General features: G+C 50.6%; 1 protein-coding gene across 1 annotated transcript; it reads right to left on the reverse strand.

Annotated features, from left to right (window-relative positions):
• Positions 1-42,400: 42,400 nt before the first annotated feature.
• Positions 42,401-55,243, reverse strand: LOC147101974 (protein Aster-B-like). The gene is made up of 4 exons (XM_085965085.1): positions 54,905-55,243; positions 53,379-53,399; positions 51,082-51,166; positions 42,401-43,194 (listed from the first exon to the last, which is right to left on the reverse strand). The coding sequence occupies exons 1-4, from the start codon at positions 55,241-55,243 to the stop codon at positions 43,187-43,189; spliced, it is 453 nt and encodes a 150-aa protein (XP_085821211.1). The 3' UTR covers positions 42,401-43,186.
• Positions 55,244-61,217: the final 5,974 nt, after the last annotated feature.

Below are 61,217 nucleotides of genomic sequence, written 5' to 3' on the forward strand. Positions count from 1 at the left end.
TGAATCAAGCATGTAGATACGTCAAATTAAATCAGAGTCAGGCAGACAGGCTTATAACTGCGATGTTCACTTTATTGCGTAAAATGGCCGACTGCCCTTTTCCCGGGTAATTCCCATAATGCAATGCACATTACATTACCGTACGACAATATGGCACCATTCTCAATCTCAAGATGTCCCAGTACTTTTTGAAGTGTAGTCACTGTTGTAATGTAGGAACCACGGCAGCCAATCTGCGCACAGCAAGCTCCCACAAACAGCTAATGACCAGATCATCTTCTTTTTATTCATTCCTGGGATGTGGGCGTCGCTGGCAAGGCCGGCTTTTATTGAGAAGGTGGTGAGCCACCATTTCAGAGGGCAGTTAAGAGTCAACCACATTGCTGTAGGTCTGGAGTCACATACAGGCCAAGACCGGATAAGAGAGTTGCGAGGGGGCCTCGGTTTAAACGTCTCATCTGAAACATGGCACCTCCAACAGTGCGGCACTCCCTCAGCACTGCACTGCGAGTGTCAACCTGGATTTTTGTGCTCAAGTCTCTGGAGTGGGACTTGAACCCACAACCTGCTGGCTCAAAGGCGAGAGAGAGTGCTGCCCACTGAGAAACAACTGAGTCATCTTAGTGATTAAATATTTACTAAAGGAAAATGCAAAACGTATGAGTAAAGAGCAGGGAAATGGGACTAAGCTCTTCCATAGAGCTGGTACACATGGAGATGGCACGATGGGCCAAATGGCTTCCTTCTACGCTGTAAATTTCCATGTGTCGAGGCGCTGCACCACATTGATCTAACCCTGCTCCAATTTTGTTTTAAATTGTATTTGGACTTTTTCTTAATTCTTTCCAGGGATGTGGGCGTCGCTGGCAAGGCCAGCATTTATTGCCCATCCCTAATTGCGCTTGAGAAGGTGGTGGTGAGCCGCCTTCTTGAACCGCTGCAGTCCTGTGTGGTGAATGTGCTCCCACAGTGCTGTTAGGGAGGGAGTTCCAGGATTTTGACCCAGCGACGATGAAGGAACGGCCGATATATTTCCAAGTCAGGATGGTGTGTGACTTGGAGGGGAGCTTGGAGGTGGTGGTGTTCCCATGCGCCTGCTGCCCTTGTCCTTTTAGGTGGTAGAGGTTGCGTGTTTGGGAGATGCTGTCGAAGAAACCTTGGCGAGTTGCTGCAGTGCATCTTGTAGATGGTACACACTTATCATCCACTTTGGTAGCAGAAATATAAAAGCAAATTATTATTTAAATGGGGAGAGATTACAAAATGCTGAGGTACAGAGGGATCTGGGGGTCCTCGTACATGAATCACAAAAAGTTAGCATGCAGGTACAGCAAGTAATTAGGAAGGCAAATGGAGTGTTGGCCTTTATTGCAAAAGGAATGGAATGTAAAAGTAGGGAAGTCCTGTTACAACTGTACAGGGTATTGGTGAGACCACACCTGGAGTACTGCGTACAGTTTTGGTCTCATTATTTAAGGAGGGATATACTTGCATTGGAGGCAGTTCAGAGAAGGTTCACGAGGTTGATTCCGGAGATGAAGGGCTTGTCTTATGAGGAAAGGTTGAGCAGGTTGGGCCGATACTCATTGGAGTTTAGAAGAATGAGAGGTGATCTTATTGAAACATATAAGATTCTGAGGGGGCTCGACAGGGTAGATGCAGAGAAGATGTTTCCCCTCGTGGGGGAATCTAGAACTCTGGGCATAATTTCAGAATAAGGGAGCACCCTTTTAAATCGGAAATGAGGAGGAATTTCTTCTCAGAGGGTCGTGAATCTTTGGAATTCTCTTCCCCAGAGAGCTGTGGAGGTTGGGTCATTGAATATATTTAAGGTGGAGATAGACAGATGTTTGAACGCTAAGGGAGTCGAGCGTTATGGGGAGCGGGCAGGGAAGTGGAGTTGAGGCCAAGATCAGATCAGTTATGATCTTATTGAACAGCGGAGCAGGCTCGAGGGGCCAAATGGCCGACTCCAGCTCCTACATCTTATGTTCCTATGTTCTGATGAGCCCACCTATCCACTGTATTCTCTTGGTGCATTTCTAATAACCCTGAATCCCATTTGTTGATAAGAACCTGTCTAGTTCCTTCTTGAAACCCATTCAGGTTTCTTGTTCCATTATCCCGTGCTTTTAAAATCATCTAGCTGTTTGATTTAGGTGCCTGCGTGGCCCAGTGGTAGCACGTACTCTAAGCTGACACTTCAGTGCCATACTGAGGGAGTGCGGCACTGTCGGAGGTGCCGTCTTTCGGATGAGACGTTAAACCGAGGCTCCATCTGTCCTCTCAGGTGGACTTAAAAGATCCCATGGCCAGTATTTTGAAGAAGGGTAGGGGAGTTCCCCTGGGCCAACATTTATCCCCCAACCAACATCACTAAAAAAAACAGATTATCTGGTCATTATTTCATCGCTATTTGTGGGAGCTTGCTGTGCGCAAATTGGCTGCTGCATTTCCTGCATTGCAACAGCGATTACACTTTAAGGAAGTGCTTCATTGGTTGTAAAGTGCTTTGGGGTGTCCTGATGTTGTGAAAGGTCTATCAATGCAAGTTCTTGATGCACTACTGAGAAATTGGAGGGCGTAAATCAAAATTGCCTTGTGCTATTGTTTACCTGGTATCAACATTGGAAAGTTGGTCTTTGCTAAATTCAGCAGCAACCTTTCATGCGGTCCTTTATCCTTCAACATTGTCCTTGTAATGACCAGACCCTAAACTATTCACCCATTTTTGACGGCAGCACATGGATTGGATCTCAAGGTGCAATATCCTCACTGTTTAACAAAAAATCAATTTGTTTGTGTTTCTAGGCGACACGTGTGAGCATGTTTGTCTATCAAGCTCCAATAGCTCACGTTTGCAAATAGAAGACAATGGGGTAATAAAACCAAGTAATTTAATGTCGGGAGCCGGGTAAGAAACAAAAAGGAGAATAAATCTCAGGATTATCATCCAGGTTCATTTCTCACCTTGAAGAACGAGCTGGCTTGACATCTGTTGTGAGGGCGGATTGAAGGTTGTCGTCAGCAGCTGTCCAGTGAAGGTGCAGTGTTACTTGTGTCCATTGCTTCTTTCTTAGTATTACTAATTGGCATCTCATTCTACTCTCTAAAGTGCCTCGGGGCATTAACCATGTGAATAGTGTGTTATAAACCCAGTTTATCTGGGGAGAATCCTGGCGCTAAACCGGGGAGGCAGTTCCCAAAATACTAATTCTCAATGTCAATTGAAAATGAAAGTTCTTTTAACTTCTGGGGAGCGAAGGGTTAACACTGTGCTGATTGGTTGTGAATTCTAACACCTGTGATTGAAAGGCGATCCAGTTGTTTCTTGGCAAGCCGTGTGGTAATGAGAGTTTGGGAGTTAAGTACTTCCAAAATAAAGCCCATTATAACCCAAGTTAATTACTGTGCCATTAATGTGCAGCCATTCTGTTTGTTAAAGTGTTATTTAGACCCACTTGTGCCTCAGTAGTCAGTGATTATTCAACAGGCTTCACATTCTGCACGTGTGTGTCTTGGTGCCACCCACAATTATCAACGCCTACTATTATTTTATTTTGTCTTGGTATATAAATGGCGTGAGTCACACAACACGAGTCGCCATCTCTGATTGGACGTATTCCTGGCGCTTTCATCACGTGACCTGCTGGATCCAACCGCCTTTTTCCCCCGTCTCCAATATTTTTATAAATGAATGAAAGTGGTCAAAGAAAATGGAAATAAAAAATCATTTTCTTTAATGCCCTGGTGACTTTTATCCCAGGTTTGCTCAAAGCTGCAATTGGGAATGATAGCATAGTGGTTATGTTACCAGACTAGCAATCCAGAGACAGACTTAGATTAAACAATCTGAGAGACATGAGTTTAAATCCCACCACATGGCAGCTGGGGAATTTAAATTCAGTCACGTAAAAAAATCTGGAATAAAAAGCTACCATCAGTAATGATGACCATGAAACTATTGGATTGCACTAAAATCCCACCTTGTTCACTAATGTCCTTTAGGGAAGGAAATCTGCTGGCCTATATGTGACTCCAGACCCTGCTGGCCTATATGTGCTCCCTGTGGGAGCACCTTCACCTCACGGACTGCAGCAGTTCAAGAAGGCGGCTCACCACCACCTTCGCAAGGGCAATTAGGGATGGGAAATAAATGCTGGCCTTGCCAGCGAAGCCCACATCCCATGAACGAATTAAAAAAAATCCAGGAGATTAAATTCCTGGAGACTCCGGGACATCCTGCAGAGTTGGAAACCCAACACACGACTCTGCCTCTCAGTACATGCCAAGTGTTGTCTTGTTTCCCCCACTCAATTCTCCACCCCCAGCCCCTCCCCACTAGTATTTGTTTTTGTACCAATTCACTACTTTGTTGGTTAATTGTGTTTGGAGGAGTTCCTTGACGTGGCCTGGGACTTTGAAAGTGCCACTGGTGTTTTAGTGACTGAATAAGCCCAATCCAGGTTTTACTGACTGGGGGATTTGGCAATTTAGTTACTGGAACTTTGGGGATCACATGACAGAATTCCACCAACTTATAATTCCATCCACTGCAACTTTCAGAAGGGAATTAGGTAAATGCTTGAAAAGGAAAAAATTGCTGGGCTACGGGGAAAGAGCGGGAGAGTGGGACTAATTGGATAGTGCATTCAAAGAGCTGGCAGAGGCACGATGGGCTGAATGGCCTCCTTCTGTGCTGTATGATCTTGATCAGTCCCTGAGAGGACATTACCAGCTACAGCGAGAGTTAGTGGTTAGTTTAGATTGTCATGTGTTGGGAGTTGGAGAGCAATTGGCCAGAGGTTTTTCCTGAATTGGCCATGTTTCTTTGTCTGTTTCCAGAGATAGCGTAACTGGTAGGTGGGACAGCAGCGTGTGAGGCCCTACTGTCTACTGGAAGGGGGGAGCTTAATGGGCCTGATAGTCTTCATCTACTTTTGTATGTCTTTTTGTATGTTTGTATGTGCAGACTGGGGAATCAATCTGGGTCCAGCCTAGTGTGTGGCTCAAAGAGTTCACCCAGTCAGTAACTGAGCCCAGGGACAATCAGAACTCATCTTTTCCCCTTTCTGTTCCCTTCAATGATCCGTGCACAAATCAGGAGACACACAGTAAGTTTGTTCATTTTCAATCCATGTTTATTTTCAGATGTTAAACTTCTCACATTTCAGTTATTGAAAGATGACTTGTACACGAAAAGACTCTCTGGTCCATCCAGCCTTGTCCATCGCAATAAATACACCCCCCACCATGTGATCTCCTGGGAGAGGCGAAAAACCAGACATAAAAACCCAGGCCAATTTGGGAAAAAAATCTGGGAAATTCCTCTCCGACCCCCTTAGGCGATCGAAACTAGTCCAGGAGATCATTATGGCCCAAATATTCTAAGACAATTACTTTCTCACTTCAACTCTGCTAACATCAATTGAACACAATCCCCGAGAGCCTGGTCTTCAACAATCTCCTGTCTAGTTCTGTAGCAGCAGTCACAAACCCAATATTCAGCGATGACGAGAAACTGGTTGGCAGGTTGTCTAGTGTTTCCATTTCTGTCGTTCCAGGTTGAACGAAAACTGTCCCCAATCTTTTCTTTAAAGTGTTAACTGTGACACCATTTAATTTGCTGGGAACATCCGTTCCTAAACATTGACAGGCCGAATTGGGGGTGGAACATGGATCTAATTACTGGGATGCATCGGCACAATTTGCCTGGGGAAAATCTCTTAAGGCGTGACCTTCCCTGTTAAGACATTTTGTTAAGACATCCTAACTTTGAAGGACAAACCCACTTGTTTTTCCCCTCCCTCCCCGACTCCCGTGCAGTGTTAACTTTTAGCACACCCCAGAACCCAGTTTGTTGACACCCAAAGAAAACCCAGAACGAGGAAAAGACATACCAACACTCCACACTAGACCCAAGAGACAACCAGGTGGGTGGCAAATGCCGCGTCACTTGAAGAATGAAGAGGAGCTTACAAGGGAGCAGCTGACATGGGAACAGCTGACAAGGGAGCTGTGATCTTCATTCAGGCATTCTGCACACACAGCTGGCGACTAACCAAGTAGTACAGAGGACGAAGAGGGTGGAGGTACTTGTATGGGAACAGAGGCTTAAATGACCAGGACAGACACAATAAAGTGAGCATTACCCATGAGTGCCGCACTGCTGGTATACCCTAATCTGACGGGCATTCCATCTCAACTGCCAGGCCATCAATCAGAAGCTGGCAGGATCCAAATCCAGATCCTGACGGTTCAGCTTACTGTTTGGATCTGGCGCTGGCACCCATGAATAACACCCACTTTGATCTATTTGTCCTGGGAGCCGGAGAATCTGTTCGCTTGCAGGTACGGTCCGCCCTCCTCACCCTGAGTACCAGTTGGACAGTGTCCAGCAGTGTGTGGAGGATGTCAGAATGAAAAATTCCCTAAAAAAGGTAGGGTCCTCTATACTCTAAAAATGACATGGATTTCTCCCGTGGGCTCCTGAAATCAAAGTGTGTATTCAACACCCGGGTGTCCCTGAAGCACGGTTTGTGAGGTAACCAAAGGGTTAACCAGAACCACCACCTGCTGCAATTTCCTGGAGCATCCTGGAGATCAGGCAACCCTGAGCAACAGAATCCAGAAACAAAAGCACGAAAGACTGCCGGGCCTCCGCCCCGACAGCCTGAGGTCCTCCAGAAGATTGGTGATTATCCGGTGATGCGAGTAAGTCGATCGACCTGGTAAACCCCCCAAGTCCTGAAGATGTTCTGGACTACCTCAGTGTGGATCATCCACTAGTTAGGGTGGACTACAGAGCAGCTGAGTGTGCCGACTGTTGTGTTGTCCTCCCCGGGCCAAATGTGGCACCAAGAGTGTCACCCCGTCGTTCAAGCACCAATGGGAAGCAATGCGTCAACTTGACAGAGGGACCCAGGAAGGAGGGTCCCACCCTGTTTGTTGACTTGCCGGACCCTTGTCATATTGTCTGTCTGCAGACACACTGACTTACCCTGCACCGAGTCTGAAAGTGGAGATGTCCTATTATACCGTTCACACCCCGAGCCTGTTGAAATGCCAAGTTAAATCACTGGCCGAGAAGACCATTCATCCTGAATGTGGCTCCCACCCATATGTCAAAGCATTCAGCTGATGGCTGTAGCACCAATGTATGGAGAACACTGTGCTCCCAGGACCAACAGCTCTAGTTCAGATGCTGCGACAAAGGAGACCTGTGGATACATTACTGGCAGAGTGATGGTCATCCAGAAGGCTCAACTGGAGAAATACCCCCAACAGTTGAGCCTTCTGGATGACGATCACTCGCTCTCAGTGTGGATGGTAGAAGACCTGCCAGTATGCCCACTAGTAGATGGTTCCTCTGATGGACAAACCAAACATCCAGAGTGATCCACTTCCACAGGGAGGTACTGGAAATAGCCCACCCACACAACTCTGAGGTGGGCAATCCAGGCATGATCACTGCTGGGGGAGGTGGAGCTGGACAGGGTCTCGAGTGTTACTTGTGAGCTACCTGCATTCCAGGTCCTAATCTGGAATGGCGGGCTAGCAAGATACAAAGGACATTGTGCTCCGGATAAGGCCTTGAATAGGCTGGTGGGGGTGAATGGATTGGTGGTGGTGAGTGGATGGTGGTGGTGAATGGATTGGTGATGGTGAGTGGACTGGTGTTGGCGAGTGGAAGGGGCCTATAGATGGGGTGGGCTAAGCTACAAAGTGAGCAGTGCCCTCCCACCCTTGTGTGTCAATTCGGGAATGCCTGAAGGTTCTGCTACAGCAGATCCTCCACTTGCTCGCCAAAGAAGACCTCAGCACCAATGGGCATCTGCAGAACCTGAAGGATCCCCAAGGTGTGAGGACAAAGTAAGTGGCGATGCAAGATCCACTGGATGATAGATCCTGCTCCTACATTGAGAGCACCCACACAGTCTGCTGCTGCAGCAGATACTCTCTGAAGGTGGTCCTCTCTGGCAGGGATTGCTCCCTCAACTCACCTACTGGTCAGTGAAGCCAGCCCCAGTGGATTTGATGGCAGGGAATTCGGGATATGCGCCAAACACTGCAGGAAGGTCCGCCAGACCCACATGTCCCACCATTTGGATTCTGGTGGGTGGAACAGGACTAGTTTCCTGGGCAGTTCCCTTCCTTCTGAGGCTTTCACGACTGAAGTTCACCAGCTGTACCAGCGAAACTTAAGTTGTGAGGCAGAGTGGCGGGGCTGTCAACCTTGGCCATAACTGGGGCGCGCCTATCAAGTCTGCCCAAACCGCCTTGGAAATTGGGAGGGGGATTCCAACAAAGGTCGATGCCTGAGGCCTTTGCAAGACCCCAGGTAAAGACTCAACCCCCACAAGTGATGGGACTTCCAGAACTCACAGTTTCAGACTCGAAGTCACCCTTGCTTTGAATACATGGACAAACCTCAATGCACGGAAGCCGTGGTCAACTCAGGCTCCCAGTTTGGTTTCTGGAGCGCACGCACCCTCCCTGGGAGTGCCTCTCGAGTGTCGTAGGGAGCGGCTGAAGGTGGGTCCACAGTGGTGGGTGGGAGCTACAGATCTATAAATAGAGATCTGCAGCTGCACTCACCAAAGTGGACGTCACCCACAGCATAGGTGACCCTGTGTAGGGTCGATTCCACCGAGGGTGGTGCCCCCAAATGAGCTGGCGCCAACTGGAGACAATGTCCCGGGGCTGCGTTGGTGTCACCAGAGGGGACGGATGCCTCTGGGGAAGGACACACCAACAGTAGCTGGTGGCGCTTGGGGGAACCAGCCTGATTCTGGCACCAGTAGGCACGGACACCTCCGAACCAGCTGGTGCCAGAGGAGGACTCTCCCTCTATCCTGGGAGGCCTCAGTACAAATGGTACCGGGGTTTCACCCGATGTAGTTGACTGGGATGGATTGGCTTTAACCAGCTCATCCCATTCCACACCATCGAGGCAACAACCGGAGCGTCCACCCTTGAGACTTTCCTGTTCAGTCCCAACACTTGGACCACCGGTCGACATCGGTCGGAGATGACTGTATGGACTGGGCCCTATCCAGTGCCAGTGCAGTTAACCCCGAGCAATGCCAAACTGAGCCTGGAGTTGGAGCAGGGTTGGTGCTCGATGCCGATGCGGGGACCTGAGTGCTGGACGTGAAGGTCCAGCCCAGGGGAGAACTAGGAAGGAGGGAGAGGGGCGTGGGAAATTTTTAAAAATGGGAAAGAAACGTGCCAGAAGGGAAAGAGTTGGTTTAACACCATCTCCAATCATTGGCTGCGAGTTTAAATGGATCTGTTATTGGCCGTCAAATAAAGAAATTAAAAGATGTACAGTTGACACTAAAGAAATGGATGGGTTGAGGGGTATTTCAGTGTTGCTGTTTCCTCCTTTGTGGTATCTCTGCTGGCATTGATGTGATGTCAGGATGTGTGATCCAGGTGTCTTTGTGGTTTTGTTACTGACAACTTTAGTCTGTTGGTAGTTTGATGAAACCGTCCATTTCCTCTCACTCGTCCTGACACCAACCTGTACCTGTGGCAGAAGAAGAAATGACAAAAATCACTGGATTGCAACAAGGACAACGACAGGCATTTTATCGCTCCCCTCGTATAGTAAACCATATAACCTGTAAAAGGATTTATCAAATTCCCTTTAAAAAGTCAACACCTGGGCCAGCGTCGAGCTGTGTGGGCAGGTACCAAGCTCGGACAAGGCAGCTCCAGTGGCATTACTGCCCAGGAGTACATTCTTCGAGTCTTAACCCTGAGCTCTCAGTACTGGTGAACACTTTGAGAAACTGATTATTCAGTTGTTCACTCTCCCTGTCAGCCTCTCCTCTTATTTAGAGCCGTTCATTCAACACCAATCAGCGGTTTCAAGAGGGACGCTCTTGACTTTTTAAATGGTCGGGCTGAGCTGTCCCACAGACTATCCCCGTGTCCAGGACAAGTTGATCAGAACAACCAGCATGAACTGACCTGCTTTCAGTTTCCAGGATTTGAGCCTTTATATCTGCACGGATTTTGCTGTAACTGACTCTGACTTTCACGGGGATTGATACAAGCTGGAAGTACAGCTCCAAACACAGTTAGTCACAGTCAGTAAATAGTTGTCTACATTTACAGATCAGGGAGTGAGCATTAAACTCCAGGACTGGGAGGAGACGGTCAGTGAGGAGTGGGGCTCAGTAACCATCAGTAACCAGGCTCCGGGATTCAGACTACCTATGAGCAACGCTATGGAAGAACTACCAATAACAAACTGAACTATTCCACCTGAGTGTGCATCAATATTACTGTATCTGATAAACTGTTCATATTGCTCATTATGACTTTCACTAATAATACAAGATAAACAGGTTAAGACATAGGAACATAGAAACATAGAAGATAGGAGCAGGAGTAGGCCATTCGGCCCCTCGAGCCTGCTCCGCCATTCAATGAGATCATGGCTGATCATCCAAATTCAGTACCCTGTCCCTGCTTTCTCCCCATATCCCTTGATCCCTTTAGCCTCAAGACATATATCCAACTCCTTGAACATATTTAATGAATTGGCCTCAACTGCCTTCTGTGGTAGAGAATTCCACAGGTTCACCACTCTCTGGGTGAAGAAATTCCTTCTCATCTCTGTCCTAAATGGCTTACCCCTTATCCTTAGATGGTGACCCCTGGTTCTGGACTCCCCAACCATCGGGAACATCCTTCCTGCATCTAGTCTGTCTAGTCCTGTTAGAATTTTATAAGTTTCAATGAGATCCCCTCATTCTTCTAAACTCCAGCGAATATAAGCCCAATCAACCCAATCTCTCCTCATACGTCCATTCCTGAGATCCCAGAAAGACAAACCTTTCAAAGTTCACGAATTCTGTCCAAGCCGCTGGTTGATGATGTTTCAATTGTTCGTGTTGTCTTCACAGAGCAAAGCTGTTCAGATGTTCGAGCCGACCGCATTCAGTCCTAGACAGATCAGACTCAGTGCAGTTCCCTTGCCTTTACAAACTGTTGTTATCTCAGCCTGGCTAATATTTATCTACTTTACAAAGCTATTGTGATGTCTCATCTCAGTGTGATGTGCAGTGTGAGGGTGGGGCTTACTCGGTTATGTCACGGTTTGACCTCACCTTGAAACCATATATGGGAAAAACCTTTGGGCTTTACTTAAGTTAAACTGACTTGTTTCGCTAGAAAGCAATAACAGGTTTCCATGTGGTTATGACCCATAGCACAAGGTGCGTGGGCGATGGGCAGTGATGGGATTGTTTGCCTTCTACCAATTATGTTAAGTAATTGCATACATTTAAAGCAACAGGAGCCGGCCATTCAGCCCCTCGAGCCTGCTCCAGTATTCAATTAGACCATGGCTGCTCTGCACCTCAAATCCATTTACCTGTCTTTGTTTGATATCTCTTGATCAACTTAGGAACAGGAGGAGGCCTTTCAGCCCCTCGAGTCTGTTCTGCCAAAGCATGGCTGACCTGTATGTTAACTCGATTTCCCCGCCTTGGTTCCACATCCCTTAAAACTCTTGCCTAACAAAAATCTATCAATCTCATTTTTGAAGTTTTCAATTGACCCCCAGCCTCAATAGATATGGGGGGAGAGAGTTCCACAATTCCGCTAGCCTTTGGGAGAAGAAGTGCTTCCTGACATCACATCCCTGACCAGGCTAACTCTAATTTTAATCTCATGCCCCTTTGTTCTGGATTTCCCCGCCAGAGGAAATCGTTTTTATCGATCTACCCTACCAACTCTTTGAACATCTTAAACACCTCAATTATATCACCGTTTAATATTCTATACTAGAGGGAATACAAGCCCAGTCTGTGCAACCTGTCCTCATAATTTAACCCTCTGGAAGTCCACACATACAAGATCCAGAGACACTCCCTTGTCCATGTTACTGACCTCCTCCGAAAGGTTATTAGATCAGTCAGACATGACCGGCCCTTCACAAATCCATGCTGACACTCATTGACTACCTATGAGCAATGGCATGGGAGGTCTACCAATGATAAGTGGTTGTCTACATTTACAGATCAGGGAGTGAGCACCAAAATCAAGGGCTGGGAGGAGCTTGTCAACAGTGAGGAGCTGAGAGTGGGGCTCAGTAACCAAGCTCTCGGCCCCAGACTGCCTGTGAGCAACGCCATGGAAGATCTACCAATCACAATGAACTATTCCACCCGACTGTGCACCAATATTACTGTATCTGTTAAACTGCTCATATTGCTCACTGCGACTTTCACTAATAATACATGATCAACAGGTTAAGACAAACCTTTCCAAGTTCACCAGCTTCTGTCCAATCAGCTGGTTGATGATGTTTTCATTGTTCATGTTCCCTTCACAAAGCAAAGAACATAAGAACATAAGACGTAGGAGCAGGGATAGGCCATTCAGCCCCTCGAGCCTGCTCCGCCATTCAATAAGATCAAGGCTGATCTAATCTTGGCCTTAACTCCACTTCCCTGCCCACACCCCATAACCCTTGACTCCCTTACAATTCAAAAATCTGTCTATCTCCACCTTAAATATATTCAATGACCCAGCCTCCACAGCTCTCTGGGGAAGAGAATTCCAAAGATTCACGACCCTCTGCGAGAAGATATTCCTCCTCATTTCTGATTTAAAAGGTGATATACCTATCAATTCAGTTCATGAAAAGCGACGAGTTAAGTTAGTAACTATAGGTTTTTATTGGCTAAATAACAGAGCCCACCCTCGTGGGTGATCGGATCCAACAAGGAGGAATACCAGCCAGTCGACCACCTTTATACCTGGGCAAGCAGGCGGAGCCATGGGCGGAGTCAGCTGTGGTCAGCCCAGGTATAACAGCGTGGCAAGAGGTGACCTTGTGTAGTGATACAACAGTGTAAACAGTGATAACCATAGTGTAACGATATAAAAAGTGATAACCATTGTGTAACGATAGTGAACGATAAAAGTGGTTTACCACAAACGGGTGCCCCCTTATTCTGAAATTATGCCCCCTAGTTCTAGATTCCTCCATGAGGGGAAACATCCGCTCTGCATCTACCCTGTCAAGCCCCCTCAGAATCTTATATGTTTCAATAAGATCCCGTCTCATTCTTCTAAACTCCAATGAGTATAGGTACAACCTGCTCAACCTTTCTTCATAAGACACACCCTCCTTCATAGAAACATAGAAACATAGAAGATAGGAGCAGAAGTAGGCCATTCGGCCCCTTGAGCCTGCTCCGCCATTCAATGAAATCATGGCAGATCATCCAAATTCAGTACCCTGTCCCTGCCTTCTCCCCGTATCCCTTGATCCCTTTAGCCTTAAGAAATATATCCAACTCCTTCTTGAATATATTTAATGAATTGACCTCTACTGCCATCTGTGGTAGAGAATTCCACAGGTTCACCACTCTCTGGGTGAAGAAATTCCTCCTCATTTCTGTCCTAAATGGCTTACCCCTTATCCTTAGACTGTGACCCCTGGTTCTGGACTCCCCGACCATCGGGAACATCCTCCCTGCATCTAGTCTGTCCAGTCCTGTCAGAATTTTATAAGTTTCAATGAGATCCCCTCTCATTCTTCTAAACGCCAGCGAGTATAAGCCCAATCGACCCAATCTCTCCTCATACGTCATTCCTGCCATCCCAGGTATCAGCCTGGTGAATCTTCGCTGAATTCCTTCCATGGCAAGAACATCCTTCCTCAGATAAGGCGACCAAAACTGCACACAATACTCAAGGTGTGGTCTCACCAAGGCCCTGTACAACTGCAGCAAGACATCCTTGTTCCTGTACTCAAACCCTCTCGCTACGAATGCCAACATACCATTTGCCTTCTTAACCGCCTGCTGCACCTGCATGCTTACCTTCAGCGACTGGTGCACAAGGACACCCAGGTCTCGTTGCACTTCCCCTTCTCCCAATCTATTGCCATTCAGATAATAATCTGCCTTCCTGTTTTTGACACCAAAGTGGATAACCTCGCATTTATCCACGTTATATTGCATCTGCCATGCTTCTGCCCAATCACCCAACCTGTCCAAATCATCTTGGAGTTTCTTGGCATCCTCCTCACAGCACGCACGCCCACCCAGCTTTGTGTCATCTGCAAACTTGGAGATATTACATCTAGTTCCCTTGTCCAGATCATTAATATATATTGTGAATAGCTGGGGTCCTAGGACCGATCCCTGCGGTACCCCACTAGTCACTTCCTGCCACTCGGAAAAAGAATCGTGTAAAGTTAAGGCACATGGGATTGGGGGCAAGGTACTGACTTCGATAGAGAACTGGTTGGCATACAGGAAGCAAAGAGTTGGAATAAACGGGTCTTTTTCTGAGTGGCAGGCAGTGACTAGTGGGGTACCGCAGGGATCGGTCCTAGGACCCCAGCTATTCACAATATATAGTAATGATCTAGACGAGGGAACTAGATATAATATCTCCAAGTTTGCAGACAAAGCTGGGTGGGCGTGTGTACTGTGAGGAGGATGCCGAGAAACTACAGGATGATTTGGACAGATTGGGTGATTGGGCAGAAGCATGGCAGATGCAGTATAATATCGATAAATGCGAGGTTATCCACATTGGTGGCAAAAACAGGAAGGCAGATTATTATCTGAACAGCAATAGATTGGGAGAAGGGGAAGTGCAACGAGACCTGGGTGTCCTTGTGCAGCAGTCGCTGAAGATATGCATGCAGGTGTAGCAGGCTGTTAAGAAGGCAAATAGTATGCGAGAGGGTTCGAGTACAGGAACAGGGATGTCTTGCTGCAGTTGCACAGGGCCTTGGTGAGACCACACCTTGAGTATTGTGTGCAGTTTTGGTCGCCTTATCTGAGGAAGGATGTTCTTGCCATGGAGGGAGTGCAGCGCAGATTCACCACTGATACCTGGGATGGCAGGAATGACGTATGAGGAGAGATTGGGTTGATTGGGCTTATACTCGCTGGAGTTTAGAAGAATGAGAGGGGATCTCATTGAAACTTATAAAATTCTAACAGGACTAGACAGACTAGATGCAGGAAGGATGTTCCCGATGGCGGGGGAGTCTAGAACCAGGGGTCACAGTCTAAGGGGTAAGCCATTTAGGACAGAGATGAGGAGGAATTTCTTCACCCAGTGAGTGGTGAACCTCTGGAATTCTCTACCACAGAAGGCAGTTGAAGCCAATTCATTAAATATATTCAAGAAGGAGTTAAATATATTTCTTAAGGCTAAAGGGATCAAGGGATATGGGGAGAGAGCAGGGACCGGGTACTGAGTTTGGTTGATCAGCCATGATCTCATTGAATGGTGGAGCAGGCTCGAGGGGCCGAATGGCCTACTCCTGCTCCTATCTTCTATGTTTCCATGTTTCATTCAGCTCCTCGAGCCTGCTCCGCCATTCACTGAGATCATGGCTGATCTGCGACCTAACACCATCTACCCACTTTGCCCCATATCCCTTTATACCTTTGGTTAACAGAAAGACAATCTCCGATTTAAAATTAACAATTGATCGAGCATCAATTGCCGTTTGCGGAAGAGAGTTCCAAACTTTTACCACCGTTTGTGTGTAGAGGTGTTTCCTAACTTCACTCTTGAAATTGTGAGATTAAGACAAGAGTATACTAGTAATTGGGAAACTTAGGACTGGTAGTACGAAGATCTTCACATAAGAGTGAACAACACATGAGATGAAGACCCAGATCGGGTTGTGGAGGCAAAATCAGTGAAATTATTTAAGTGACAATGGAATGCTGCGAGTGGGAGACATTAAAGTTTCTGCATGGATCCATAACTCATCCATAACTATCTTGTGATCTTGTAACCCCCAGTGAAAGAGAATCACTCTTTCAAAATCCCGTTTCAGGAACTTTCCCTCATCCAAATCCCCTCATCTGGTCTGCGTGGTGAGCCCTCACGTACAGCACAGCCCAGTTTAAAACAAAGTCACCGCTCACGATATTCACCCGCAATGGACCAGGTACATAAAGATTTAATGATTATTAGTTAATCTTAACTCACCAAAAAAAAAACAAATATACTCTAGTATATATTAGGGAACTCATGACAGCCACCTGTCTTGCGGTTGCTGAATCCGACATAATAGACAAACTATGCTGCAGTTGTACAGGGCCTTGGTGAGACCACACCTTGAGTATTGTGTGCAGCTTTGGTCGCCTTATCTGAGGTGAAGGTGCTCCCACAGTGCCGTTAGGGAGGAAGTTCCAGGATTTTGACCCAGCGACGGTGAAGGAACGGCCGATGTATTTCTAAGACAGGATGGTGTGTGACCTGGAGGGGAACTTGGAGGTGATGGTGTTCCCATGCACCTTCTGCCCTTGTCCTTCTAGGTGGTAGAAGCCGCGGGTTAGGGACAATTACCATTCTCCTCCAATCACTGCAGCACACTTTACTCCACTTCCTTCTGCTCCAACTGCAACACTCTACATCTGCTACGCTCCTCACTCTTACTTCCTTCACCTGCTCACACCTCTGCCACCTTTCACACTCTATTCTACCCTGACATTCATGTCCTCAAAGCAAAACCTGAAGGAGAGCATGGATAGATGCTTCAAGAGCCTCCCAGCACACCTGCACTCTCTTCTTGCGCAGAGCAGTGATAGTGCTGAGGCTCAACAGCTTAAGAATAGCATTGGCTCCATGGGAGAGGCACCTGCTGTCCTCTCTCAGGAGGACAACACGCCTGCTCCCCACAAGCCTTTCAACCAGTGCCCTTGTTGGTGCCAGACAGCCACCTGGGACAGCTGAAGCCGAGTCCCAGCAGTCACCACCGGACACAGCTCCTTGAGGTGGTCCACTATGGCCATCTCAAGGACTCTCACTGGAGGTTCAGCAACCTTCCACCTCCCAAGCTGTAGCCACTGGGGAGCCACCTCTAGTAGCACTAGAACAGGTAACTGATGCCTGTGTTTGTTGCTGGTGACCACCAAGGATACCTTTTGAGCACCCAAACCAATATGATGTCAGGCGCGCTTCCAGCAAGGAACGTCGAGCTGCAGAATTGAACTTTGTGGCACCCACTTTGGATCCAGCGAAGTAATTTCTATCCCCATTTGTCCTCTCTTTGCCTGCAGCAGTTTTGATGAATGTTTCTTTTTCAGACGGGTTCTTAACTACTTTGTAGATGGTTGCCTAGGCCCTAAGCTCTGGAATTCCCTGCCTAAACCTCTCCGCCTCTCTACCTCTCTTTCCTCCTTTAAGACGCTCCTTAAAACCGACCTCTTTGACCAAGCTTTTGGTCACCTGCCCTAATTTCTCCTTATGTGGCTCGGTGTCAAATTCTTTGTCTTACAATACTCCTGTGCAGCGCCTTGGGACGTCTTACTACGTTAAAGGCACTATATAAATACACGTTGTTGTTGCTGAATCATTAAACAGACATTGTGAAGGAAAATTGGCCATAGATTGATAGTAAAATCATAGACACATTCTTCTTAAAGCTATTCTCCATTTCACTGTCAACAGCGGACAGAGGTAGTCATTTCCCATTATAGGGGAATAAGTAAAGCGGAAAGATAGAACACACATTTATATAGCACCTCAGAACGTCCCAAGCGATTTACAGCCAATAAAGTACAATTTGAAGTGTGGTCAATGTTGTAATGTCGGGAATTCGTGGCAGCCAACTTGTGCACAGCAAGATTCCAGAGACAGCAATGAGATAAATGGCCAGTGCTGTTGGTCGAGAGATAAATATTGGCCAGGACACTGGGGAAAACTCCCCTGCTCTTCTTCAAGCAGTGCCATGGGGATCTTTTACATCCACCTGAGGGGTCAGACGGAGCCTTGTTTTAATGTCTCAGCCAAAAAACAGCACCTCCGACAGTGCAGCGCTCCCTCAGCACTGCACTGGAGTGTCAGCTTAGATTGTTGTGCTCAAGTTTCTAGAGTGGGATTTAGAACCCACAACCTTCTGGCTCAGAGGCGAGAATGCTGCCCACTGAGCCATGGCTGACACTTAACTTAAAGCAGTGGAATAATACTGTATAGGCCTTGGATCCTTGCTTCCTGGGGAAATGGTTGAGATAGTATCGAGGTTATGATAAAAAAAATGAAGCATTTTTACCTAGTTTTTAGTATAGGCTTCTTTAATTCTGTCCAGTACATAAGAGGTTTAAAACCAGCTTCACTCTCAAAAATCAGGCCCTAGCTGATACCACTGTTACAGGTGTCAGCTGATTATGCTGTGTGAACTGTGAGTATTTAATGGAACATTGCAGAGGGACCTTACTCTGAATGACCAAACATTTTGAATTCAAATGCAGACATCTTTTGGGATTTGTTCAAATGTGTTTAATTTAACTGGAACTTACTTGGACCAGCCTCATAAATAAAGTGGCAACCAGCAAAGGTCAGAGGCTGGGTATTCTGCGGTGAGTGTCTCACCTCCTGACTCCCCAAAGCCTTTCCACCATCTACAAGGCACGAGTCAGGAGTGTGATGGAATACTCTCCACTTGCCTGGATGAGTGCAGCCCCAACAACACTCAAGAAGCTCGACACCATCCAGGACAAAGCAGCCCGCTTGATTGGCACCCCATCCACCACCATAAACATTCACTCCCTCCACCACCGGAGCACCGTGGCTGCAGTGTGTACCATCTACAAGATGCACTGCAGCAACTCGCCTGAACTTCTTCGGCAGCACCTCCCAAACCCGTGACCTCTACCACCTAGAAGGACAAGGGCAGCAGGTGCATGGGAACAAGTTCCCCTCCAAGTCACACAACATCCTGACTTGGAAGTATATTGGCTGTTCCTTCATTGTCGCTGGGTCCAAATCCTGGAACTCCCTCCCTAACAGCACTGTGGGAGCACCTTCACCACACGGACTGCAGCGGTTCAAGAAGGCGGCTCACCACCACCTTCTCAAGGGCAACTAGGGATGGGCAACAAATGCCGGCCTTGCCAGCGACGCCCACATCCCGGGAACAAATAAAAAAAATTGACAGCTCTTTGTGTATTTCACCAAGTTATTTAAATCAGTTTGCTACCGATCACTTCTTCTGAAGGCATTTACCAACCTGCCTTGTTCAAATTGCTGAGCCTGTTCGTAGTTTTTGATGACACAATGCAAGGCCAGACCGTCACTCATTCCAGAACACAACCTCCTCCGGCCCTAAAACCCTCCGAGATCTCTGCGCTCCTCCAATTCTGGTCACTTGCGCATTCCCCATTTTAATCGCTCCACCATTGGCGGCCGTGTCTTCAGCTGCCCGGGCCCTAAGCTCTGGAATTCCCTCCCTAAACCTCTCCTCCTTTAAGACGCGCCTTAAAACTGACCTCTTTGACCAAGCTTTTGGTCACCTGCCCTAATATCTACTTATGTGGCTTGCTGTCAAATTTTATTTGATAATCGTCTCTGGCTTACTAGAAGGCAGAAATTTGTCAGCTTTGAAAGGGCTTCTAGAAGACTGCTGTTAATGACCACTGATAGGTCAGTAGGTTGGAATCAGAGATTAAAGGCATATATGGTAGCCAACAGAAGGTGTATTGCTCTGGTCGCGATGTGCAATGACGTTGTAAATGCCGTGATAAAGATTTCCTCTGGCGGGCATTTCAGCAAAGTTTCAAATGCAAAAGAACTTGTTTGTGATTTCACTAATAGCATCAATCGGCGTATTTCTTCTTCTCGCATGCGCAAAGCGCGTGTGCCGAGATTTAGGCGTTCCATCGCGAGTGATGCTTTCTTTCTGACACAAGAACATAAGAAATAGGAGCAGGAGCAGGTGGATCGGTGGCCACGCTGTCACCACGCCAGCAGGGGGAGTCCAGAACCAGGGGTCACAGTCTAAGGATAAGGGGTAAGCCATTTACGACAGAAATGAGGAGGAATTTCTTCACCCAGAGAGTGGTGAACCTGTGGAATTCTCTACCACAGAAGGCAGTGGAGGCCAATTCATTAAATATATTCAAGAAGGAGTTGGATATAATTCTTAAGGCTAAAGGGATCAAGAGATATGGGGAGAAGGCAGGGACCGGGTACTGAATTTGGATGATCAGCCATGATCGCATTGAATGGTGGAGCAGGCTCGAGGGGCCGAATGGCCTACTCCTGCTCCTATCTTCTATGTTTCACTCCGAAACCGCGTCTCTCACGATGGATTCGCGAGAGTTGGCAATACTGACACCTGCTGTGGAAAACCTAGTTCCACATAACTCGATGAATCAATAAGAAAAATGGCGCAAGGCCTGAAGTCACATGGCTTTGCCTAATCACCCGCTTGGTTGCCAAGAAGGGGTGTTGTTTTGTTCCTCAGCTGATTACACTGAAAACCTCGCTCATTATTAAATCCCACATCACCATCTTGTGGCCTGGCATGGTCATAACACACAACTTTGCACTGAGCTGCGTAGACTGGCAATATCCTTCCTGACAGAAGTTTGAAAGCTGAGCTGTATTGTTTTTGTCATCCCATCAAGAAAGGATATTTTGAATCTGAATGATTCAAACTTTCCTCTCTTGCCTCCTTAATATGTTAAGAGGTGCCCACCGTCTTGTTTATCTCACAAGGTAATTTATCTGTGCTGTCAGCTCAGTATTCTTCAAACCAGATGGAGCAGTGGAAACCTGGCAGAGACACCAGTACAAGGGGAAAAGTGAAGGATAATGAAATGTTGTGTGGAATATGATGGGATTGTGGAATTTTCACGTCAGCATTAAGAATGGAGGATGTGAGGTTGCATTGAATATTCTAGAGCTTTGATTCATTAACATTTTGGACAGAGAGACTTGCAGTTCTTCCCCTCAGGAGATTAAACGGGTGGGTCGAGTCCATGGGCTGAGTTTTGCCGGCGCTCAGAGGGTGTGTTTGGAGGCGGGTCTGCTGTCAAAATCGAAATGATTGACAGCGGGTTGGGAACCCGCCTCCATGTAAGTTTCCAAAGTGTCAGGTCTGTGATTTCAGGGCAGCACAGTGGCATAGTGGTTAGCACTGTTGCCTCACAGCGCCAGGGACCCGGGTTCAAATCCGGCCTCGGGTGACTGTGGAGTTTGCACATTCTCCCCGTGTTTGCGTGGGTTTCCTCCGGGTGCTCCGGTTTCCTCCCACAGTCCAAAGATGTGCGGGTTTGGTTGATTGGCCATGATAAAAATTGGCCCTTAGTGTTAGGGGGGATTAAATACGCGGGGTTAAGGGTTACGGGGATAGGGCTTGGGTGGGATGGCTGTCGGTGTAGGGACCGGGTGCTAGGGTTTGGATGATCAGCCATGATCTCGTTGAATGGTGGAGCAGGCTCGAAGGGCCGAATGGCCTACTCCTGCTCCTATCTTCTATGTCTATGTGTATGACCAGGCGGCAGGGGAGGCATTTAAGATATTTAACTGCTTGTTAACTACTATTTTGCCAGCCTATTTCTATTTAACCACATTTTTTACGGGGTTCACGTCGTTCGGAGATCACGTCAGGTAAGTGTTGTGTATGTAATATGTGTGCTACTTTGAACCTATGGACAGGACTGCACTACTTGTTGGGCGTAGTGATACGCAGTACCACTCCTGGCCATAGGGGTATAAATAGTACTGTGGGTACTGATCTCCCCTCAGTTCCCGCCTGTGGGCATGAAGTAAAGACCTACATATAGTCCCTACCTCCAACCAGTAAAGACCTGTTTTATTGTTACTGATTCAGTCTGAGTATTAATTACTTGAACAACTCACAGATTTAACACTGGCGACGAGTCTGATTCGGACCCTGCGGCAGTCACTCCACGGCAGCTTCGTCCACAGCCAGGACGTTGCAGAGAGGTTTCCACCCTCTCCACCCCACTGGAAGACATCCTGACCTCGGAGCCTCCATCGGCGACCGTCAGCTTCTTCTCCAGCTTGGTGGTGGGTAAGCCGTTGTCTGAGCCGGGCAGCGACGCGACAGGCAGTCGACCGCGTTGGCCGCAAGAACGGGGCTGGGGGAGCTGGAGGAATAGGGCGCGAGAGCCGCTTCTAGCGGGAGACGTTTCAACAGAGCGATCGCATCTCCTGATAAGAGCCGAGAGCCGCTTCGCAATCCAGCGATCGCATCCGCTGATAAGGGCCGCACTCGGGCGATCGCGGCGAAGATAAGGGCCGCACTCGGGGGCTGAAGGGAGACGGCGTTGGGGGACGGGTGAAGACCGCCAAGCGCGGGAAAACCGCCATTTTGTGGGCGGAGGACGACGTCAAGAGCGGGAAGCCGCCATCTTGGATAGCAGTAAAAAAAAAAAATCTGAGAAATTGCAAATCTACAATGCCTAAACACGGGAATATTAGCACCTTTGATAGTGACCTCGAAGATTGGGCCATATATGTTGAAAGAGTAAAAAATTATTGTAAGGCCAATAAAATTCGTGACCAAGATAAAGCTCTAACATTATTAAATTTAATGGGTGCGAAGACATACGGGCAATTGAAACACCTGTTATCACCAGATGAACCGGCGGATAAGACGTTCGATGAGATTGTTACTGTCCTGAAAGATCATCTAAACCCCACGCCGCTGATGCTAGCGGAACTTTTAATTTAAATTTTACGACAGAAGGCAGCTACAGCATGAAAGCAATGCTGAATATTTGCTGGAATTGCGTAAATTAGCGAAATATTGCCAGTTTGGAACGGGACTGACAGAGGCACTTCGAGACAAATTTGTGTGTGGTTTATTTAAACAGGATACACAAAAGCGACTGCTCGAGGAGAATGAGCTGACGCTTGAGAAGGCAGTCACTATGGCAGCAGCACACGAAGCCGCAGCGAGAGGCACGACAGTAATGCAGTTACGGTCACCGGAGCTCAGTGCTCACAAATTGGGTGTGAGTTCTGGCAAATGTTATCGTTGTGGAAAGACAACGCATGATCAGAACCAGTGTTGGTTTAAAAACCAAGAATGTAGAACTTGTGGTAGGCTTGGACATATAGCTAGAGTATGCAGGTCAGGGAAGAAGACCAGCAACAAGAAGTCACCGCAAGGAAAATACGCAAAGGTACACAAGGTGACCGAACAGGAGTCCGATTCAGACGCTAGCTGTAATGAACTGGCTAGCTTAAGCTGTAATGAACCGGCTAGCTTAAGAGTACTCAACGCTGGTAAGGGTGCAGACCTCCAGACAATTTGGGTCACTCTTCAGATAGAAGGAGTCCAAGTAAAACTGGAATTGGACACTGGATCGGCATTGACGGTCATAAATAAGAAAGATTACGGAAAGTTATTCCAACATATTCCCCTACAGGATACGGGGATTATATTGAAAACATACACGGGGCAAAGAGTGTACCCCATCGGGAAAATAGAGGTTGCAGTGGTCCACAAGGGTGAAGACAGTCAAATAATGGACTTATATGTGATATCTGAAGGAGGTTCTCCACTACTAGGACGGGAGTGGATTAGGAAAATGAATATGGACTGGCATTTCCTACAAACAATAACGAGTGAGAACTCGGTGAAGATAGTCGGCCCAGACTCTGGAACGGATGATGGTAAGCCCAACTCAGGTGCAAAAGACAAAGTTTCAGCACAGAATTCCACTGAGCAACAACAACATAGTTTAACTGTGGATTCTGAGTCTGGCAAGTCTACTGATGTGCCCATTTCTGAGGGACACCGGGCTCGAACTCAACTCCATTTCAAACTACAACAGCAATTAGAACAAATGCTTCGCCGTTGTGAGCAAGAGTTGAATGCAACGAAAGAGTTCTTTGATATAGAGTTGGAGAATCTGGAAAGACAACAGAAGCAGCTGATGGAGAAAATGGAGCAGGAGCACACAAAACGTCTGATGTCAGAGGAGTTAACGGCCAGCCAACTCCTGCATATGCTGAAGGACAGGACTCTGAAATGGGAAAAACTTGAACACGAACTTCAATATTCAAACGAAAGGGGTTCGGAGCTCTCAAAGGTTATTGGAAGAGCTGAGGTGGCAACACAGACTGAGATGACTGCAACAGAGCAGCCCTTGGATGCCAAAAGTACGCTGACTCACGTCAACGTAGAACAACAGACCGCTGAAACAGCTGCTCCGGTTGAGGGATTGAATAGTCCGATCAATCAATCTCCAAAAGAAGTTGAAGTAGTAAAATCTCAAATGAGGTCATTAGTAAACGATTTGCTGAAAGCCCAGAAAAAGCTGGATGAAGAGGTACGCATGAAGAATTCTCTTCAGGAAAGATGTCTGGACTTGGAACAAAAGCTGGCTAACGCCCAGCTGGGTATGGAGGAAATAGAAGACCCTCTCGCTGGCCTAGATCAGGACGACACCGAATATTACTATGTCCTGTCCTGCCCAACTTGTAACTTCGACTCCCACCATACAGAAATCATGGAGGAGCACCGAAAGTTTACGGAACATCGGGAGAAGGTGGCTCTACTACGGAAAAAGGAGGGAGAGAAGGAGGAACTGCGCATGCAGCTGGCAGCTGACAGTGGAGCCCAGAGAGTCTCCAAGAAGCAGAAAAGGAAAAGTCGAAACAGAAGATGACCCATCTGAACCATTATTACCTCTACCAGATCACACACGTGGTCCCTCCGAATGGAGCCAATTCAGTTCGGAAGTTCAAACTGTTAAATCCATGGAAGGACTATTGAATGAGTCACTCCAGCAACGTGAACCGACTACACCACAGAGATTGAATCTGTGAACTGTTTTCCGCAGAGACTGAATCTGTGATCTGTTGTGACATGAAGTTATCTATGTCTCTATGTTATTCTGTTATGTAAACCTGAAGTTATATATGTATATATGTTATTACGTTATGTTAAATGGGGAGATGACTGTAAAGCTAGGAAGGGAGGAATGTTGTGTATGTAATATGTGTGCTACTTTGAACCTATGGACAGGACTGCACTACTTGTTGGGTGTAGTGATACGCAGTACCACTCCTGGCCATAGGGGTATAAATAGTACTGTGGGTACTGATCTCCCCTCAGTTCCCGCCTGTGGGCATGAAGTAAAGACCTACGTATAGTCCCTACCTCCAACCAGTAAAGACCTGTTTTATTGTTACTGATTAAGTCTGAGTATTAATTACTTGAACAACTCACAGATTTAACAGTAAGTAGGTCGGGTTCTCTGTGTCTCCCCTTTGCTGTGAATAGGTGAGGGCTGCAAAAGTGGCCTGAAAGCTACCATTTCACAGCTGGTCACTTTCCTGTGTCAGAAGCTTGAGGCGTCAGGGCTTGGAGGACACTTTTGAGCTGTATGCAGTTTGGAAGTGTTTGGAGTAAACTCTCTATCCACTGTCACCTCCTTGGATCAAGCTCTCTTACCATTGACAGATCACTTCTGTCATCTCAACTTCAGCTGCCATCTATTCCAGCAACATCGGTGCCCTTGAAAAAATCTCACCTTGGTCCTCTGAATCCCTCCACGATCAGCCCCAGCACCAACTTCACCAGGCACACCAACATCACCAACAACAATACCAAACTTCTCCGCAATCATCTGATGCTGCACAGGACACAGGGCATCAGCACCCGACCACATTGCTGCCCGGGAGGCCAGCAATGGCCTTACCATGGCCAGATTTACTTCACTTGACGCTGTACGCCCTGGCTGCCACATGATGCACCAGATTAACACCACCCCACACCATCACCATAAAGCATTCCTACAATGACCAAGCCGTTCCTTTCATACTCATCACCATTGCGGGGGATACCGTTATGTCTCACCATTCACTGCAACTCACTAAGACACTTCCAAAGGCGAGCACAGATCTGTCCAATAAGGCAAAGTGTTGAAAATAAAGATTTCAATGTTTGACAACACATTAACCGAAATTTACATGAACATTGCATAAAACACCCAAGTGCCTACCCTTCTGTGTTGTTAGTTGGTATGATTGGACTAGGATGAGGGTGAGTGTGAGGGATGGCTAGTGAGATGGGGGGGTGATAATGTAGGTAGAGAGGCATGGGTGGAGGTACAAGGTAAGTTGGTGTGAGTAAGGATGTGCAGGAGTAGGGTAGGGAAGGCAGAGTGATGGGGATGTGATGAGTGGCAAAGCAGGGTGAGGTTGAATGTGGCTTTGTACTAACGTATCGTGATCTACTGAGATCATTGAAAGGTTTGCACCACTGCAGCCTGGTCCTCCTGACCACATCCCTGCTTGTGTACTCCTATGCAATGTGCAACCAGGCTGCGTTGGTCTCCTGGGGCGGTCTATTCCGCCCATTGGGAGGGAAGAGAACCTCCCTGCGTGCTGTGACTCCCTCCATAAGCATATGGAGGGAGTCATGAGAGAGCCTAGGTGCAGCCGCGCACCTCTGTACAGTGATTGTCAGTGTTTGCAGCACCTGAATGCTGCAGAACACTGACAGCACAACTGTCAAAATCAAAGTGGCCGTGGTCCCTTTAAGGAAACCGGCTGATGATGAGTCATCAAATGACATCATCAGACACGCTTCCTTTTAATTGGCCGGGAACCCCCAAGGGCGGGTTTAACAAGTTCTGTTAACGGAAAATCCTTTTTACAGAACGGATGCAGCCAGGAGTGGGACCGGAACCCGCCAATCAGCACTCCCACCGCGACTCCACCTCCACTGGCAAAATCACGGCCAAAGATAGAGGAGAGTGTCAATGGGCTGTGGGAGGAGATTAAATGGGTGGGTAGAGTCCGTGATAGGGGAGAGTGTGCATGGGCTGTGGGAGGAGAGTAAATGGGTGGGTAGAGTCCGTGATAGGGGAGAGTGTACATGGGCTGTGGGAGGAGATTAAATGGGTGGGTAGAGTCCGTGATAGGGGAGAGTGTGCATGGGCTGTGGGAGGAGATTAAATGGGTGGGTAGAGTCTGTGATAGGGGAGAGTGTACATGGGCTGTGGGAGGAGATTAAATGGGTGGGTAGAGTCCGTGATAGGGGAGAGTGTGCATGGGCTGTGGGAGGAGATTAAATGGGTGGGTAGTGTAGTGTATGTGCTTTAAGTCAGAACTACTTTTTACAGCTCCTGTATACTGTAGTACCGGCAGTAACCACACCGGTATATAAGCTGTGTGCATGCCTCTGTACTCCAGTCTAGAGATGACCCTCCTCCAGTAAAGACCTGTTATTTGTTTATGTACAGCATCCGTGTAATTATTTATCCACTGAACCACGGATCTAACAGTGGCGACGAGTGTTGATGCGAATCTACCTGCAACATTAAACAAACAAAAAAAAAAAATAGTCGAGTCCAGGAACACGGGCGTCGACCGCGAGCAACCGCCCAGCAGTCAGGCAGAGATCCAACTTCACTGGGGAGGCTGTGGAGAGCCGGGCTTGGTTCCCCAGCCACAACGAGCAGTAAGAGACCGACGACAGGTCCAGAGCAGACCCTTCCTGAGCAGCGGCGGCTGGAGCCGACCGACGGCAGAGAGAGAGAGCTGGGCAGCGTCGACGGGGTAAGAAAAAGGGTGAAGAGAGCAGGGCGCAGCTGGGGGTTGATCACCGAGCGGCGTCGAAGAAAAATACTGCAAAACCGGAGAGAGAGAGGGTAAGAAATAGCCGGGTTCTAGACTGAGCGGCGTCGACAAATATCAAGAGAAGAACGCGCAGAGCACAGCCAGGGATCACGGGCTGATCAGAGTCCGTGGGGCGAAGCAAGGGGAGACGCCATTGAGCCGCAGAGAAGCAGGGAGAGCGCGGGAGACGCCATTGAGCCGCGGAGAAGCAGGGAGAGCGCGGGAGGCGCCATTGAGCCGCGGAGAAGAAGAGCGCGGGAGACGCCATTTTGCGAAGCCGCAGCGGAGAAGACGGGCGAGCGCGGGAAGGAAGGAAAGCGCGGGAGACGCCATTTTGTGCCAGCGGAGAAGAAGGGGAAGCGCGGGAGGCGCCATTGGTGATAGTTAACGCACAACCAAGGATGCCGAAGAGTGGCAGTATCTCTACGTTCGACAATGAAGTCGAAGATTGGGCGACATATGTGGAACGTATTGAGGTGTACTGCAGGGCGAATGAAGTGCCAGATGCTAATATAGCACTGGTTCTGTTAAATTCCATGGGTGCAAAAACTTATGGGTTACTGCGAAATCTAATAACCCCAGAGAAGCCGGTAAACAAGAATTTTGAAAGCATAGTAGAAATCCTGCAGGACCACTTAAGCCCCACACCGCTGCTGATAGCAGAACGATTTAAGTTCCATAAAAGGAACCAACACAAAGACGAAAGCAATGCTGAGTACCTAACGGAACTGCGCAAGCCATCGAAATACTGCCAGTTTGGAGCGGGACGAGCAGACACGTTAAGGGACAAGTTTGTATGTGGGCTACAAAGTGAAGGAACCCAGAAATGGCTTCTATCAGAAAAGGACCTAACGCTGGACAAAGCTTTCAGTATGGCAGTATCACACGTAGCAGCCGCAAGGGGCGCTGCAGAGATACTACGGAGACCGCAAGAATATGGCACCAACGAAATGACCTATGGAACAGGTAATTGCTATTGCTGCGGCAGAACAACACATGACCAGAAAGATTGTTGGTTCAAGGACCAAGTGTGCAGACAGTGTGGGAAAGCAGGACACATAGCAAGAGTCTGCAGGTCTGGGAAGAAAACCAACAGTAAGAAATCTCCACAGGAGAAGTACAAAAAAGGTACACCAGGTGATGGACAGTGGTTCAGACGAACAGAAAAGTGACACAGACTCCGGAAGCAAGGAGCTGGGTTGTCTGAAACTACATAATGTAACCAAAATGGAGGATCACCAGACTATCTGGGTTACACTCAAGATAGACGGAGTCCAAGTGGAAATGGAATTGGACACAGGGTCAGCTCTAACAGTCATAAATCAAAGAGACTACAAGCGGCTATTTTCACACATACCCTTGAAAGCTGCAGAGAATGTCTTGAAGACGTATACGGGGCAAAAAGTCTACCCCAAAGGAAAAATAAGGGTGAAAGTGACATATAAAGGTCAGGAAATACCTAAAATGGATATATATGTATTGCCAAATGGAGGACCACCACTGCTAGGACGTGAATGGATCTGGAAGATACATTTAGATTGGCATTCCATACAGGCACTGAAGGTGGAGGCCAAAAAGGATGACGACGTCACACCTGGACGACTGTCAAAAATGCTAACTGACGCAAAAGAAGTGTTCCAGGAGGGACTAGGAACACTAAAAGGAATAACAGCAACAATTAAAATAGAGGATAATGCAAGCCCAAAGTTTCTGAAGGCCAGACCAGTGCCTTATGTGATCAGACCAGCGGTTGAAGCAGAGCTGGAAGGGTTGGAATGTTCAGGAGTACTGTCCAAAGTGGACTGGAGCGAGTGGGCTACACCCATCATTCCTGTAATGAAGAGGTCGTTGAGTAATACGCCTGGGGAACCAAAGAAGGTCCGCATCTGTGGGGATTTTAAGGTGACAGTGAACCCAGTCCTTCACACGGTGCAATATCTGCTTCCACGAATTGAGGATATTTTCACCTCGTTATCTGGTGGTAAACGCTTCACAAAAATTGATCTAGCCCAGGCATACTTGCAAATGGAGGTAGAAGAAGCTTCGAAACATTACCTTACGATCAACACCCATAAAGGTCTCTATCAATACAACCGGCTGGTGTTTGGAGTAACCTCGGCTCCGGCTATCTGGCAAAGGGTGATGGATCAGGTCCTGCAAGGGATTCCAGGGACCCAGTGTTATTTGGACGACATCTTGGTCACGGGCGAAAATAACGGTGATCACCTCGCTAACTTGGAGAAGGTGCTCGCCAGATTAAAGGAATATGGGCTACGAGCTAATCGCCACAAGTGCGAGTTTTTCCAGAAACAGATCTCGTTTTGCGGCCACGTCATCGATGAAGAGGGGTTACATAAGTCCCCTGACAAGGTTGAGGCAGTAGTCAAGGCTCCAGCACCGGAAAATGTGTCACAACTGAGGTCGTTCCTCGGGCTGGTAAACTATTACCACAAGTTCTTACCAAATTTGTCTATGGTACTACACCCGCTGAACACCCTGCTGCAAACAGGGGTACCATGGAAGTGGGATGACGAACGTAGACCAGCTTTCCAGAAGTCTAAAGAATTGATCACATCAAAAGAGGTGTTGGCCCATTTCAACCCAACACTACCAATTCGTTTGGCATGTGATGCATCACCCTACGGCATTGGAGCAGTGCTGTCGCACAAATTCCCGGACGGTTTGGAGAGGCCAGTAGCCTTTGCGTCTCGGTCACTAACCTCAGCCGAGCGCAACTACGCCCAGATTGACAGGGAGGCCCTCAGCCTAGTATGGGGAGTAAAAAAATTCAACCACTATCTGCATGGACAGAAGTTCACTTTGCTGACTGACCACCAACCACTTGTCTCCATCTTTAATCCTAAGAAGGGCGTGCCAGTAATGACTGCACAGCGGTTACAAAGATGGTCCTTGTTTCTAGGGACGAATCAATATGAAATAGAATATAAAGGCACGAAACAGCATGGGAACGCTGATGGGCTATCTGCCACTGCCTACGGTGGAGGAAGCACCAGCAGTGGACCCTATCGAGATATTTTATTCATCGATAATTGAACGATTGCCAGTAACAAACGCGGATATAGAGAAGGAGACCCGCAATGATCCGACGCTGTCACGGGTATATGAATTGACGGTGAGGGGATGGCCAGCACATGGCGACTCACTGTTGCCAGCATTCTCATCCAGAAGAGAACAGCTGTCAGTATGCCAGGGGACAGTGATGTGTGGATCCAGAGTGGTGATTCCACCCAAGTTAAGGGAGAGAGTGCTAAAGGAGCTACATGAAGGTCATCTGGGGGGGAATGAAAATGAAAAGCCTTGCTAGGGCTTATATGTGGTGGCCGGGAATCGATCAACAAATCGAAGACCTAACTAAAAGCTGCTTAGGATGCCAGAAGGTCCAAAATGCACCACCACATGCCCCTCTACACCCATGGGAGTGGCCCTCCTCTCCATGGCAACGGGTGCACATTGATTTCGCTGGTCCATTCATGGACTCAATGTTCTTAATAGCAGTGGATGCTCATTCAAAGTGGCCTAAGGTGATAAAGATGTCTTCAACCACTACAGAGAAAACGATTGCAGTCCTACGGACCATATTTGCCAAAAACGGTTTGCCAGAGCAGATCTGCTCTGATAATGGACCACAGTTTGTGTCCGATGAATTCCAAAAATTCATGAAAAGGAATGGGGTAAGGCATTACACATCCGCCCCGTATCATCCAGCCACCAATGGATTGGCTGAGAGGTTCGTACAAACCTTTAAGAAGGCGATAAAGGCCATGTGCGACGATGAAATTCCACTACAGCATAAGGTGGACAATTTCTTATTAGCCTACCGAAACGCGACACATGCAGTTACCAACCAGACCCCGGCCATGATGTTCTTTAACCGAAGGTTGAGATCTCATCTGAACTTGCTCAGACCAAATGTGCGAAGAAATGTTGAGGACAAACAATTCCAGCACATCAACGAGAAGCCGACAAGGAGCTTCAATGTAGGGCAACCAGTCTTGGCCCGGGACTATCGAACAGAGACGTGGCAACCCGGAACGATATGTACAAGGCAGGGGCCATTAATGTACACAGTGGATGTCGGGGAGAACATTGTGAGACGCCACGTCAATGAGATCTTAGCATCACAGGAATGCGTCAACCCCATGTCTCGAGTACCTGGGGATGAACCCGACATACCGGTAGTATCTACTTCAGACCCAGTAGCAGTGGAACCCGATGAACTACCCCATGAAAGGGGGTCAGAATCGCCTCTGCACCAAGAACAAGAACCTCCGGAAAGGCGCTATCCGGAAAGGGTCAGGAAGCCGCCCCAAAGACTGAATCTATAAATGGACTTTTGTTATTGAATGTACAAGTAAAAATGTAATTGTTATTTGAATATTAAGGGGGTATTATTAATCTAAAAAGGGAGGAATTGTAGTGTATGTGCTTTAAGTCAGAACTACTTTTTACAGCTCCTGTATACTGTAGTACCGGCAGTAACCACACCGGTATATAAGCTGTGCGCATGCCTCTGTACTCCAGTCTAGAGATGACCCTCCTCCAATAAAGACCTGTTATTTGTTTATGTACAGCATCCGTGTAATTATTTATCCACTGAACCACGGATCTAACAGGTAGAGTCTGTGATAGAGGAGAGTGTACATGGGCTGTGGGGGGAGATTAAATGGGTGGGTAGAGTCCGTGACAGGGGAGAGTGTACATGGGGTGTGGGAGGAGATTAAATGGGTGGGTAGAGTCCATAATAGGGGAGAGTGTACATGGGCTGTGTGAGGAGATTCAATGGGTGGGTAGAGTCCATGATAGGGGAGAGTATACATGGGCTGTGGGAGGAGTTTAAATGGGTGGATGGAGTCCATGATAGGGGAGAGTGTACATGGACTGTGGGAGGTGATTAAATGGGTGGGTAGAGTCCACGATAGGGTAGAGTGTACATGGGCTGTGTGAGGAGATTAAATGAGTGGGTAGAGTCCATGATAGGGGAGGGGCATCGGCAGCGGGTGGAGGCGGAACAGAGCGGCAGAGCGACTACAAAAGGCCCCAGAGGCTCAGGTAGGCCTCAGTGCGGCATCGGCAGCAGGTGGAGGCGGAGCAGAGCGACTACAAGAGGCCCCAGAGGCTCAGGTAGGTCTCAGTGCGGCATCGGCAGCGGGTGGAGGTGGAGCAGAGTGGCAGAGCGACTACAAAAGGCCCCAGAGGCTCAGGTAGGCCTCAGTGCGGCATCGGCAGCGGGTGGAGGTGGAGCAGAGCGGCAGAGCGACTACAAAAGGCCCCAGAGGCTCAGGTAGGCCTCAGTGCGGCATCGGCAGCGGGTGGAGGCGGAGCAGAGCGGCAGAGCGACTACAAAAGGCCCCAGAGGCTCAGGCAGGCGTACCAATCTCCAATCTCAGGCAAGGAGAGGTGTAAAAAGTATTCGAGGTGTGACGTCACCACAAAACAGGTAGGTGATTGGTTGGAGTATTTCTCTCGTTTTAAAACTTTAAGTCTGTGGTTTATAGTTTTTAAGGTTGCTGTGGTGTAGCGGGGACAGTTTGTAAACCAGGGCCCTTAAATATATCATTTAACTGTGGTGAAATTGGTGGGATTCATTTCATTTTAATTAATTAGTCAAAGGGTAAGTCATGGCAGGACAGCCCAGCCCCGTAGTGTGCTCCTCCTGCTCTATGTGGGAAATCAGGGACGCTTCCTGCATCCCTGACGACCATGTGTGCAGGAAGTGTGTCCAACTGCAGCTACTGACAGACCGCATTGCGGCACTGGAGCTGCGGATGGATTCATTTTGGAGCATTTGCGATGCTGAGGACGTCGTGAATATCACATATAGCGAGTTGGTCACACCGCAGGTAAAGGGTGTACAGGCAGGAAGGGAATGGGTGACCAGCAGGCAGAGTAAGAGGCGCAGGCAGGTAGTGCAGGAATCCCCTGCGGCCATCCCCCTCTCCAACAGATATACCATTTTGAATACTGTTGGGGGGATGACTCATCAGGGGAAGGCAGCAGCAGCCAACTTCCTGGCACCATGGGTGGCTCTGCTGCACAGGCTGGGAGGAAAAAGAGTGGAAGAGCTATAGTGATAGGGGACTCAATTGTAAGGGGAATAGATAGGCGTTTTTGCGGCCGCAATCGAGACTCCAGGATGGGGTGTTGCCTCCCTGGTGCAAGGGTCAAGGACGTCTCGGAGCGGCTGCAGAACATTTTGGAGGGGGAGGGTGAACAGCCAGTTGTCGTGGTGCACATAGGCACCAACGATATCGGTAAAAAACGGGATGAGGTCCTAAAAGCAGAATATAGGGAGTTAGGAGGTAAATTAAAAAATAGGACCTCAAAGGTAGTAATCTCAGGATTGCTACCAGTGCCACGTGCTAGTCAGAGTAGAAATAGGACGATATTTCAAATGAATACGTGGCTAGAGGAATGGTGCAAGGAGGAGGGATTCAAATTCCTTGGACATTGGAACCGGTTCTGGGAGAGGTGGGACCAGAACAAACGGGACGGTTTGCACCTGGGCAGGGCCGAGACCGATGTCCTAGGGGGAGTGTTTGCTAGTGCTGTTCGGGGGGGTTTAAACTAAAATGGCAGGGGGTTGGAAACCTGAGCATGGAGACAGAGGAAAGGAAAACAGGGATAAAAGCAAAAGATAGGAAGGAGAAAAACAAAAGTGGCAGTCAGAGAAATCAACGGTTTAAATCAAACGTGGCCACAGTAAATAATAATTCTAATAGGTCTAAGAGCATTAAAAAAACAAGCCTGAAGGCTTTGTGTCTTAATGCGAGGAGCATTTGTAATAAGGTGGATGAATTGGCTGCGCAAATAGAAGTAAACAGATATGATTTGGTTGGGATTACGGAAACGTGGCTCAAGGATGGCCAAGACTGGGAACTCAACATCCAGGGGTATTCAATATTCAGGAAAGATAGGCAAAAAGGAAAGGGAGGTGGGGTAGCATTACTGGTTAAAGAAGGGATTAATACAATTGTAATGAAGGATATTAGCTCTGATGACGTGGAATCTGTATGGGTAGAATTGTGAAATACTAAGGGGAAAAAAACATTAGTGGGAGTGGTATATAGACCTCCAAACAGTAAGGCGGAGGTTGGGGATGGCAGTAAAAGGGAAATTAAAGAAGCGTGCAATAAGGGCACAGCAGTCATCATGGGTGACTTTAATCTACATATAGATTGGGCCAACCAAATTAGTAACAATACTGTGGAGGAGGAATTCCTGGAGTGTTTACGGGATGGTTTCCTGGACCAATATGTCGAGGAACCAACCAGAGATCAGGCCATCTTAGACTGGGTATTAGATAACGAGAAAGGATTAATTAGCAATCTTGTTGTACGAGGCCCCTTGGGTCGGAGCGATCATAATATGATCGAATTCTTCATTAAGATGGAGAATGAAGTAGTTGACTCAGAGACAAGGGTCCTCAATTTAAATAAAGGAAACTACGATGGTCTGAGGAGCGAGTTGGGTAGGATTGATTGGGGAATGGCACTCAAAGGGTTGATGGTGGATAGGCAATGGCAAACATTCAAAGACCGAATGGATGAGCTACAGAATTTGTTCATCCCAGTTTGGCATAAAAATAAAACAAAAAAGGTGACTCAACCGTGGCTAACAAGGGAAATTAGGGATAGCATAAGATCCAAGGAGAGGACATATAAATTGGCTGGAAAAAGCAATAATCCTGAGGATTGGGAGCAGTTTAGTCGTCAACAAAGGAGGACAAAGGGATTAATTAAGAAAGGGAAAATAGAATATGAGAGTAAGCTTGCAGGGAACATAAAAACTGACTGTAAAAGCTTTTATAGATATGTGAAGAGAAAAAGATTGGTGAAGTCAAGCGTAGGTCCCTTACAGTCAGAATCAGGGGAATTTATAATGGGAAACAAGGAAATGGCAGACCAACTAAATACATACTTTGGTTCTGTCTTCACAAAGGAGGACACAAATAACCTCCCAGAGATGTCGGGGAACATAGGGTCTGATGAAAGGGAGGAACTGAAAGAAATCAGTATTTGTAGGGAAATGGTGTTAGGAAAATTGATGGGACTGAAGGCTGATAAATCCCCAGGGCCTGATGGTCTACATCCCAGGGTACTTAAGGAAGTGGCCCTAGAGATAGTAGATGCATTGCTGGTCATCTTCCAGAACTCGATAGACTCTGGAACGGTACCCATGGATTGGAGGATAGCTAATGTTATCCCACTATTCAAAAAAGGTGGTAGAGAAAAAGCGGGGAATTATAGACCGGTAAGCCTGACATCGGTAGTGGGGAAAATGCTGGAGTCTATTATAAAAGATGTAATAGCAGAGCACTTGGAAAGCAGTGACAGGATCGGACAAAGTCAACATGGATTTACAAAAGGTAAATCATGCTTGACTAATCTGCTGGAATTTTTTGAGGATGTAACTGGTAAAATAGATAAGGGAGAACCAGTGGATGTGGTGTATTTGGACTTTCAGAAGGCTTTCGATAAGGTCCCACATAAGAGATTAGTGTGCAAAATTAAGGCACATGGGATTGGGGGCAAGGTATTGACTTGGATAGAGAACTGGTTGGCGGACAGAAAGCAAAGAGTTGGAATAAACGGGTCGTTTTCCGAGTGGCAGGCAGTGACTAGTGGGGTACCACAAGGATCGGTCCTAGGACCCCAGCTGTTCACAATATATATTAATGATCTGGACGAGGTAATTGAATGTAATATCTCCAAATTTGCAGACGACACAAAGCTGGGTGGGAGGGTAAGCTGCGAGGAGGATGTCGTGAAACTCCAGTACGATTTGGACAGGTTGGGTGATTGGGCAGAAACATGGCAAATGCACTATAATGTGGATAAATGTGAGGTTATCCACTTTGGTGGCAAAAACAGGAAGGCAGATTATTATTTCAATGGCAATAGATTGGGAGAAGGGGAAGTGCAAAGAGGCATGGGCGTTATTGTGCAACAGTCGCTGAAGGTAAGCATGCAGGTGCAGCAGGCGGTTAAGAAGGCAAATGGTATGCTGGCCTTCGTAGCAAGAGGGTTCGAGTACAGGAACAAGGATGTCTTGCTACAGTTGTACAGGGCCTTGGTGAGACCGCACCTTGAGTATTGTGTGCAGTTTTGGTCACCTTACCTGAGGAAGGACGTTCTTGCCATGGAGGGAGTGCAGCGAAGATTCACCAGGCTGATACCTGGGATGGCAGGAATGACGTATGAGGAGAGATTGTGTTGATTGGGCTTATACTCACTGGAGTTTAGAAGATTGAGAGGGGATCTCATCGAAACGCATAAAATTCTGTCAGGTCTGGACAGACTAGATGCAGGAAGGATGTTTCGGATGGCCGGGGAGTCCAGAACCAGGGATCATAATCTAAGGATAAGGGGTAAGCCATTTAGGACTGAAATGAGGAGGAACTTCTTCACCCAGAGAGTGGTGAACCTGTGGAATTCTCTGCCACAGAGGGCAGTGGAGGCCAGTTTATTAAATATATTCAAGAAAGAGTTGGATATATTACTTGAGGCTAAAGGGATCAAGGGATATGGGGAGAAGGCAGGGACATTGTACTGAATTTGGATGATCAGCCATGATCTCATTGAATGGCGGAGCAGGCTCGAAGGGCCGAATGGCCTACTCCTGCTCCTATCTTCTATGTTTCTATCTATCTATATATATAAAATCGGTACTTCTGTCTGTCTGTCTGTCATCGCATGTGCGTCTGTCGGGTATGCGCTCGAAAGTTACAGGGCGTACCTACGCGCGCGTTACCTCCAAAGAAAGCTTACGCTTCCGAGACGGTTTTAAGCGTATTTACGTTTCGGCCGGGCTAAAAACCGTCCGCGGTATCCCAAAAACCTTAACATTCCGCTCATTAGCATCTCACTATCCGCTCATTAGCGACAGAGTGACCTCGAGCTCGACCAATCGTACGCCAGGTTGCTGTCGTGTGCCGCCGGGCCAATCGGTGCGTGTGTGGCCGGGCCTTATCCTTCTGAACCGAGGTGAGTAGCCGCCATCTTGATTCCAAACTTTTCCTTTCTTTTTCCCGCTTTCTGCGTCTTAAAAAAAAACGTTGCTTTTAAAACACATATCGTTTTAAAAAAAAATGATTTGGAAAGTAATTAACTTATCTAATCTCATTAATTTTCCTACCTTTCCCTGTTTTTCCAGGCAGGCCTAGAAGCCTCAGCGTCTCCTCTGCATCCACGCCCGAGCTAGGCACCTCCCGGCCCCACTCGAAGGCTGGAGGGCGAGCCTCAGCCCAGCGCCGCTAGGGTGCGCGCGCAGCAGGAGCTGAGACGCGGCGTCTCTCTCTGGCTCGGCCGGGGGGCGGGGCTTGCTGAGCGTCCAGCGTTACCCTGGCAACCGGGCCCGCCGGCCATCTCGCACAGCCGCAATCGGCGGTCTTCACCTCGGGGGGGGGGGCCGCGACCCTCGGGGGGGGGGGGGGGGGGGCCGCGACCCTCGGGGGGGGGAGCGCGACCCTCGGGGGGGGGAGCGCTGCCCTCGGGGGGGGGAGCGCGACCCTCGGGGGGGGAGCGCGACCCTCGGGGGGGGGGAGCGCGACCCTCGGGGGGGGGAGCGCGACCCTCGGGGGGGGGAGCGCGACCCTCGGGGGGGAGCACGACCCTCGGGGGGGGAGCGCGACCCTCGGGGGGGGGGAGCGCGACCCTCGGGGGGGGAGCGCGACCCTCGGGGGGGGGAGCGCGACCCTCGGGGGGGGAGCGCGCCCCTGGGGGGGGTGCGACCCTCGGGGGGGGGGGCGCGACCCTCGGGGGGGGGGGCGCGACCCTCGGGGGGGGCGCGACACTCGGGGAGGGGGGGGCGCGACCCTCGGGGGGGCGCGACCCTCGGGGGGGTGGCGCGACACTCGGGGGGGTGGCGCGACCCTCCGGGGGGGGCGCGACCCTCCGGGGGGGGCCCCCCCGCGACCCTCCGGTGGGGGGCCCCCACGCGACCCTCCGGGGGGGGGCCCCCCACGCCCCCCTCCCTACCCCCCCTTCCCCCCCCCCGCCCTCCCCCTCCTCCCTTCCCCGCCCTCCCTTCCCCCCCCTTTCCGCCCCCTTTTCCCCCCCCGCCCTCCTCCTCCTCCCTTCCCCGCCCTCCCTTCCCCCCCTTTCCCCCCCCACCCTCCCTTCCCCCCGCCCCCCCTCCCTTCCCCCCGCCCTCCCCTCCCGCCCCCCCTCCCACCCCTCCCCTCCCCCCTCCCGCCCCCCCTCCCCTCCCTCCCTCCCTCCCCCCTCCCCTCCCCTCCCTCCCTCCCCCCTCCCCTCCGCTCCCCCTCCCGCCCCTCCCCTCCGCTCCCCCCCGCCCCTCCCCTCCCCCTTCCCCCTCCCGCCCCCCTCCCCCCGCCCCCCCTCCCCCCAGTCGCTCTCTCTCTTCCCCCCAGTCGCTCTCTCTCTTCCCCCCAGTCGCTCTCTCTCTTCCCCCCAGTCGCTCTCTCTCTTCCCCCCAGTCGCTCTCTCTCTTCCCCCCAGTCGCTCTCTCTCTTCCCCCCAGTCGCACTCTCTCTTCCCCCCAGTCGCTCTCTCTCTTCCCCCCAGTCGCTCTCTCTCTTCCCCCCAGTCGCTCTCTCTCTTCTCCCCAGTCGCTCTCTCTCTTCCCCCCAGTCATTCTCTCTGTTCCCCCCAGTCGCTCTCTCTCTTCCCCCCAGTCGCTCTCTCTCTCTCTTCCAACAACAACATGTCCTCGAAAAAGCCTCGGCACTGCTGGGCACTTCAGCTAGTATATATATATATAAATCGGTCGATCTGTCTGTCTGTCATTCTGTCTGTCATCGCGTGTGCGTCTGTCGGGTATGCGCTCGAAAGTTACAGGGCGTACCTACGCAAGCGTTACCTCCAAAGAAAGCTTACGCTTCTGAGACGGTTTTAAGCGTATTTACGTTTCGGCCGGGCTAAAATCGCGCCCGCGGTATCCCAACAACCTTCAACATTCTGCTCATTAGCATCTCATTATCCGCTCATTAGCGACAGAGTGACCTCGAGCTCGACCAATCGTACGCCGGGCCAATCGGTGCGTGTGTGGCCGGGCCTTATCGTTCTGAACCGAGGTGAGTCGCCGCCATCTTTATTCCAAACTTTTCCTTTCTTTTTCCCGCTTTCTGCGTCTTAAAAAAAAACGTTGCTTTTAAAACATATATTGTTTTTAAGAAAAATGATTTAGAAAGTAATTAACTTATATAATCTCATTAATTTTCCTACCTTTCCCCGTTTTTCCAGGTAGGCCTAGAAGCCTCGGCGTCTCCTCCGCAACCACGCCCGAGCAAGGCACCTCCCGGACCCACTCGAAGGATGGAGGGCCGGGCCTCAGCCCAGCGCCGCTAGGGTGCACGCGCAGCAGGAGCTGAGAGGCGGCGTCTCTCTCTGGCTCGGCCGGGGGCGGGGCTTGCTGAGCGTCAAGCATTACCCTGGCAACCGGACCCGCCGGCCGTCTCGCACAGCCGCAATCGGCGGTCTTCACCTCGGGGGGGGGGGGGCGCGACCCTCGGGGGGGGGCGACCCTCGGGAGGGGTGGCCGCGACCCTCGGGGTGGGGCCGCGACCCTTGGGGGGGGAGGCCGCGCGCGCAGCAGGAGCAGCTGAGACGCGGCGTCTCTCTCTCTGGCTCGGCCGGGGGGCGGGGCTTGGTCAGCGTCACGGTTACCCTGGCAACCGGGCCCTCCGGCCGTCTCGCACAACCGCAATGTTGAAGCCAGCTCGGGAGGCCGGTGCTCGGAAGATCGCGCCTCCGGAGTTCGGTGCTTGGTTGGCGGGGGGGGGGCGAGCCTCGGGGGTGGGTGGGTGGTGGGCGAGCCTCGGGGGTGGGGGTGGGTGGTGGGCGAGCCTCGGGTGTGGGGGTGGGTGGTGGGCGAGCCTCGGGGGTGGGGGTGCGAGTCTCGGGGGGGCCAACCTCTGGGGTTCGGGGGGTGGGGATCAGGGGGCTCGGGAGTTTGGGGGGACGGGGATCAGGGGGCTCGTGGACTCTCCCCCTTCTCCTCCTCCCCCCTCCTCCCCTCTCTCCCCCGCCCCTTCTTCCCCCCCTCCTCCTCCCCTCCCTCCCTCCCCCCCCGCCCTGCCCCCCTCCCCTCCCCTCCCTCTCTTCCCCCCAGTCGCTCTCTCTCTTCCCCCCAGTCGCTCTCTCTCTTCCCCCCAGTCGCTCTCTCTCTTCCCCCCAGTCGCTCTCTCTCTCTCTTCCAACAACAACATGCCCTCGAAAAAGCCTCGGCACCGCCAGGCACTTCAGCTAGTGTTTCTATAAATGGGTGGGTAGAGCCCATGATAGGGGAGCGTGTACATGGGCTGTGGGAGGAGATTAAATGGGTGGGTAGAGTCCATGATAGGGGAGACTGTGGTCTGTGGGAGGATATTAAATGTGTGGGTAGAGTCCGTGATAGGGGAGAGTGTCCATGGGGTGTGGGAGCAGATTAAATGGGTGGGTAGAGTCCATGATAGGGGAGAGTGTACCTGGGCTGTGGGAGGAGATTAAATGGGTGGGTAGAGTCTGTAATAGGGGAGAGTGTACCTGGGCTGTGGGAGGCGATTAAATGGATGGGTAGAGTCCATGATAGGGAGAGTGTACATGGGCTGTGGGAGGAGATTAAATGGATGGGTAGAGTCCATGATAGGGAGAGTGTACATGGGCTATGGGAGGAGATTAAATGGGTGGGTGGAGTCCATGATAGGGGAGAGTGTACCTGGGCTGTGGGAGGAGATTAAATGGGTGGGTGGAGTCCATGATAGGGGAGAGTGTACATGGGCTGTGGGAGGAGATTATATGGGTGGGTAGAGCCCATGATAGGGAGAGTGTACCTGGGCTGTGGGAGGAGATTAAATGGGTGTGTAGAGTCCATGATAGGGAGAGTGTACATGGGCTATGGGAGGAGATTAAGTGGGTGGGTAGAGCCCATGATAGGGAGAGTGTACCTGGGCTGTGGGAGGAGATTAAATGGGTGGGTAGAGTCCATGATAGGGAGAGTGTACATGGGCTATGGGAGGAGATTAAGTGGGTGGGTAGAATCTGTGATAGGGGAGAGTGTACCTGGGCTGTGGGAGGAGATTATATGGGTGGATAGAGCCCATGATAGTGTAGAGTGTACATGGACTCTGGGAGGAGATTAAATGGGTGGGTAGAGTCCATGATAGGGGAGAGTGTCCACGGGCTGTGGGAGGAGATTAAATGGGTGGGTGGAGTCCATGATAGGGGAGAGTGTACCTGGGCTGTGGGAGGAGATTAAATGGGTGGATAGAGCCCATGATAGTGTAGAGTGTACATGGACTCTGGGAGGAGATTAAATGGGTGGGTAGAGTCCATGATAGGGGAGAGTGTACATGGGCTGTGGGAGGAGATTAAATGGGTGGGTAGATGCCAGAAGCAAGTCTCTAAAACCAACCCAAAATGTTGCCAGGAAAATCAGATACAGAGAGCTTCTTACACTCGAGATCCAACTAGTTTCTCGACACATGTTGGCAGTGTACAAAGCTCTGCTGATGGAACGCAGCCTCTGAAAATGAGGCTGTGTGCCTAAATGCAGGAATGTTTTTCTCCTCCAAGGAGTGGTACAGTCTTTCCAGGGGATCCCTCCTCTAAGTTAATCCTTTTTCTGCTCTTCTTGTTTTTGTGTTCCCTCTCAGATAAACATGAATTAATAACACAATCGATACCATCAATGAGAGACTCAACCGCTCCAACCATATATTTCAGAATAAACAAAGAATGCAAAACTTCAAATGCAGACTTTCACTTGTCATCACGGGACACGGGCATGATGCTGAAAGTGCCAAGACCATGCTGGGCACAGAGTCGGAAGCTAGATACAAAGAGAGTGGAGAGAGGATGGGCAAAGAGGAGAAAGGGAAATTTGTCAGAGGACCTGGCACAGGGAGAAAAGGAAATCCAAATTCTGTTCTTTCAGGCACTGGTCAATAAACAACCCAAATATCACACAAGTATCAAACGTAAAAAATTGGAAAAGAAGGTTGAAGAGGTGTTTCCTTTCACAGTTAATTTTAATGAAGACATTTCACTGGATAAATTCAAACAGAAATGTTCATAAGCTGGAAGAGTAGATTCTGAAGACAGTGTAAAATCTGCGGGGCGGGGGGGGGCAGGTGGTGAAGAGCACCACAGCACAATTAATATGCGCTGCACGTTTTTTGTGATTTGATGGATTCTCCTATTTTGTCCCCTGTTGTCACTGGGTCACGGACGGGGCTATGGACGCAGGCATTCTCCTGGGACCAAGGTAATTACGCTCTGCCCTATTTTATTGTGTCCTTAGGTAGAGATGTCCGGCCTCCACCCGTGGCCTGATTCTTTCCTAGAGCCTTACTGCATAGTGGGAAACAAAGGGAGGGGAAAATCAAGCCTGTTCCCCTCCACTCCATGGCACCCATGTATTGATGCATTGTATTGGCTCCACCCTGCAAATAAATACTGCTTAAGGGAACAGTTCAGAATGGCAGCTAAAAACACACCAGAAATATTTATCGATACTACTTCATAATCCAGCATAGAAGGAAAATCAACATAGATGCACAAGACTGATTGATGACCAGTGCATCAGCGAAGTACATCATCTCGCCAGTATCCATCCACCTCCTTGAGATATAGTGCAGTGTCATGAGCAGTTTGTCCTGACAGAGGTGGGAGATTCAGGCTAGCTGAGCTGCTTAGGTCTAACGTCATTCCCCATTGATGGTCTCCTTCTCCGTCAAGTCCCAGCTATCACTCAAATGGTTCACAATCTCCCAACTTCCCGAAGAATCCATTTGATGCCTTCGAGAAACCCGACAAGAGACTCTGCATCAGTATCATGTGCCTAATCAAATAAATAACCGGAAATGGAGGGAGCTGTTAGTTCACACACACTGACGACAAAGGTACACTCATCTAACCTGTTGACAATCTGCATTATTTGGAGCTTGCCGGTGATAACTAGCTTTCTCCCCAGGTAACAGGTGCAGCAGGCGGTTAAGAAGGCAAATGGTATGTTGGCCTTCATAGCAAGAAGGTTCGAGTACAGGAACAAGGATATCTTGCTGCAGTTGTACAGGGCCTTGGTGAGACCACATCTTGAGGATTGTGTGCAGTTTTGGTCGCCTTATCTGAGGAAGGATGTTCTTGCCATGGAGGGAGTTCAGCGAAGATTCACCAGGCTGATACCTGGGATGGCAGGAATGACGCATGAGGAGAGATTAGGTCGATTGGGCTTATACTCGCTGGAGTTTAGAAGAATGAGAGGGGATCTCATTGAAACTTATAAAATTCTGACAGGACTGGACAGACTAGATGCAGGAAGGATGTTCCCGAAGGCTGGGGAGTCCAAAAGGGAGGAATCACTGTAATACAGAGAAATGATATTGGGTCAAAAGATCAGGATAATGAAACAGTTTGGGTGGAGGTAAGGAATAATAAGGGGAAAAAAACACTAGTGGGCGTAGTCTATAGGCCTCCGAAGAGTGGCAACTCTGTTGGACGGAGTATCAATCAGGAAATAGTTGAGGCTTGTAATAAGGGAACATCTATAATTATGGGGGATTTTAACTATCATATTAATTGGACAAATCAAATTGGGCAGGGCTGCCTTGAGGATGAGTTAATTGAGTGTATTAGGGATGGATTTCTTGAGCAGTATGTAACTGAACCGACCAGGGGGCAAGCAACCTTAGATCTGGTCCTGTGTAACGAGACAGGATTAATTAAAAATGTCCTAGTAAAGGATCCCCTTGGACATAACATGGTTGAATTCCATATTCAATTCGAGGGTGAGAAGGTTGGATCTCAAACAAGCGTGCTAAGCTTGAATAAAGGAGACTATGAAGGTATGAGAGCGGAATTGAGTAGAGTGGATTGGGAAAATAGATTAAAGGGTAAGACGATACATGATCAGTGGTGTACATTTAAGGAGTTATTTTACAACTTTCAAAAAAAATATATTCCACTGAGAAGAAAAGGGTGTAAAAGAAAAGACAGCCATCTGTGGCTAAGTAAAGAAATTAAGGATAGTATTCGACTAAAAACAAGGGCATATAAGGTAGCCAAATCTAGTGGGAGGATAGAGGATTGGGAAAACTTTAAAAGAGAGCAAAAAATGACAAAAAGATTAAGAAAGGGAAGATAGATTATGAAAGTAAATTAGCAAAAAATATAAAAACAGATAGTAAGAGTTTTTATAGTTATATAAAAAGAAAAAGGGTGGCTAAAGTAAATGTTGGTCCCTTAGAGGATGAGACCGGGAAATTAATGGTGGGAAATATGGAGATGGCAAAAACACTGAATGAATATTTTATATCACTCTTTACAGTAGAAGACACTAAGAATATCCCAACACTGGACAAACAGGGGGCTAAAGGGGGGGAGGAGCTAAACACGATCAAAATCACTAAGGAAGTGGTACTCGGTAAAATAATGGGACTCAAGCCGGATAAATCACCTGGACCTGATTGCTTACATCCTAGGGTCTTGAGGGAAGTGGCGGTAGGGATTGTGGATGCATTGGTAATAATTTTCCAAAACTCCCTGGACTCGGCAAAGCTCCCGGCAGACTGGAAAACTGCTAATGTAACACCCTTATTTAAAAAAGGCAGTAGACAGAAGGCTGGAAACTATAGACCGGTTAGCCTAACATCTGTGGTAGGTAAAATTTTGGAGTCCATTATTAAGGAGACAGTAACAGGACATTTGGATAATCATAATTTAATAAGACAAAGTCAGCATGGTTTTATGAAGGGGAAGTCATGTTTGACAAATTTGCTGGAGTTCTTTGAGGAAGTAACATATAGGGTGGATAAAGGGGAACCAGTGGACGTAGTGTATTTAGACTTCCAAAAGGCATTTGATAAGGTGCCACACAAAAGATTATTGCTTAAGATAAAAAATCACGGGATTGGGGGTAATATTCTGGCATGGATAGAGGATTGGCTATCTAACAGAAGGCAGAGAGTTGGGATAAATGGTTCATTCTCAGACTGGCAATCAGTAACTAGTGGTGTTCCGCAGGGGTCAGTGCTGGGTCCCCAACTCTTTACAATCTATATTAACGATTTGGAGGAGGGGACCGAGTGTAACATATCAAAGTTTGCAGATGATACTAAGATGGGAGGGAAAGTAGTGAGTGAGGAGGACATAAAAAACCTGCAAGGGGACATAGACAGGCTAAGTAAGTGGGCAGAGATTTGGCAGATGGAATACAATACTGGAAAGTGTGAGGTTATGCACTTTGGCAGGAAAAATCATAGAGCAAGTTATTATCTTAATGGCAAGAAACTGGAAAGTACTGCAGTACAAAGGGATCTGGGGGTCCTGGTGCACGAAACTCAAAAAGTTAGTATGCAGGTGCAGCAGGTGATCAAGAAGGCCAATGGAATGTTGGCTTTTATTGCTAGGGGGATAGAATATAAAAACAGCGAGGTATTGCTGCAGTTATACAAGGTATTGGTGAGACCGCACCTGGAATACTGCATACAGTTTTGGTGTCCATACTTAAGAAAAGACATACTTGCTCTCGAGGCAGGACAAAGAAGGTTCACTCGGTTAATCCCGGGGATGAGGGGGTGGACATATGAGGAGAGGTTGAGTAGATTGGGACTCTACTCATTGGAGTTCAGAAGAATGAGAGGCGATCTTATTGAAACATATAAGATTGTGAAGGGGCTTGATCGGGTGGATGCGGTGAGGATGTTTCCAATGATGGGTGAAACTAGAACTGGGGGCATAATCTTAGAATAAGGGGCTGCTCTTTCATAACTGAGATGAGGAGAAACATCTTCACTCACAGGGTAGTAGGTCTGTGGAATTTGCTGCCCCAGAAAGCTGTGGAAGCTACATCATTAAATAAATTTAAAACAGAAATAGACAGTTTCCTAGAAGTAAAGGGAATTAGGGGTTACAGGGAGCGGGCAGGAATTTGGACATGAGTCTAGGTTCGGAATGGTCATGGCCCTGTGGGTGGCGGGGCGGGCCAGGGGCCGTGTAGCCTGGTTCTGCTCCTACTTCTTGTGTTCTAATTCTGTGTTAGTCCTTCAAGAGTAAATTGGGCCTGTTCCTGACTTGGGTGGAGATCACCTTTTACAGAAGGTAAGTACTGCAGGAAATACAGGGACAGAGTGATCTCCTGGACGAGTTTCAATCGCCTAGATGGGTCGGAGAGGAATTTCCCAGATTTTTTCTCCCAAATTGGCCACTGTTTTTTTTTAATCTGGTTTTTCGCCTCTCCCGGGAGATCACATGGGTTCGGGTGGGATGGAGAGTGGAAGTAGATTTGAGGTTAGGATCAGATCAGCCATGATCTTATTGAATGGCGGAGCAGGCTCGAGGGGCCGACTGGCCTACTCCTGCTCCTATTTCTTATGTTCTGTTACTGGGGACATGGTTATAGAGGTCGGGAGTCCTGTTACTGGGGACATGGTTATAGGGGACGGGAGTCCTGTTACTGGGGACATGGTTATAGAGGACGGGAGTCCTGTTACTGGGGACATGGTTATAGAGGACGGGAGTCCTGTTACTGGGGACATGGTTATAGAGGACGGGAGTTCTGTTACTAGGGACATGGTTATAGAGGACGGATGTCCTGTTACTGGGGACATGTTTATAGAGGACGGGGTCCTGTTTCTAGGGACATGGTTATAGAGGACAGGAGTCCTGTTATTTGGGACATGGTTATAGAGGAGGAGTGAACAGCCATTTAAAGTCAAGATTTAAAATCCCATCACGCCAGGGTGAATTCAGTGTAATATAAATTGTGGGCAGGTAGCAGCAAATGCAACGAAGACCTTTGTTCAATTTGGGTTGCACCAGAATCATTCGGCTCCTTTTCTCACCAGATCCTTGATTTACACCTGACACAAGTCACAGGAGAGGTGAAAGTAGCTTCCGTCCTCAGGCAGCTGTCGGACGAGTGAGCAACAAGGATCCCGAGCAGCGCTGAGAGGCCCGAGCAGCGCTGGGCTCAACAGAGGTCAAAAGGAGCAACAAAAAACGGAATTTGATGCGGACGCATCCATCAGTACACTAAATACCGCACACAGGAAAATATCAACCAATTGTAACATCACTCCCCACTCATGAAAGACAATTAATACATGTTATATCACACTGCAAACATCACCTAGCCCGAGTCTGTACCCCTGGGTCAGTATCTACAGTCAGCCTGAGTCTGTACCCCTGGGTCAGTATCTACAGTCAGCCCCAGCCTGTACCCCTGGGTCAGTATCTACAGTCAGCCCCAGTCTGTACCCCTGGGTCAATATCTACAGTCAGCACCAGTCTGTACCACTGGGTCAGTATCTACAGTCAGCCCCAGTCTGTACCCCTGGGTCAATATCTACAGTCAGCCCCAGCCTGTACCCCTGGGTCAGTATCTACAATCAGCCCCAGCCTGTACCCCTGGGTCAGTATCTACAGTCAGCCCCAGTCTGTCCCCCTGGGTCAATATCTACAGTCAGCTCCAGCCTGTACCCCTGGGTCAGTATCTACAGTCAGCCCCAGCCTGTACCACTGGGTCAGTATCTACAATCAGCCCCAGCCTGTACCCCTGGGTCAGTATCTACAGTCAGCCCCAGTCTGTACCCCTGGGTCAGTATCTACAGTCAGCTCCAGCCTGTACACCTGGGTCAGTATCTACAGTCAGCTCCAGTCTGTACCCCTGGGTCAGTATCTACAGTCAGCCCCAGCCTGTACCCCTGGGTCAGTATCTACTGTCAGCCCCAGTCTGTACCCCTGGGTCAGTATCTACAGTCAGCCCCAGCCTGTACCCCTGGGTCAGTATGTACAGTCAGCCCCAGTCTGTACCCCTGGGTCCGTATCTACAGTCAGCCCCAGTCTGTGCCCCTGGGTCAGTATCTACAGTCAGCTCCAGCCTGTACCCCTGGGTCAGTATCTACAGTCAGTCCCAGTCTGTACCACTGGGTCAGTATCTACAGTCAGCTCCAGCCTGTACCCCTGGGTCAGTATCTACAGTCAGCCCCAGTCTGTACCCCTGGGTCAGTATCTACAGTCAGCCCCAGTCTGTACCCCTGGGTCAATATCTACAGTCAGCCCCAGTCTGTACCCCTGGGTCAGTATCTACAGTCAGCCCGAGTCTGTACCCCTGGGTCAGTAGCTACAGTCAGCCCCAGTCTGTACCCCTGGGTCAGTATCTACAGTCAGCTCCAGCCTGTACCCCTGGGTCAGTATCTACAGTCAGCACCAGTCTGTACCCCTGGGTCAGTATCTACAGTCAGCCCCAGCCTGTACCCCTGGGTCAGTATCCACAGTCAGCACCAGTCTGTACCCCTGGGTCAGTATCTGCAGTCAGCCCCAGTCTGTACCCCTGGGTCAATATCTACAGTCAGCCCCAGCCTGTACCCCTGGGTCAGTATCTACAGTCAGCCCCAGTCTGTACCCCTGGGTCAGTATCTACAGTCAGCCCCAGTCTGTACCCCTGGGTCAGTATCTACAGTCAGCACCAGCCTGTACCCCTGGGTCAGTATCTACAGTCAGCCCCAGCCTGTACCCCTGGGTCAGTATCTACAGTCATCCCCAGTCTGTACCCCTGGGTCAGTATCTACAGTCAGCACCAGCCTGTACCCCTGGGTCAGTATCTACAGTCAGCCCCAGTCTGTACCCCTGGGTCAATATCTACAGTCAGCCCCAGTCAGTACCCCTGGGTCAATATCTACAGTCAGCCCCAGTCTGTACCCCTGGGTCAGTATCTACAGTCAGCTCCAGTCTGTACCCCTGGGTCAGTATCTACAGTCAGCCCCAGTCTGTACCCCTGGGTCAGTATCTACAGTCAGCCCCAGTCTGTACCCCTGGGTCAGTATCTACAGTCAGCCCCAGCCTGTACCCCTGGGTCAGTATCTACAGTCAGCCCCAGCCTGTACCCCTGGGTCAGAATCTACAGTCAGCCCCAGCCTGTACCCTTGGGTCAGTATCTACAGTCAGCTCGAGCCTGTACCCCTGGGTCAGTATCTACAGTCAGCCCCAGACTGTACCTCTGGGTCAGTATCTACAGTCAGCCCCAGTCTGTACCCCTGGGTCAGTATCTACAGTCAGCACCAGCCTGTACCCCTGGGTCAGTATCTACAGTCAGCCCCAGCCTGTACCCCTGGGTCAGTATCTACAGTCAGCCCCAGCCTGTACCCCTGGGTCAGTATCTAAAGTCAGCCCCAGTCTGTACCCCTGGGTCAGTATCTACAGTCAGCACCAGTCTGTACCCCTGGGTCAGTATCTACAGTCAGCCCCAGCCTGTACCCCTGGGTCAGTATCTACAGTCAGCCCCAGTCTGTACCCCTGGGTCAATATCTACAGTCAGCCCCAGTCTGTACCCCTGGGTCAATATCTACAGTCAGCCCCAGCCTGTACCCCTGGGTCAGTATCTACAGTCAGCCCGAGTCTGTACCCCTGGGTCAGTATCTACAGTCAGCCCCAGTCTGTACCCCTGGGTCAGTATCTACAGTCAGCACCAGTCTGTACCCCTGGGTCAGTATCTACAGTCAGCCCCAGTCTGTACCCCTGGGTCAGTATCTACAGTCCGCCCCAGTCTGTACCCCTGGGTCAGTATCTACAGTCAGCCCCAGCCTGTACCCCTGGGTCAGTATCTACAGTCAGCCCCAGTCTGTACCCCTGGGTCAGTAACTACAGTCAGCCCCAGTCTGTACCCCTGGGTCAGTATCTACAGTCAGCCCCAGTCTGTACCCCTGGGTCAGTATCTACAGTTAGCCCCAGTCTGTACCCCTGGGTCAGTATCTACAGTCAGCCCCAGTCTGTACCCCTGGGTCAGTATCTACAGTCAGCCCCAGCCTGTACCCCTGGGTCAGAATCTACAGTCAGCCCCAGTCTGTACCCCTGGGTCAGTATCTACAGTCAGCTCCAGCCTGTACCCCTGGGTCAGTATCTACAGTCAGCTCCAGCCTGTACCCCTGGGTCAGTATCTACAGTCAGCCCCAGCCTGTACCCTTCGGTCAGTATCTACAGTCAGCCCCAGCCTGTACCCCTGGGTCAATATCTACAGTCAGCCCCAGTCTGTACCCCTGGGTCAGTATCTACAGTCAGCCCCAGCCTGTACCCCGGGTCAGTATCTACAATCAGCCCCAGTCTGTAGCCCCTGGGTCAGTATCTACAGTCAGCCCCAGTCTGTACCCCTGTGTCAGTATCTACAGTCAGCTCCAGTCTGTACCCCTGGGTCAGTATCTACAATCAGCCCCAGTCTGTACCCCTGGGTCAGTATCTACAGTCAGCACCAGCCTGTACCCCTGGGTCAGTATCTACAGTCAGCTCCAGCCTGTACCCCTGGGTCAGTATCTACTGTCAGCCCCAGTCTGTACCCTTGGGTCAGTATCTACAGTCAGCCCCAGTCTGTACCCCTGGGTCAATATCTACAGTCAGCCCGAGTCTGTACCCCTGCGTCAGTATCTACAGTCAGCCCCAGTCTGTACCCCTGGGTCAGTATCTACAGTCAGCTCCAGCCTGTACCCCTGGGTCAGTATCTACAGTCAGCCCCAGCCTGTACCCCTGTGTCAGTATCTACAGTCAGCCCCAGCCTGTACCCCTGGGTCAAAATCTACAGTCAGAACAAATATTTCTGATGTCAACATTGAGGCTCACTGTTTCCCCCTCAAACAAAACGTGACTCTCATCAATACCCTACTGTCACTCGAATCTACACTCTGCCTCGCCCACCGCCGGCCCCGCCCAACACCCGCCTCACACCCACAATCGGCCTCACCCTCAATCAGTCGCTCTGAATCGGGCAGCTTCTTGAACAGTTTGTGAAAGTCTTCGTTCCGCTGTTTGTATGTGGGGCTCAACACCTGGAAGAAAGATACAATTTCTCCAGAGGAATATCTGGATCAAACACCGCTCTTCCTATCCAATCAACCTTATTACAAATACGTACACAGCTGTCAAGTCACTGAAAATGCAGGCTCTAAAATGGTTTCCATGCATCTTGCAATATGAAGGAGACACACAGTTCAATCCTTCTCCTTTTTGGAAAACTAATGGAATATGTAACAGAAATCAAAGCAAACCTCAGACTTAGCATGACTGAGCGACGTTAATTTAAGCAGGATGGCAATTAAAAGAAATGAACATCCAACTGGAGTCACGAGAAGCGCGATCACAGCACATTAACTGCAGTGACCATCTCTCAGCCCATCGGCCAGTTAGCGCACAAGATCCCACAAACAATATTCTGTTTTAGCGATGTTGATTGAGGGATAAATATTGGCCCCAGGACAACTGGACAACATCCTGCGCTTCTTCGAAATAGTGGCTGCGGGAACTTTTGCATCCACCTGAAATGGCAGGCGGGGCCCTCGTGTTAACGTCTCATCCGAAAGACTGCAACTCCGACAGTGCAGCACTCCCTCAGTGCAGCCCCTCCGACAGTGCGGCGCTCCCTCAGTACTGCGCTCCCTCAGTACTGCCCCTCCAACAGTGTGGCACTCCCTCAGTACTGCCCATCCGACAGTGCGGCGCTCCCTCAGTACTGCCCCTCCGACAGTGCGGTGCTCCCTCAGTACTGCGCTCCCTCAGTACTGCCCCTCCGACAGTGCGGCACTCCCTCAGTACTGCCCCCCCTCAGTACTGCCCCTCCGACAGTGCGGTGCTCCCTCAGTACTGCCCCTCCGACAGTGCGGCGCTCCCCCAGTACTGCCCCTCCAACAGTGCGGCTCTCCCTCAGTACTGCCCCTCCGACAGTGTGGCACTCCCTCAGTACTGAGCCTCCAACAGTGCGGCGCTCCCTCAGTACTGACCCGCCAACAGTGTGGCACTCCCTCAGTACCGCCCCTCCGACAGTGCGGCACTCCCTCAGTGCTGCCCCTCCGACAGTGCAGCGCTCCCTCAGTACTGCCCCTCCGACAGTGCAGTGCTCCCTCAGTACTGCCCCTCCGACAGTGCGCTGCTCCCTCAGTACTGCCCCTCCGACAGTGCAGCGCTCCCTCAGTACTGCCCCTCCGACAGTGCGGTGCTCCCTCAGTATTACCCCTCCGACAGTGCGGCACTCCCTCAGTACTGACCCTCCGACAGTGTGGCACTCCCTCAGTACCGCCCCTCCGACAGTGCGGCACTCCCTCAGTGCTGCCCCTCCATCAGTGCGGCGCTCCCTCAGTACTGCCCCTCCGACAGTGCGGTGCTCCCTCAATACTGCCCCTCCGACAGTGCAGCGCTCCCTCAGTGCTGCCCCTCCGACAGTGCGGTGCTCCCTCAGTGCTGCCCCTCCGACAGTGCGGTGCTCCCTCAGTACTGCCCCTCCGACAGTGCAGCGCTCCCTCAGTACTACCCCTCCGACAGTGCGGCGCTCCCTCAGTACTGCCCCTCCGACAGTGCGGTCCTCCCTCAGTACTGCCCCTCCGACAGTGCGGCGCTCCCTCAGTACTACCCCTCCGACAGTGCGGTCCTCCCTCAGTACTGCACTTATTTACTCATCAATAAGTGATTAGCTGGGATCTACTCTTCTCTAATCAGATCTATATAAGGAAAGTGGAATGGTGCCTGGCGTAGAGCCCAGCACACACCTATCGGGCCTGGGATTGTATCCAGTCTAGACCAAGAAAATTGCCCCTATTTATTTGGTATCCAGGAATCCCAAGGGAAATGAGATCCAGAGATTTCAGTATGGCTCTTTTTAGGCAAAAGTTCGAAGGCTCTGCCATTTCCTTTGGCAAGGCCCTCCTTGACTTGGGCTCTGCTGCTCTTCCTTCTGGCCAGTGCCAGCTTTAGATTTCACCCTCTGACCCATCGGACAATCTCAGCTCAGGGGCTCCCGGTTCTCTAGATTCCATGCAGATGACGTGATGGATTCTCTCAAATGTGAGACACATTGATGAGAACATATGTCCAGAAAGGACAAGAAAGAGATACTGGCGTGTCTTGCAGCAGCATTAGTTAATCCCACCGTGACACACAATTCCACAGCAATGGTTCTCGAACTGTAATTTAACAATAGCACAAACCAACGCAAGGCAACACAGACATAAAACACAGAATTAAAAATCAAGAATTGCACTTTATACTCACGTTGTACCAGCTCTGCATTTTCTGGAAGATAAAAGAAAAGAAAATATAAATCTGTGATTGATAAGTGTTTAAGGAAGAGGGGAAAGGTTTGGATTACAGAGCAAATAGCAGGAGCGGGGAAAAGATGGGATTATAGATCAAATAGCAGGAGAGGGGAAAGGATTGGAGTCAAAAGCACGTAAGTGGTAAAAAAAGTGAACAACTTCCTCACAAACATTATTGAACACAATGTGAGAAATGGCGCAGATGTGTCACACACCATCCTGTCTATATATCGCCATTCCTTTATCGTCGCTGGGTCGAAATCCTGGAACTCCCTCCCTAACAGCACTGTGGGAGCACCTTCACCACACGGACTGCAGCGGTTCAAGGCGGCGGCTCACCGCCACCTTCTCAAGGGGCAATTAGGGATGGGCAATAAATGCCGGCCTTGCCAGCGACACCTGCAACCCGGGTGTTAGATCAAGGTAATTTCAGTGGACCACACTGATCTGAGGTCAACACACCAAAATTAAAGTTTGCAAGTCCGGTGGTAATAAAGGGGGCGGGTACATCTGCTGCGGTATAAAGCCAGCCATTTTGAACATCCTTGTTAGTTGGATAAAGGAAGTCAAACAGTGTAAATCAAGTGATGCAATAAATCGACTATTTAAAACTTACCACCGGACTCGCAAACTTTAATTTTAGTGTGTTGACCTCAGATCAGTGTGGTCCACTGAAATTACCTTGATCTAACACCGGGAATTAATAAAAAATATCTGATTTACATAAGAAATATGAGCACAAGTCAGACATACAGCAGCCCCTCGAGCCTGCTCCGCCATTCAATGAGATCACGGCTGATCATCGACCTCAACTCCACTTGGCCGCCCAATCCCCATATCCCTCGATTCCCCGAGAGTCCAACAATCTCTCGATCTCAGCCTTGAATATACTCAACGACTCAGCCTCCACAGCCCTCTGGGGCAGAGAATTCCAAAGATTCACCAAAGTCAAGAAATTTCTCAGCTCTGTCCTAAATAGCCGACCTCTTATCCCGAGACGATGACCCCTACTTCTAGACTGTCCAGCAGGGGAAACAGCCTCTCATCATCTACCCTGTCAAGCCGTATAATAATTTTATATGTTTCAATGAGATCACCTTTCATTCTTCTAAACTCCAGAGAGTATCGGTCCAATCTACTCAATCTCTCCTCATAGGACAGTCCTCTCATCCCAGAATCAGTCTAGTAGCCTCTTACTGTGTGTCCTGGATATACTTAGTACTTGTTAAGGTGCCTTCTACCTCTGCTAGGTAAAGATTACAACGAGAGAGGACAAAGAGAATCTTCTTCTGACTAATCAACAAGAATTTAAGAGATGCTGAGAGAATCTGCCGAGAGATGTGCCAAGCACCTTCTATAGCTGGTATTCCTTTTGGACTTCTGAGGGAGCTATTATTTGCTGCAAAGGACAATGTATTCAGAGTCTGAGACAGCTTTCCTGCCCAGTGCCGAGAGTAGGTGGTAAATACGCTGGCTTCTTACCCGCGAGTTCTTGCTGTTGCACCCGGGAGTGGAGTGGCTGTACTGGTTGCCACAGGACAACCTTTCTGAGGAGCTATCTGAACCCTTCTCCAGCACACTTTCCCCGTCCGTGGCCTTCGGGCAGAGTGGCAGCCGCTTGCGTAGCGCCGGCGAGCTGGTAGGAGTGCTCCTTGCGGAGTTACTGGCAGTGCAGCTGTGGAGAGAATGGGAACAGTTAACGGAGCTGGATTGCAGGAGGCAGAGCAACACACCAATATCCAAGAACCTCAGTCTCTCTGCACTCTCTGCACTCCTGTCCCAAACGGCAGATTCTTCCCTCTCCACCAGACCCCCGCCCATCAACCTCTCCCTCTCTCCCCACCCCCATCAACCTCACCCTCTCTCCCCACCCCCATCAACCTCTCCACTCACCCCCCCCACCCCATCAACCTCTCCCCACACTCCCCCCACATCAACCACTCCCTCTCACCCCCCCCATCAACCTCTCCCACTCTCCCCCCCCATCAACCTCTCCCTCTCTCCCCCCCCCACCCCCATCAACCTCTCCCTCCTCCCCCCCCACACCCCTATCAACCTCTCCCTCTCTCCCCCCCATCAACCTCTCCCACTCACCCCCCCCCCACCACCCCATCAACCTCTCCCTCTCACCCCCCCCACCCCCATCAACCTCTCCCTCTCCCCCCCCATCAACCTCTCCCCTCTCCCCCCCACCCCCCATCAACCTCTCCCTCTCTCCCCCCCATCAACCTCTCCCTCTCTCCCCCCCACCCCCCATCAACCCTCCCTCACTCCCCCCCCACCCCCATCAACCTCTCCCTCCTCCCTCTCACCCCCCCATCAACCTCTCCCTCCTCCCTCTCTCCCCCCCATCAACCTCTCCCTCTCTCCCCTCCCCACCCATCAACATCTCCCTCTCCCCCCCCCCGCCCCCATCAACCTCTCCCTCTCACCCCCCCCCCATCAACCACTCCCTCTCTCCCCCCCACCCCCATCAACCTCTCCCTCTCTCCCCCCACCCCCATCAGCCTCTCCCACCTCCCCTCTCTCCCCCCCCAACAACCTCTCCCTCCTCCCTCACTCCCCCCCCATCAACCTCTCCCTCTCTCCCCCCCATCAAACTCTCCCTCTCTCCCCTCCCCGCCCATCAACCTATCCCTCTCCCACCCCACCCCCATCAACCTCTCCCTCTCTCCCCCCCATCAACCTCTCCCTCTCTCCCCCCCACCCCCATCAGCCTCTCCCTCTCTCCCCCCCCACCCTCACCAACCTCTCCCTCTCTCCCCCCCACCCCCATCAACCTCTCCCTCCTCCCTCTCTCCCCCCCATCAACCTCTCCCTCCTCCCTCTCTCCCCACCCCCATCAACCTCTCCCTCTCTCCCCACCCCCATCAACCTCTCCCTCTCTCCCCACCCCCATCAACCCTCTCCCTCTCTCCCCACCCCATCAACCTCTCCCTCTCTCCCCCCCCGCCCCCATCAACCTCTCCCTCCTCCCTCTCTCACCCCCCCATCAACCTCTCCCTCTCTCCCCACCCCCATCAACCTCTCCCTCTCTCCCCCTCCCCCATCAACCTCTCCCTCTCTCCCCACCCCATCAACCTCTCCCTCTCCCCCCACCCCCATCAACCTCTCCCTCTCTCCCCCCCACAATCAACCTCTCCCTCTCTCCCCACCCCATCAACCTCTCCCTCTCTCCCCTCCCCGCCCATCAACCTCTCCCCTCTCCCTCCCTCCCCCCATCAACCTCTCCCTCTCTCCCCCCCGCCCATCAACCTCTCCCTCTCTCCCCACCCCATCAATCTCTCCCTCTCTCCCCCCCCGCCCATCAACCTCTCCCTCTCTCCCCACCCCATCAACCTCTCCCTCTCTACCCCCCCCCGCCCATCGACCTCTCCCTCTCCCCCCCACCCCCATCAACCTCTCCCTCTCTCCCGCCCCCATCAACCTCTCCCTCTCTCCCCCCCTGCCCATCAACCTCTCCCTCTCCCCACCCCCATCAACGTCTCCCTCTCTCCCTCCCCATCAACCTCTCCCTCTCCCCCCCATCAACCTCTCCCTCTCTCCCCCCCATCAACCTCTCCCTCTCTCCCCCCCAATCAACCTCTCCCTCTCTCCCCTCCAATCAACCTCTCCCTCTCTCCCCCCCATCAATCTCTCCCTCTCTCCCCACCCATCAACCTCTCCCTCTCTCCCCCCAACAACCTCTCCCTCTCTCCCCCCCCATCAACCCCTCCCTCTCTCCCCACCCATCAACCTCTCCCTCTCTCCCCCCAACAACCTCTCCCTCTCTCCCCACCCCATCAACCTCTCCCTCTCTCCCCCCCATCAACCTCTCACTCTCTCCCCCCAACAACCTCTCCCTCTCTACCCCCCCATCAACCTCTCCCTCTCTCCCCCCAACAACCTCTCCCTCTCTCCCCCCAACAACCTCTCCCTCTCTCCCCCCCATCAACCTCTCCCTCTCTCCCCACCCATCAACCTCTCCCTCTCTCCCCCCAACAACCTCTCCCTCTCTCCCCCCCATCAACCCCTCCCTCTCTCCCCCACCCATCAATCTCTCCCTCTCTCCCCCCAACAACCTCTCCCTCTCCCCCCACCCATTAACCTCTCCCTCTCTCCCCCCCATCAACCTCTCCCTCTCTCCCCCCAACAACCTCTCCCACTCTCCCCCCCATCAACCTCTCCCTCTCCCCCCAATCAACCTCTCGCTCTCCCCCCCACCAACCTCTCCCTCTCCCCCCCGACCATCAACCTCTCCCTCTCTCCCCCCCATCAACCTCTCCCTCTGTCCCCACCCAACAACCTCTCCCTCTCCCCCCCAATCAACCTCTCCCTCTCCCCCACCCCCATCAACCTCTCCCTCTACCCCCCCCATCAACCTCTCCCTCCTGCCTCTCTCCCCCCCCATCAACCTCTCCCTCTCCCCCCCGATCAACCTCTCCCTCCTGCCTCTCTCCCCCCCATCAACCTCTCCCTCTCTCCCCCCCATCAACCTCTCTCTCTCCCTCTCTCCCCCCCAATCAACCTCTCCCTCTCTCCCCACCCCCATCAACCTCTCCCTCTCTCCCCCCCATCAACCTCTCTCTCTCTCCCCCCCACCCCCATCAACCTCTGCCTCTCTCCCCCCCACCCCCATCAACCTCTCCCTCTCTCCCCCCCACCCCCATCAACCTCTCCCTCTCTCCCCCCCCATCAACCTCTCCCTCTCTCCCCCCCCCATCAACCTCTCCCTCTCTCCCACCCACCCCCATCAACCTCTCCCCCCCCATCAACCTCTCCCTCTCTCCCCCCCCACCCCCCATCAACCTCTCCCTCTCTCCCCCCAACCCCATCAACCTCTCCCTCTCTCCCCCCACCCCATCAACCTCTCCCTCCTCCCTCTCTCCACCCCCATCAACCTCTCCCTCCTCCCTCTCTTCCCCCCATCAACCTCTCCCTCTCTCCCCTCCCCGCCCATCAACCTCTCCCTCTCCCCCCCGCCCCCATCAACCTCTCCCTCTCTCCCCCTTCAACCTCTCCCTCTCTCCCCCCCCACCCCCATCAACCTCTCCCTCTCTCCCCCCCACCCCCACCAACCTCTCCCGCTCTCCCCCCCACCCCCATCAACCTCTCCCTCCTCCCTCTCTCCCCCCCATCAACCTCTCCCTCCTCCCTCTCTCCCCCACCCCCATCAACCTCTCCCTCTCTCCCCCCCACCCCCCATCAATCTCTCCTCTCTCCCCACCCCCATCAACCTCTCCCCTCTCTCCCCACCCCCATCAACCTCTCCCTCTCTCCCCCATCAACCTCTCCCTCCTCCCTCTCTCACCCCCCCATCAACCTCTCCCTCTCTCCCCACCCCATCAACCTCTCCCTCTCTCCCCTCCCCCATCAACCTCTCCCTCTCTCCCCACCCCCATCAACCTCTCCCTCTCCCCCCACCCCATCAACCTCTCCCTCTCTCCCCCCCACAATCAACCTCTCCCTCTCTCCCCACCCCATCAACCTCTCCCTCTCTCCCCTCCCCGCCCATCAACCTCTCCCTCTCCCTCCCTCCCCCCCATCAACCTCTCCCTCTCTTCCCCCCCCCATCAACCTCTCCCACTCTCCCCACCCACATCAACCTCTCCCTCTCTCCCCCCGCCCATCAACCTCTCCCTCTCCCCCCCATCAGCATCCCCCTCTCTCCCCCCCCATCAACCTCTCCCTCTCTCCCCCCACATCAACCTCTCCCTCTCTCCCCCCCGCCCATCAACCTCTCCCTCTCTCCCCACCCCATCAACCTCTCCCTCTCTCCCCCCCTGCCCATCAACCTCTCCCTCTCTCCCCACCCCATCAACCTCTCCCTCTCTACCCCCCCCGCCCATCTACCTCTCCCTCTCCCCCCACCCCCATCAACCTCTCCCTCTCTCCCGCCCCCATCAACCTCTCCCTCTCTCCCGCCCCCATCAACCTCTCCCTCTCTCCCCCCCTGCCCATCAACCTCTCCCTCTCCCCACCCCCATCAACCTCTCCCAATTCACAATTCAGATCGCTTTATTGTCATGATAAGTTACATCTTATGTTGCCAAAGCATCAAAATACATTTATGGTTTAGCACATAAACGCAGTTCTATTCATACAGTGTATAAACAGGTATATCCCTGAGTGTATAAATATACATTTGCATTGTTTATATATATTCTTTTCTTAGTTTACTGGTTGTCCCTCTGTTCATGGCAAGCTGTAACATCGTGCGCCGCCAGTGTTATACAGCTTCTCTCCTCTCCCAGTAGGAATGGGAGTTTTTGGTTGTCATTCAGATTTCTGAAATCAGGGCATATTTGTGAGAATTTTTGGTAGAAATTCTCCCTGATGCCCTGATATTTTCCGCAGGCTGTGAGGAAGTGCATCTCTGTCTCCACTACTCCCTGACTGCAGTGAGAGCATATCCTATCTTCTCTTGGTAGCCTGGTCTGCCTGTGTCTGCCTTTTTCGATCGCTAGGCTATGTTCGCTAAGTCTGTACCTTGTCAAGGTTCTTCTCAGTTTGTTATCCTTTACCATGGTCAGGTAATCAGCTATGTTGTATTGTCTGTTTAGGGCCAAGTAGCAATTGAGTTTGCTTTGGGTTTTTGTTGTTTCTGCCCAATATGTCAGATATTTTTCCTTTTGCTTAGCGACGATTGTGTTGGGTCGAATTCTTTGTGTTACCCTGTCACTGTCCTGGGGCTGGTTATTGTTAGTATTGTTACTAGTTACTTCACTGAGTCCCAGGACTAGTTGACTGAGGGTATTCTTCTTTATGGTCAGCTCTTGGCATTTCAGGGCGTCGTAGTGATAGCATTGGGGATTGCTCATTTGTAGGTGATTCCAAAATTTGGTGGCTCTTTTTTGGATAGTGATTATTAATGGATATTGGCCTAGTTCCGCCCTGCATGCATTGAATACTGTTTTCCTTTGAGTCCGGAGGATACTTTTACAGAATTCTCTCCCCCCCATCAACCTCTCCCTCTCTCCCCCCCAATCAACCTCTCCCTCTCTCCCCCCCCATCAACCTCTCCCTCTCCCCCCCATCAACCTCTCCCTCTCTCCCCACCCATCAACCTCTCCCTCTCTCCCCCCAACAACCTCTCCCTCTCTCCCCCCATCAACCTCTCCCTCTCTCCCCCCCAATCAACCTCTCCCTCTCTCCCCTCCAAACAACCTCTCCCTCTCTCCCCCCCATCAATCTCTCCCTCTCTCCCCCCACATCAACCTCTCCCTCTCCCCCTGCCCCCATCAACCTCTCCCTCTCTCCCCCCCCATCAACCTCTCCCTCTCCCCCCCATCAACCTCTCCCTCTCTCCCCACCCATCAACCTCTCCCTCTCTCCCCCCAACAACCTCTCCCTCTCTCCCCCCCATCAACCTCTCCCGCTCTCCCCACCCATCAACCTCTCCCTCTCTCCCCCCAACAACCTCTCCCTCTCTCCCCACCCATCAACCTCTCCCTCTCTCCCCCCCCCATCAACCTCTCCCTCTCTCCCCCCAACAACCTCTCCCTCTCCCCCCCATCAACCTCTCCCTCTCTCCCCCCAACAACCTCTCCCTCTCTCCCCCCAACAACCTCTCCCTCTCTCCCCCCCCATCAACCTCTCCCTCTCCCCCCCATCAACCTCTCCCTCTCCCCCCCACCAACCTCTCCCTCTCCCCCCCACCATCAACCTCTCCCTCTCTCCCCCCATCAACCTCTCCCTCTCTCCCCACCCAACAACCTCTCCCTCTCCCCCCCCAATCAACCTCTCCCTCTCCCCCACCCCCATCAACCTCTCCCTCTCCCCCCCATCAACCTCTCCCTCCTGCCTCTCTCCCCCC

The sequence above is a fragment of the Somniosus microcephalus genome, chromosome 22, assembly GCF_052327205.1.
Source record: "Somniosus microcephalus isolate GS21.2 chromosome 22, FLI_Smic_1.0, whole genome shotgun sequence".
Taxonomy (NCBI): domain Eukaryota; kingdom Metazoa; phylum Chordata; class Chondrichthyes; order Squaliformes; family Somniosidae; genus Somniosus; species Somniosus microcephalus.

What these genes read in the sequence shown, in the direction of transcription:
- LOC147101974 (XM_085965085.1), bottom strand. Translation starts at nt 55,243, where the DNA reads ATGGGCGGGGGTCTGGTGGAGAGGGAAGAATCTGCCGTTTGGGACAGG. An exon ending in GCAACAGCAAGAACTCGCGG is followed by an intron (nt 53,400 to 54,904) that starts GTAAGAAGCCAG and finishes TTTATCTTCCAG; the next exon opens with AAAATGCAGAGCTGGTACAA. An exon ending in AAATGCAGAGCTGGTACAAC is followed by an intron (nt 51,167 to 53,378) that starts GTGAGTATAAAG and finishes TCTTTCTTCCAG; the next exon opens with GTGTTGAGCCCCACATACAA.